This window comes from Pelodiscus sinensis, chromosome 1 (assembly GCF_052426305.1).
Source record: "Pelodiscus sinensis isolate ZL-2025 chromosome 1, ASM5242630v1, whole genome shotgun sequence".
Classification (NCBI taxonomy): domain Eukaryota; kingdom Metazoa; phylum Chordata; order Testudines; family Trionychidae; genus Pelodiscus; species Pelodiscus sinensis.
In genome coordinates, this window is record NC_143052.1 from 5,759,151 (window position 1) to 5,819,872 (window position 60,722).

Sequence of the window (60,722 nt, forward strand, 5' to 3'; positions counted from 1 at the left end):
CAGACGTTGGGGCATGCGAAACAGCTGTCAGAGCTGCCTTCGAACACCTACATTGCAACCAGCGCTGCCCCTACTCCTAAGAGTTTTGTGCTTAGATCCTTGGATTAAAAAAGTGCTTTTACGGTATCTTTGGAAGACATGGGTATAGAATCCACCCCTTCTCCCCACACACAGCCACGACGGGCCCCTTGCTGCGAAGTGAGCTGAACATGGCACGGGTAGACACAGAGCCAACAGAAATGGCAAACACCAGCAGCACAGGGGACGTTAAGGAACGAAGCATGTGATGGGGACAGGGGTGTTTTTATTGGATCTTAAAAAAGAAAACAAATAGCAAAACACTGACAAGGTCTATAAATACAGGCAAGTACATCTTTTGGTCACCCCTTCGCCCTCCCGCCGACCCAGCACGACTCCATACTGCAGCACGGAGGGAAGTAAGGAATGACCACCCATTAGCTGCATGCACAGCAGACTCCCACACTAAATAATACACGGACAGGGCTGGGATGCACTGACTTAATGCCAGGCTAACACAGGGGCTGGCCCCACGCTCCCCAGCTGGGAAGAGGGCACCAGTTCATTCCTCAGCACCAAATAAACTGCATGAACACAGCCCACTTCCACCCCCACCCCCCACATCCCTAGAGCGAGAATAACTTCACACTGGACTCTGCATCCATTCCAAACACCACGAGAACATGCCCCTTGGGTCTAGCAGCATCTAGCACTGGCTGCTGCTGCTGGCCTTCGATGACCAGGGTGGGGATGGAAAACAACAGTAGAGGGTTACAAAGCATAAGACTGGGTAAAAATCATGGCAACCGGATTAGCTGGTGGTTCCCCTTCAGCCACGAGAGTTAGTCACCATGTTAAAGGAGCAATAAACGAAGTGCCGCGGAGAGGCAGCTGGGCACTGAGGACTCAGGACATTCGATTGCAACAGATTTAGGGCCAGCACATTGTGGAAACATGGGGAGAGGAGCAGCGGGCGTGAGCCTCCAGCATCCTTGGTTGGCTGGCAGCGTGTGGTGCAGGGAAGAGCGTTTGGATTGTCATAGCCATCCCCTCCTAGCGGAATGTGTTTGCCCAACCCTCTTCAGGGCTGTCACCGGGCGGGTTTCTCTGGGCAGAAAGCTGAGGCACAGGCTGCCTACAGCAGGGCAGTACCGGCTAGTCAACCTGTAAACAACAGAGCCACTCTCCAGGTTTCAAACACCACTCCTGGAAGAGCCATCCACATGACAGCACCCCTCGGTATTTCCCTCCCGTCAGGGTCACAGCACAGCTATGAGAAAATCACCAGATGGTCACTCTACCGTCACCACTTGGGAGAGTTAGTTTAGTTACTCACAGGAGACCAAACCCTACAACCATTACTCATTCCTATTTGCTCAAGGAAAAGCCAAGAAGGGGCTTGCGTCCAGAGGTGCCGAGTGCTAACCGCCACTCATGCTGTTAGCTGGGGGAAGCTCTGCACCATTTGGGGTCAGGGGAGAAAGACTGCAACACTTACATTCCTGTTTCTTTAAGCAATGGCAGAGTCAAACAATTAAGTGGGTTATTGGCTCCTCTGACATGTAGAAAGAATATAACTGACTGACATCTACTTGAGATTGAATTAACCACTCTATACCCCACGAGCAGCAAACCGGAAAATTGGAAGCGGAAGCTGAGATCTCTTCTTTATTGAGATATGGAGAGTTTAGTGGCAGGAATTTCTCCACCCTCAGTACAAAGCCACTAACCCTTTTACAGGCTCTAGAGAACTCCCGTGCGTGGTCCAGACGTTCACAGGGTTGGTACCAAGAGGTTTGCTAGTGTTACAAAGTTCATACTGCAGAGAAAAATGACGGATTTTATTATGCATCTCTTCCAGCTGCACCAGAAAGCCCTGGTGCAAACAAGCATGGCCTCAGAAGCACAACAGAGAGCAAAACAGTCTTTGGGAAGGGGTGAGAGTTCTTGAACTCTCAGCTTGGCAGCTAAATAGAGAGTCTGTAATTGTCCCAGAATGGAGTCAGCTGTTTCAGGCAGCACTCTGAAGCACAGTGAGTGCAGGGGAACAGCACCCTGGAGAGGTAAGAACTATGGATCTGTGGTTACAAAGTACAAGACTTCCAAGACTGTGCAGGCAGGCAGGCAAACTTTACAGACTTAGTTTGCAGATGAGGCATGGAAGGTGGGAAGAGACCCTGTTCCGTTGAGTTACAGGCCCATGGAAAAGGAGGTTTTTTCTACTGACAAACACCAATAAGAGGAAAAAGAAAATGTAGCTGAAGCTGCTCGTTTTGAAATAGTAAAATAACTGTGGTTGGAACATTACGAGGAAACAAGGTTTCTCTGCAGACTGTAGCTAGTTTTGCCACACTTCAAATCTTCGATCCGGCAGATTAAGTAACTTGGCATAATCCTTTCCCTTCGGATCCAAAACCCCAGCAGCCATACAGAGTATTTCTATTTACAATCCCTTTCAAAGCCCACAGGAAAGGACAGTCCTACCACGGATCTCCAATTTCTGCAGCTCAGAGGAGACTCGTGTCCAAGTGGAGGATGGTTGTTGCCTCACTTCACTTCGAGGCATCAGGTGATGCGGAGAAACCATCAGTCTATGATGGACAGGCTGAAATGAGCTTGATTCTTGATGTTCATAGCAGGATCCAACTTCCCTGGAAGTCACTGGGAGGGGAGGATGCTTAGCTGTAGCTCTAGGTGCTAATGTAGAAGAGGTAAAGCAAACATGAGCCCAAGTTTCAAGGTGCACAGGGACCTAGCCTAGCCTCACCAAACAGCACGGAGGCCAGCCACCTTGACTGGCACTTAGAGACCGGCAATAGGACTCTGCAGGAGTGAAAGTCCATTACGAAGACTGCAAGAGGCAGGGATGAGCTTGTGTTGCCTCCCGAGCCGGGAACAGCATGAGCAAGGCAAGTCGCATCACGAGCATCCTTCAGAAGGCCAACGTAACGCAGAGCCCGTCAAGTGGACAAGAGACCTGCGTGTGTAGAGCAGGCGCGTGCGAGCACACAGGTCCCCTCCAGCCCTTTTACCGCTGCCTTCGGGATTGCTGGAAGAATGGGCGCACGCACCAGGCTAACGCACACTGGAGACACGGGAAGGAAGAGCCCGCGCTTGCTTGTGCTACACGATGTTCCTGGTCCAACGGGAGACCCTAAGGCTTGGTGCAGCTGTGGAATCTTTGCAAGGGCAGAGGGGAGCCACCAGAATAAGGCCAAAGGGACCAGCTCAGAGAGAGGGAAGCATCGAGTCAGTCCTCCGGAGTATTTTCTGGAAGTGGAGCTAGGAGAAGAGCTTCACACATCTGGGGGAGCTCTCCTGTACTGCAGCCTCAGTCTCTGAACAGGGCCTGCAAGCCCAGGAGCTGAGGGCTCACCAGCTAGACATCTTAAGAAGGAGGGCTACAAACAGCCACCTGTACGGCTAGATACTGATGGGATGGTCTGTCCACTGATCCCGGACATCCGGCTCCACCCGGTGCTCAGGTCAGACAGCGGCATGCAGCAATGCCAGCAGGTGGACGCTTCAGCCGCTGCCGCTCAGACTAGTACCAGAGAGAGGACAGAAAGTGAAGTGAAACATCCAGGCACAGAGACCTTCTGCCATAGGGTCCTCCTCTGAAGACGGATGAGACTAGAACAAACCTTGGAGACCGAGAGGCCAACACACTGGCCATCCCGTGATGCTAGGCTTCAGGAGAAACAATGCAGGAGGTCTTAAGCAGGTCTCTGTGTGGATATCGGCAGCCATCCTGCAGGCTCAGAAGACATCTAGTTTTTCCTTGCGGCTGATTGACTCCTGCTAAACAACACTTAAGGGGCCCAAGACGACACAATTAACAGCATTAAAAATCACACAACAAACAAGCAGGGTTTGAATTACAAGGCACTGAAAGATGTTTACATTTGACAAGCTCCCACATCCTTTATTCCACCGAATCCAGGAAAGAAAGCTAAATTATAGTGAAATACGGACCCAAATTGATGGGGTGGGGGAATCTGCAAAGGAAACTGTGGAAGTCCTCCAACACGAGCGCGATTGGGTAGACTGTGAGCAGCGGAGCTGGGAACAAAACAGTAGCTGTAGAGATTCATCAGCCTTCAGGTAAGTCTTGTGGGTTTTGCTGCTGGGATGTATTTAACGCTACTGCAACCTCTTAAAAGAAAAGCAGACTCTAATATTGGAGTTAAGATACTGGAGGGGGAAAGTTATTTGGGAAAGCTACTAAAAAAGGCACTTAACAAAAAATGGTCTGAGAAATCCAATTGTTTTGATCAAACCCAACGTCTTCGCAAAGTTGCTCCACATTTGATGGCCAGTTGTGTACATTCACTAGAGCTGGTTTCACAGTGACATGGAGCATGAAGAGAAAGAAGTCAACATTTCTCCCTTCCCGCTTCTGTAGAAAGGCAAACCGTGTTCACAGCAAATACGAGACAAACCATTCCTCTCCCCACCAAGGGTACATCTAGACCACATGCCTCTGTCGCCAGAGGCATGTAGATTAGGCTACCAGACATAGGTAAATGAAGCGGCGATTTAAATAATCGCTGCTTCATTTAAATTTAAATGGCTGCCGCGCTGTGCCGATCAGCTGTTTGTCGGCACACCGTGGTAGTCTGGATGCGCAGGGGTCGACATCAAAGGCATTTGTCGACCTCCCAGGTATGCCTCCTGGGATGAGGTTTACCTGGGAGGTCGACAAATGCCTTTGATGTCGACCCCCGCACGTCCAGACTACCACGCTGTGCCGACAAACAGCTGATCGGCACAGCGCGGCAGCCATTTAAATTTAAATGAAGCGGCAATTATTTAAATCGCCGCTTCATTTTCCTATGTCGGGTAGCCTAATCTACATGCCTCTGGCGACAGAGGCATGTAATCTAGACGTACCCCAAGAGACAAACCATTCCTCTCCCCCACGTTTTACAACACATGGTGTTTCCTGTGAAAAACAAGCCATTAATTTTGGGAGGAAGGATCGGTTCACAGAAGTTAAAAAAAGCCAGACAGAAAAGGAATAAAACAAAGCATTGGACAGGCAATCCAGAGAAAATTCCACTGGCTGAGGGGGGGGGGGGGGAACAGACTCATGGAACAAGCTAAAAAGTTATGCGTGGGTGGAGGGGACACAGGTGGGCAAGACCCTGAATTATGGAGGGCATGACATACGTAAGGTTACAGACAGCTTTAAAATCGATATAGTACGTTTCCTCTATCAGCTTTTTCAGAGTGCTACAAGGGCAGGAAGGAGAAGATTCCGAGTACCACACTGCTCCTTCCCACCACCTGTTCAGAGAAAACTACACAGTAGTCTGTATGCGGCCATTTTGTAACCACTCTTCCAGGCAGACATTTCAATATGAAAAGGGAAGGAACAGTGACACTGTCGCTTGAAACCACCGCGTGCTGCAGCAACGTTTCAGAAGGCCTGTGCCGTTTTCACCGGCTACTGCCACATCCCAGCCACCTCCCAGAACTCAAAGACAACGCTCGTATGCCCACCACACACACAAGTCGTCAGGCAGTGAAAGCTATACAGAGGCAGGGCCAACTGTGGCATTCAGAGCATGGATGCAGCTGGGCACCAAGGGGAACTTTCAGTCCAACAGGTGGCTGAATGGCTGCCGTGGGCATCTTCTAATGAGTTAAATGCACCTTTAGAAGCAATAAGTTAAACACCGTGTGTCAGCAGGAGCTGCCGCAATGTCTAAGCCCCTCCCTCAAATTTATTAGGCTACCGGCACGTGCAAACAAAGGCTGGTGGCTGTCCGTGATGAACAAGTTCTGAACAGCATCTTAGTTCCTGCCTAATGTATTTGTAGAGATCCATAAATAAAAATCTGATTTCCATAAACATTCACAGAAAGGCATGGGCTGTATCTGCTGAGTAAGGCGCTGCGCGCCGGGTTCTCCCCTCTCCTCCGCAGCGGCATCCGTAAGGGGCAGGGGGTCTTTTTAGTGCTTTTAGGACAGGGAGAGGACAGCAAGGAGCTCTCATTTCAATCGCTCAATGAGTCCCTGTGTGAGGCCCAGGCGCAAAAGCTGCGATCTGGAGAGAGTTGTTAGATGAGGGAAGAATCCCAGCAGCTTCTCCCAGGCCAGTTCCAGGAGGCTGGGGACTACCAGCCACATCTTAAATAAGGAGCCAGTCCGTTTGTTTTCGTGGATGTTGACCACCCCTCCGTGGACGTACATGCAGCCAGCCTGGGCGGAAACAGGACAAGAGGGAGCGTTACTCACGCTGGCGCACGGAACGCAGCGCGCCAGGCACTGGGTGCGGCGGGACACTTCGGACGCTCCGGCCCGTCGCAGACAAACCCCGCCCGCTCCGTGTGGAGAGAACCGAGCATCTGGACAGGCAGCAGTGGCCTCAGTGAAGCAAGGCAGCAATGGTCCCCCTCATTTCCCCAGGCGGGCGCAGAAAGAATGGTGTGTGCACCCATACAGAGATGGGGTGGGACTCAGGGGGTCGGAGTGTGGGAGGGGGCTCAGGCAGAGGACTGGGGTGCTGGGGGGCAGGCTCTCAGGGGGGGCTGTAGATGAGGGGTTTGAGGTGCTGGCTGTGGCAGGGAGAGAGGACTCCTCCCAACTCTCTTTCCCCACAGCAGCACCTGCGGGAGAGGCACCTCCCCAGGGCCGCAGCAGCTTGGGAGCCGGGGCTAGGGAAGAGGAGCTACTCCCACCGAGAGCACCTGCACAGCCCTTGCGAGGCTGCTGCGTAGCTTGGCGGGAACTTAGCAAGGATGAATGGGGAAAAACATGTCAACTATCTGACTAGGTAAGCACTAGAGGCTGTGGAATACCCACTGTTGGAGGTTTTCAAGAACAGGTTGAACACAGACCTTTCTGGGACGGTCTAGGTCGGGGTGGGCAATAATTTTTGCAGGAGGGGGCACTCCATCAATTTTAGGAAGTCACCAGGGGCTGGCTCTGGGCCCAGGTGGGAGGGACAGGACCCCACGCAGAAGGAGCTGGGCACCAGGGAGCTAGATAGAGTGTGTATGTGTGTGACAGAGGCTCTCATGCAAGTGAATGTCACACAGATTTACACAGATTGTGTGTGCGATTGTGCAGCACAGAGACTGGGAGTGTATGTGAGAGAGCCAGAGACACAGTGTGCGTCTGTACAGTGACTGTGTGCCGTGTGAGAGAGAGCCAGAGCCAGAGACACAGTGTGCGTCTGTACAGTGACTGTGTGCCGTGTGAGAGAGAGAGAGAGAGAGAGAGAGAGAGACACAGCGCCAGAGACACAGTGTGCATCTGTACAGTGACTGTGTGCCGTGTGAGAGACACACAGAGCCAGAGACACAGTGTGCATCTGTACAGTGACTGTGTGCCGTGTGAGAGAGACACAGAGCCAGAGACACAGTGTGCGTCTGTACAGTGACTGTGCCGTGTGAGAGAGAGAGAGAGAGAGAGAGAGAGAGAGAGAGCCAGAGACAGTGTGCATCTGTACAGTGACTGTGTGCCGTGTGAGAGAGAGAGACAGAGACAGAGACACAGTGTGCGTCTGTAGAGTGACTGTGTGCCGTGAGAGACAGAGCCAGAGACGCAGTGTGCATCTGTACAGTGACTGTGTGCCGTCAGAGAGAGAGCCAGAGACACAGTGTGCGTCTGTACAGTGACTGTGTGCCGTCAGAGAGAGAGCCAGAGACACAGTGTGCGTCTGTACAGTGACTGTGTGCCATGTGAGAGAGAGAGCCAGAGACACAGTGTGCATCTGTACAGTGACTGTGTGCCGTGCGAGAGAGAGAGCCAGAGACACAGTGTGCGTCTGTAGAGTGACTGTGTGCCGTCTGAGAGACAGAGCCAGAGACACAGTGTGCATCTGTACAGTGACTGTGTGCCGTCAGAGAGAGAGCCAGAGACACAGTGTGCGTCTGTAGAGTGACTGTGTGCCGTGTGAGAGAGAGAGACAGAGACACAGTGTGCATCTGTACAGTGACTGTGTGCCGTGTGAGAGAGAGAGAGAGCCAGAGACACAGTGTGCGTCTGTACAGTGACTGTGTGCCGTGAGAGACAGAGCGCCAGAGACACAGTGTGCGACTGTACAGTGACTGTGTGCCGTGAGAGAGAGAGAGAGCGCCAGAGACACAGTGTGCGTCTGTACAGTGACTGTGTGCCGTGTGAGAGAGAGAGAGCGCCAGAGACACAGTATGCGTCTGTACAGTGACTGTGTGCCGTGTGAGAGAGAGAGCGAGAGCCAGAGACACAGTGTGCGTCTGTACAGTGACTGTGTGCCGTGTGAGAGAGCGAGAGAGAGCCAGAGACACAGTGTGCGTCTGTACAGTGACTGTGTGCCGTGTGAGAGAGAGAGCGAGAGCCAGAGACACAGTGTGCGTCTGTACAGTGACTGTGTGCCGTGTGAGAGAGCGAGAGAGAGCCAGAGACACAGTGTGCGTCTGTACAGTGACTGTGTGCCGTGTGAGAGAGAGAGCGAGAGCCAGAGACACAGTGTGCGTCTGTACAGTGACTGTGTGCCGTGTGAGAGAGAGAGCGAGAGCCAGAGACACAGTGTGCGTCTGTACAGTGACTGTGTGCCGTGTGAGAGAGAGCGAACCAGAGACACAGTGTGCGTCTGTACAGTGACTGTGTGCCGTGTGCTGCCCCTTTAAGAAAACCCATTTAGAGGCTTTTTGGCCACATCAGGCTCCCGCCAGCCAACACCATCTTTAATGGCTGCGTCGGACGGCTCCCCTGCCCAGGTCAGCACAGAGAGCCAGGAGGAGGGGACCGTTTTTGGGGATGTGGGGGCAGCTTTATGAGCCACAGGTGAGGAGGGGGAGGGGAAGAGTTGCATGCGGCTCACGATCCAGGGGTTGGCCACGGCTGGAGTAGGTGACCTCCCGTGGGCCCTTCCAGCCCTATATTTCTGTTTGCTCTGTACAATTAAGGACACTTTTGGATGTAAAGTTCACATGTTCTGCTGCTGATCAGCCAGCAGAGGGAGCACAACCGACCCTGTGCCAGGCCAGGTCTGGACACCGCTGCTGCGGCCACAGAACAGCAACGCCATGAGAGAGCCATCAGAAAGCGCGGCTTGGCAGCTTACCTTAAGGGGAGCCTATTCCCGCAATCATTCCCAAATGTCCTACTAGAATGGGGCGGGTTAGCTTCGGGGCCTGAGGGCCACATCATAGAAACTGAACGTCGGGCCATGAATGCTAATGACATTGGGGCTGGCGTGCAGGAGGGGATGCTGGAGCAGGTGAGGGCTCTGGCTAGAGCTGGGCAGGAGGGGAACCAGAGCCAGGGCAAGGGATTGAGGCTCCCATTGGCTGGGGACCACGACCAATGGGAGCTGCAGGGGTGCGCAGGGGAGCTGCCTGGCTGCGCTTCTGGGTAGGAGCTCGACTGGGGGGAGCACATAGGGGCGGGTGGGGGGCCCTCAGGGGTGCAGCTCCCAGAAGCTACGGCATTCCCCTCCTCTCCCTCTGGTCGCGCTCCTACCCAGATGCGCAGCCAGGCCTCTGCGCACCACCCCATCCACAGGTGCTACCCCTGCAGCTCCCATTGGCCGTGGTCCCCAGCCAATGGGAGCCATAAAGCTGGCACTTGGAGTGGGACAATGTGCAGAGCCCCCAGGCTGCCTCAGGCATAGGAGCTGGAGGAGGGACATGTCACTGCTTCTGGGAGCCACAGAGCAGGGCAAGCTCCCAACCCAGCTCTCTGGCCCAAGCTCGAAGGCCAGATTTCAAGGTCTGACAGGCCGGACCTTTGCCCACCTCTGCACTCAAGCCACTTGGATTTATGGCTAAGACTCAGGACCAGGCCTACAACGGACAAGCCAAAGGCAAAGCTGAGGGGGTGGGGAGCCAATTATCTTTTACTGAACCAATGTCTGCTGGCGAGAGGGGCGAGCTAGAAGGGTCAGGCATGTAAGAGAACTGTACAAACACAGCGACGGGTTAGAAAAGCCAGAAGTCCAGAGAGCAGAGGGCCTGTTAACCTCAGCCGCCCTCCCCCCAGGAAGTCTAAGCCAGCCCCGTGAACCCATTAAAAACAGGCTGGCGACCCACTCTGAGGTCTGAACCCACAGTTTGAGAAGCTCCGATTTAAAAGGATGCCAAGTCCTCCTTATGCAGTAGCTAGTTGGGAACAGCTCCCATGACTGACCCACCAGGATTCCTACTCCTGCACTGCCCAGCAGGCTTGGAGATTGCTTTCTGATGCTTACCCAGGTGAGCATCCCCTCAAGACATCTGGGCACCCGGCTGACCATGGACTCCCTGCAATCCCTCAGAGGGGCAAATCCCTAGCAGTAGGCTGGTTTTTCCTTGAGCTAGGTGACAAGGGTTCCTGTAAGAACCATTCCTTTGGGCTAAAGCAGTCTGAAGACGAGGGCACAGCAGTGCTGCTTTCTGGAAGGACGGCATCCCAGATGCTGTGGCCACCAGAGACCACTGGACTCGGCAATTCCTGTTCCAGAGGCAGGAACTCAGCCCTTAGGCTCCCCGTCAGCTCCCAAAAGCAGTGGTATGTCCCCCATAGGCTGCTCCGAGCACTGCCCCATCTGCAGGGGCCGCCCCTGCAGCTCCCATTGGTTGTGGTGCCCAGCCAATGGGAGCTAAAGAGTCGGCACTGGGGGAGGGACAATGTGCAGAGCCCCCCTGGCTGCCCAACGAAAACGTTCTTTACTGACGCCGATGGCTACGTAAGCGAGAATCCTGCCAGGCTACAGTCTGACTTTGCCGCAGTCTGGAAATACCTACATGGGAAACACATTTGACAGTGGGCTCTTCCATCTAGTGGCAAAAGGCATAACATGCACCAATGTCTGGAAGAAGAGACTAGACACGGTGAGAGCGGAAATGAGGGTGCGTCTACACAGCACCCTAAACTCAAAATCAGAGACGCAATTTGCCCCCCGCAAATTATCTCTTATTTTGAATCTATTTTGAAATAGCTTATTTTGAAATTTGGCGTGGCTACACAGCACCAAATTTCAAAACAATGCGCTATTTCGAGCCATCCCTTATCCTGCATGGAACGAGGTTTATGATGGTGAAATAGCACACCCGTTATTTAAAAAAATATTTCAAAGTAACGGGTGGCTTGTGTAGATGTGGGGGAGCTATTTTGGGATACCTTCAGTATCCTAAAATCGTGGTGATGTGTAGACGTACCCTAAAGGTGTCCATTTTTAACTGGAAGAGGAACTAACCACAGCAGCAAGGACTGCGGGGGATTCGCCATCACTAGCTCTTTTTCAATCAAGATAGGCTTTTTTCTAAGGGCTCTGCTCTAGGAATTACGCTGGGAAAGTGCTCTGGCCTGTGTTTTATACAAGAAATCAGACTAGATGCTTGCAACAGTCACCTCTGGTCTGGGAATGTACATTTCAGAGCCACGTACCAGTCAGAATGAGCGAGTGAGTGAATGAATGAAGCTGTGCCTAGCAAGGCACATAGGGAAGAGACAGACAACAGCCACTTACTGGTGTGACAGCAGCACAGTGAAAATAAACCGGCTCCGGCATGACCGCTGGTAGCTTCGCCCACTGGAAAGTTTGAAGATTTAGCTTCCAGAGGTCTCCCAAGATCACTTCTCCGTCGTATCCGCCACAGACAAACACATCTAGGGAAAGGGGAAAACCAGCGCCCGGTGCTTAGAAGCCAATCGAGCAGGATGATGGGCCCCGGCCAGTCCGCTTTGCAGTCCAAGTGAGATCTAGAGAAGCGCTTCTCAGAACAACCACGGCAGGGAGCAGAGCCTCAGATAATGTGAACACCCCCCTCCCATTCACTCATGCACAGATCACCTCCCTGCCCACAACACCCAGATGGCAATTTTCATGTAAGTAACTGCTGCGAGATGCAGACAGAATCGGCCCTGCTGGAGAAATCCGTGTATTGCCCGTGCTCAAGGGCTGCTGCTTTAAAAACAAAACAAAAAAGTCTTAAGATCAAGCTGAGACCAGATTACTCGTGGTTTGGTCTGATGAGGCTGCCATCTCCTTTAGCATGGAAGCCTCAGCTGAAAGAGCTGGAAGTTGAGAGTCACCGTTTAGTGTCTTCAGGAGCTGCATGCGAGTTAGGTCTTAACCAGCTTGTGTGGCTGCTAGGGGTGGGAGAGTAGCCGATTAGTTGACTATTTGCATTCCTCCTGCCTCCCCCTTCCCTCCCCCTCCACTGCCTCTGTATCAGAGGCAGCAAAGGCGGCGGGGGGGGGGGGGGGGAGCAGGAGTTATTGCTGGGGGGAGCTGGCTTAAAAGCCGGTTCTGCTCACCACTGTCTCTGTCCCCACTGCTTCCAATAGAAGGGAGTAATGGAGGCTGCTCCAGCAGCAGCCCCTGGCCATGGGGGGGTCCCAACTTCCTGCTGAGACCCAACTTTAGGGGAGTCCTGAATGTAGTGGGAGCCAGGTAGGCAGGCAACCCAACTCAATCCCTTAAGCCACAAGGTCTTACTACATGTAAAAGGCAGAGGCGCAGTAGGGACAGCGAGCCCTTCCCCGACTACTCAATTAGCTGATTAATCGAAATTTAACATCCCTAGTAGCAAGAGACACTTCTTAAGCTCCATCCAACTGGCTCCACTGAGCACAAGAAGAGGTACTCAAGACACATTAGTTACCATGTGTATCATCGCCTTCTGCTGGTGACACTTCACAGATACCGAAACTTAAGGTTTCTGATATACTGTGGAGTCAGACATTCCCATGAAGTGCCGTGTCCTCAAACCCATAGAGGATGGCAAGCATCATGCTGGCTTGGGCCTTCTGTTTCTCTCACACACACACACACATCCCTGCTTTTCTTTGAGGGTCTGCTGTAGGATCAGAGACAGCATTCACCACATTACAGGGACCAGACCATCCCATTTCTTACCCTGCTGGGGCAAGCTCGCTAAGTGTACTTGACGCATCAGCGCAGATCAATTGCTATTCTTACCATTTTTTATTTGTACACAACTGTGGCATCTTCTGGCTGCTGGGAAACCTGCAAAAAGATCTGGGTCATGAACATCAAACTGAGAAACCTACGTGCCACTTAACAGCTTGGCCACGTGTCACACAGATATAAGCCAGTTCATTATTGGTACAGAAATGACACCCCCCCCCCTTCTTTTAAGATCCCCACCACATTGCTGCCAAATTGCTAATTTAACAGTTCTATTTAATAGTTTCCATATTCTCTACTTCTCAGGTTTCAGCAATAGTGACACCCCCCGCCCTCCCAAGGGCCAATATGGTTAATGCGAGTCTAATCCACTTTGCAGGGACGGGGAGAAGATCTCACAGCCCCCCACCTGCCACTCCGAACTCTGGGTTACAGATGACAGGTGTCAGGGCTCTGTAAGCTTAAGGGGCCTGGGTGACTCAGGAAGTGGTGGAATGACTTTTCCCGGAAATGACAAGCCAGACTGACTGTCTCAACCCTACCAGTTAGTAAACTAACAGGGTTCCAGACAGATTTATTCCAGCTGCTGGTGTAAAGAAGGGTGTATCTACACTGCACCCTTCCCTCGAAATAAGCTATGCAATTTGTGCTACACAGATTGCCAGTGGCGGCCTGTCCATAGGCGTGAACAAGGTGGTCACTTAGGGCACCAAATTAAACAGCCATTGAGGGGTTTGGAGGCGGGGGCGCTGATAGCGCATTTCGCCTACAGCGCCAGTTGCCGGCAGCTCATCTAGGGCCGCTCCTGCAGATTGCAAAGCTTATTACAAAATAACTGTCTACACAGCACCAAATTTCGAAATAACTCGCTATTCCAAAATGCCCCTTAACCCTCATGGAACGAGGGTTACTAGGACATTGGAATAAGCCGAAATCTATTTTGAAATAACGGGCTGCTCCAATAGACACGGAATAGCTATTTCAGGATACTTCCGGTATCCCAAAATAGCTCCGCAGGGTAGACATAGCTGAAGTGAGCAGGGCTAGGAACAGCAGACATGTTCAGACACAGCAGCATTACAAAAGCCCTTGAAAATTCAATGCCATCTGCTATTTGAAGGCAATCTTCCCTATCTCCCAAGCTACATAAAAGAGTCAGAGATCTGCAATTCCAAACTTACCTATTTTCTTATGGGGTCTCGTTGCAATTTCCTCCCAGGTGTTTGTTTCAAGGTTATATGCATGGATCTTAAGAAGGACAAAGATGACACATTAGCCATAATTTATAGGGAGAGGCAGCTACTGGTACAAGACTCAATACTGCTCTGGTGCTTAACACCCAATCAGCTCCACGGCTGTGAGAAAGAACTGAGGGCACACAACATATTGGAGCATCAGGAAAAGATCTTCACTGTCAAGAATGAAGCCACTATAAATAACTTTTCACCCTGGTTTTGACACAAAGAGATCACAAAATGTTGCCCACAGAAAATCCAGGCAGAAAAGCACGGTCACAACACAGAAGCATGACAGTATTTTCAGACTGGATTGAACTATTATGGAGTCCCGCAATGGAAGGAAGAAATACATGGAGCACAAAATCATTTCAACTGTGACAAATATGAAGTTTTGGAAAATGCAGCTTCGTTTAGAGTCCTCTTCCTGTCTATGAAATGGCATCGAAAACCTATTTCCTCCACACAAAAAAGCAGACAAGACAAAGCATTTACCATTAGAAACAGAGTATAAATTGGGGAGCGGGGGGTGTTAAGAGACACATCTGAATTCCAATATTTTAATTCCTTTTAATGATTCCAGTCAATGCCTTCTGATTTTGGCACGCTTGGTACCTCTGGAATGATGTTCTAGCAGAACATCATTTTCACACCTGAGGGAATTCGGCACCAAACATAAGAGGAATTCTGCAAATGTTGTAGATAAATGAATGTGGCAATTCCAGTACGGCAGCGGGGAGCACAGGCCGCTGGCAGCACAGGTAGGTGATCAGCCTGCAGTCCCTCTGCCCCCCAGCACGTGGACTTGGCAGTGAGGCTGCACCCAATTCCTACAGGGCCAGTGCCAGGCCTGCCCCATAGTTCATGTCCAGCACCAGTGTCTCCCCCACAGTGATTTACCCTCCTGCTGCCTGCTCCGAGGGCCCGAAACGACACACTTGTGCTGCCAGGACAGGGAGCATGACCACTTGTGGCTTCCCTTTGCTTCCCCCTCAAGAAAGCTGTTTTTCCGCAGGGAAGCAAAGAAATCTGCACGTGACATGAATTGTGCCAATTCCCCAGGAGTACACTTACAATGGGCTCCTCTCCTTTCTTCTGCTTATCCCAATTCTTATCACTTTGTGTCAAGATAGGATGGCATGCGAGCGACGAAGAGCACGTGTCAATTGTGCCCTGCTGTGTCTCAACCCGTACATTGCCAGATGCACAGACTTATTTATTTCCATCTCTTTACCTTATCCAAGGAATAAGCTGTCCAGGAAGTTCCACCTCCCAAGATATAAATCCTCTGCCCATCATGTGCGATTTCGTGTCTGTACCTGAGGGCGCAAAGCCAGGTACATTTAGCATCACAAGCAGCTAATCACTCCTCCGTGCGCCAGCACAAAGCTACTCTCAACATGACTAGATTGAGCGGTTCAAGGGTTCAGGCAGACACGGCCTCAGTCACTTGTTCTGAAGCAGTCGCCAGCAGTGGGAGTGTTACTAGAGTGCTCTGGGATCTTTCACTAGCAACCCAGACAGCAAACCCAAACCCAGAGAGAAATAAATAAGGCATCGTTACCACTGCACTGCACAAAACCAGCTTGACTTTCTTCTGATCTCCCACACCACAGTACAGGATCAGATGAGCGATGGAAGTGTTGGATCACATGCAGATGACGGCCCTCCCCCACACTTCACCAGCTGCATCTGTTTTAGTATTCTCAGTCTAGTTCGGGTGTCAAGACTTAGGCTTTTGCTACCGCTCTCATGGGATCCATACATGTGGCTACAGGTTGAACCTCTCTAGTTCAGATCTCTGATCCGGAAACATCTGTGGTTTGGCATGATTTGAGTTAGCCAGATGTCTGCTTTCCATGGGCGTGGCCAAGTGTCCCAAGGTCCCATACAGTTGTCCACAACTGCCAGTCCTGGCTCGCAGTGTTCTGTGTTATTTAGCTCTAATTTACCCCTAAATGTTTTTTTGACGGCCCAGTAAGCAGCAGGAGTGTTGGTAAAGCTGCTAGACTATATTGACCTTCCATGGTCTAGAAAATTCTCTGGTTTGGAACCGGTCAGGTCCCGAGGGTGCCGGACTAGAGAGATTCAACCTGTAGTACAATTAAACATGTCCATTAGCTCTTTCACCTTCTCCCACTTTCAAGTGCAGCACGTTCGATACTCACAAGGCTCTCGAGAAAACCTGTTTGCCATGAGAGCAGAGAGCCTGTTCAGGTTTCCACATCGCGTCTCTCCTAAGATTGCTTTCACAATATGCTTCTTAGGATAAACTAAAGCTCGCAGGAAACATAAAAACGTCTGTCTCTCACCTCTCCTCTGGCATATCACAGTGCATGTTGTTGGGTTTCAGTTGTATCCATTCCCTTGTGTTAAGGTCTAATTTATGTAGATCTGTGCTATAAATGTAACCAGTTGTTCCTCCAAAAACATATAAGGAGCCATTAATGATAGCCATCGCCTGGAAGAGAAGGAAAGCAAGCAAGCAGGCTTATTAGAAGGGATGTGTTAGCACAGTGCGTGAAGAAAGGTGAGATTTCTCTCTGTTGACCTTTCACTCTCTCCTCCTGGGGAGGTGGGTGACCTAAGGCAACGGGAGACCCCTCCCATCCCCACAGCAAGCGAATTAAATGCTGCAGTTATGCGGCTGTAGCATTTTAAGTGTAGACACCACCTTCAAATGACAGCCAAAAGCAGAAGGAAGGAACAAAAGAACGGCCACACTGGGTCAGACCAACCGTTCATCTAACCCAGTGTCCTGTCTGCCGACAGTGGCCAATATCAGATGCCCCAGAGGGAGGGAACATCAGGTAATCCTCATGTGATCCCTCTCCTGTCACCCATTTCCAGACAGAGGCTAGGGACGCCATTCCTACCCATCCTGGCTAATAGTCATTGATGGACCTAACCTCCATGAATCTATCTAGCTCTCATTTGAACCCTGTTAAAGTCCTAGTCTTCACCACATCCTCTAGCAAGGAGTTCCACTGGTTGACTGTGCACTGAGTGAAGAAAAACTTCCTTTTCTTTGTTTTAAACCTGTTGCCTATTCATTTCATTTGGTGACCCCTCATTCTTATATTGTGGGAATAAGTAACTAACTTTTCCTTATTCACTTTCTCCACACCCGTCGTGATTTTATAGACCTCTATATAAGGGGAGGGGGAAGACACTAAATAAAACAATAAGCAGGTAGCTTAGTGCTGGCATTCCCTGCAAGCTGTGCGCTTGTGCGACCACTCAGGAGAGATTCCAATGTCACCCAGCTGATTAGCAGAGCGCCCGCAGCTAGGTTTTGTGTTTCTACAGGTGGTGCACATAAGTTTATTCTTCACATGGATGGAAAAGATTAGAGGGAACATTGCTTAGCACATGCATAGCTTCTAACTCAACTGGGGCAGAGTTGCACCCCACCCATTTGGGCCAAGAGAAAACTACTCAGTAAGGGTTGTCTTTTGCCCCCCCTTCTCCGCGGTTACACTTGGTACCTGTCCATATATTCGATTTGGTTTCTTCCCTCGGCAGCTGAGCAGGGCCCATCGCTTGTACTTCACATTGCAGACATGGACGTCATTGCCGTTGCTCTCCCCAAACGGGATCCCGGTGCCCCCAAATACCAAGAGGTTGTTCCCATGCAAGACAACTAGGGGAAAGCAGCAGAGAGTTGGGTTACGTTCGGCTCCGGAAGAATGGAAAGGGACTGCGCAGTTGCGTCTCTGCCGAGAGGACAAAGAACCAACAGTTCACGGCGGCTTTTAGGGAAGTCGGAACACTCTGCGGTTAGTGCTGGTCACCTGCAGATCTTGGAGAGCTGCGCAGGAGACAGGTGTGCATGCACAGGGTAAGTGTCTGCATGCCAGGGGGATGTGGGCCTAAACTGTCAAGGACATCTAGGGATTTGGGATGCTTATGAATAGGGATGTGAAGGACTAGTCGGCTAGTGCTTCCTCCCCCTTGCTGCCTCTATCTAATAGAGGCAGCAGGGGGAGAGGAGAAGAAGGGGTACTTCAAAGCAGCAGCGCCACTTGAAGACTGGAGCCAGACCTTGGGCTCCACGAGGTGCTGACACTTAGAAAAGCCAAGTGCAACTCAGGGCCAGCTGGGGTGTCCCCAGGCTGCACGTGGCATTTCAAAGTGGCAGTGTCGTGTGGAGCCCAGGATCAGCTGGGAACTTCCCAGCTGACCCCAGGCTCTGTGCAGCACTGTTGCTTTGAAACGCCGCGGGGAGCCTGGTGTCAGGCTCCTCATGGCATTTCAAAGCAGCAGCGCTGCATGGAGCTCGGGATCAGCTCGGGACCCCAGGCTCCACGTGGTGCTTTCGCCTTTGTAGGGCTGTTGCTACACTTCAAAGGCAGAGCCGCCCTGTCGACTAATCAAATAGTGGATGCAAAATGCATCCACTATTTGATTAGTCAATTATCTGACACTGAACATCCTTACTTAAGAAAGGGCTGATTTCCAGCAAGCACTATACACCCGTTCTCTAAAAGTCAGGCCCCTTCAAGTCGTCCACGCTGAATCTCTACTGTGGCTTTAGACTGACAGCCGGCACTTTCACCTCATCCGCCAACTTCCTAATCAGCATTCTGAAAGAGGACGACTGACCAAAGACACAGCAAGGCTGTGGGAGAGCGCACACACAGCACAGCTCTCTCACTGCTCTGGTTACACACGCTGTCTTTCCACAGATGGACCCGCCCAGCAATAGGGCGTTCTGCTAGAACCGACTTCACAGACAGTACTCACGTGACATGGATGCTAGCTCTCTGGGCATGTAACCCTCGGTGCCCATTTGATGCCATGTGCCTGTAGCAAAGTTATATCGCCAAAGCTCCCTGAAGAGAGGGTAGTCTTCATTCTCTGGCCCTCCAGACTCATCGTAATCCGGGTTATACCCTCCAAACACGTACAGGTTGGCGTTATCGGCTACACACCGATGGCCGCTCCTTGCTGGTGGGGCTCGGTGACCTACAGGAGGAAGTTATTTTTACTAAATATATACAGAAGGTTTGGGTAACCAAAGAAGGAAGGAACAAGGTTTGTGGGGAATCACAGGAGGATGCTGCAGTGGATGAAATTTCAGCTTCCAAACAAAACAGATGGCATTAGACTGCAATGCTTATTGTTGGGGTGTGCGCGTCATGCTAAGAAGTTGGTATGTCCATCTCTCTGCGAAGGTCTTCTCTCAACAACTTGCCTTCAAGGACCTGCATATCCAACATCTCATCCTACACTACTCTAGTCGTCCTGGCCTTGCCTATTCAGATGCTCTCTTATGCACAGGACAGCCCTTACAACCTTTCAAATCCTCCTGCCAAGCTCCTGGTTTCAGACTTCATTCCAGACACGTCACGTTGAGAGGGAAGAGCGAACACGTCATGATTTAGCCGCACTCACTCATTAGCTCCTCCACCCCACCCCCTTTATCATTCGTTCCTCTGGGGCTTGGTCTAGATTGCAAGATTGCAGGCAGGGAGTTGTTGCTCGTGCGTGTCTGTGAAGCACCTCGCACATCTATGAGGTTGATCCAAACAAAGTCATTAAGCTTCAGAACAGCACAGTAAGAACATCCTGAAAGACCAACACAAAGGCCTTAAGAATACTGTCTGGAGCACAGCAGGGAGCCCAAACGAGAACACGGGCTATGTGAAATGGTAGGCACCTGGCACATAGCGCTCCAAATGTAAGTCCTTTGCATGCCCGCTCCTCCCCCAGAGCATTAGTTTTAAAAGGCCGGGTTTGGGCAGCTCCAAGGCGACACTGAAAATGAGGCTGGTGCCAAATACAATGTGGATGTACCTGCTCTGCCCAGGCCTCTTTCCTACTACGAAGCAGCAACAACTCTGCCACCACGCAGCAGATACATTCTCCTTGATCCTGTGTGCGCGCGCATGCACGCACACACATGCACACCAGCACTGGACAGCACGCTAATCCCTCTAGGAGTAGGGGCTAAAATGCGGGGGTGAGGAGGGACAGAGTACCAGTAAGTCCCGCAGCAGAGTCACCATCAGCTGTCATTTTAAGTCCTCCTGGTAGACTAACGCCAAGAGGCTAAGACTTGGACAGCCACAATCTTGCTAGAGGGTGACACGAAGTCTTCACTGCCCCGGACAAGCAAACAGAAAATAATTCCCTGATTGCTTTAGTTCAATACGCACTCAGAACCAGACCCAGGCTGCTTCTTCAGGACCTGGAGCCACAGAGGTGGTGGCCTAAATACTGAGCTGGGTATCTCTGATGCCACCATTCTGCTGAGATGCCCACTTGCAGGCATCACTGTGTGCTACCTGAAAACATCCCCAGAGCCATCTGTCTAGAAAAGCTAACAGCAGAAAGATTCTCTCCCAACATCATTCTGGATAAGCAAGGGTAGAAAGAGTTCAGTATGAAGCATTGTTACCCAGGGAAAGGGCTTTTAACTGTAGGGCTAACTCAGTGGATCTGTTTATTGCAGCAGTCAGACAGACCGGCGTTGAACGTATAAAAACTACACCCCACGCTCAAGAATTCAGCTACACTCACTGAACTTAGTACAGGTAGTGCAGACAGTACCACTGATATTTCAGACTGCCCAACACTTTCCTTTATAAATAACCAAACTGGGGTCCGATAACTGTACTTCTATTTTAGCCCTTTGGGTTGAAATTCCCCGTGTCATGTTTTTGGCTCTGGCTTTTAGTTAGAGCAGCTCCTCTTTTTCCAAGGAAGAGTAGGGGGGAAAACAGTGTTTGTTCCTTAAAAAAAAAAAAAAAAAAAACCATTCTTCTAGCCATTGCCGAGAACTGCTTTTGGCTCAGGGAGGTGATATCTGGCAGGAGGGTCAAGACGGTGTCTTTTTCCAGGCCGGAGAGAATTTGCTTAAATTTGACCAAGTTAAACTGAAAAAAGACAATTCACATGTGCTCAGAGATTCAGAGTTTAGCAGCTAAATTTGCCAAACATTCTCTACTGAAGATGCTCCATCTCTGAGCTGAGCTTCTTGGAAGTTTTGCAAGATTGGCCTTAATCTCTCAGCTTCCCACATGCCAACTGGGAATGTCGCCATGTAATCTCACAAGAGTGTCATGAAGACAGCTTTATTAGTGTTTATGAAACACTCAAATACTTTGGGGAGACTGCCAAAGAAATGCTAAGAGGAAATACACCATCCAAAACCTACACTGAATACAAAAGTAGGTAAGGTAAAGGAGACCAGGGGCTTTATACTGAACGTGGAGAGTTATTTGGGAGGACCCTCCCCACCCGCAAGGGCTGCTCCAGCCCCACAAGAGCTGGGAGCCGGCAGCCCAGCGCAGGGCCAGAAGCAGCCCCTCCCCTAGTCCTAAACCATGTAAAAATGGCCAGACTGGGTCAGACCAACGGTCCATCTAGCCTAGTATCCTGTCTGCAAACAGTGGCCAATGCCAGGTGCCCCAGAGGGAATAAACAGAACAGGGAATCATCAGGTGATCTACTTCCTGTTGATCAGACAGGGGCTATGGACACCATCCCTGCCCATCCTGGCTAACAGGCATTGATGCACCTACCCTCCATGATTTTACATGTAGCATCTCACAATGCCCGGACCTAGTGTGTTTCAATTATCAGTTTCCCATACAGGACAGATGTGTCACACACAACACGATTTGCTGAGAGTACAACAGTGGTCTTGTTTCAAAGATGCAATTCTCAAAATTCCATTTAGAAAGTTAGATCAGAAAGCGACATAACAGGATGGGCCAAGCACACTTTTAAACACCTGTGTTTATACACAGCCAAACCACAGTCACTCCTTATTAATCAGTATGTGGAACGCGCAGAATTTAGAAGAGGTTCCCATCACCCACACACAGTGATCAGCGCCACCCACCTGCTCTGAAAGACCTCTTACGGACCTTTAGGATGGGACGAGACCGAGGGAAGCGTCTAATTAGCACCAATCGTATTTTCTTCTTAGAGCCTGTTACCACAATTACCAGCAATGAGTCAGATACATACACAGGACATCAGTAGCAGCAGCAAGGTAAGCATCAAGAAAAATACAAAGCATCATCACTAAAGGTGGTGTAAACTATGAGTACAGTAGAAGCAGATGTGCTTAAACTGGTTCCGTGTCTGCTAGGGATGTTAGCTACTGGGTAATAAAACAGTCGTGTAACCTCATGAATTCTTGTCAGTTAGTCGACTATTTATAGTCCCTGTGGGCAGAGCCAGTAGCTTGAGCTATGTGCTACACCAGAGGCAGCAGCACTGGGTGACAGCAGCCCCTGTCCTCTGGGATCCAAGCTCCCCATGGACAGAGGCTGTTATCGGGTCCATCCTATGTTCATGGTAGCCTGGGCTAGCCCACAGACAGAGGCTGCTTTTAAGCCAGCTTCCCCCAGCACTGGCTCCTGCTTCCCTCCTCCCCAGCAAGGAGTGTGTGCGTGCAAGTAGTCAACTAGATTAACTGATAAACCTAGACTTACTGGTTAATCAACTAGTCAGATACTCGTTCACGTCCCTATCATCTGCCAGATTAAGGGACAACCATTGTGTACATTTGTTCTGATCAAATTCAGTAGCAGTGTGCTGCCACCTCGTGGCTAAGACTCTATTTTATGCTGTGTCTAGGAATCAAATGCTTTTCATAGCTGTCATCACTCAAAGACAATGAGTAGGAAGGGGGGGGGGAATAAAACCCAATCAATTTCATCCTAGCTCCTTTCCTGCTTTCATCACTAGCTCCATCTCTGCTGTGTGGATTTTAAAATCTCACCAGAGAAAAATAACCAGAAATGGACTACAGCCGGTCCCCGACTTACGAACGGGTTACGTTCCGAATAGCTGGTCATAACTCGATTTGTTCGTAGCTGGAAATACACTTTGAGTGCTTCGTATGGGGTAACCAACCACCAACACAGCAGCAATCAACAACGAAAAATAGAAACACACGAAAAAAACACCACTGCAGCAACAGCAAACTGTATTTAACAAACATGAACATGAAATACAAAACACAATGCAGTAATTTAAATACAGTAATGTGAACTGAATTATTTGGATGAGGAATTGGAGGAGTAAAAAACTACAGTAACAATCATCAACAGATTCATCTTCTACTTCAGCAGTTCCTTTGCTTGTAGAAGGCATTGTTTCAGTGTGGGAGGCAGCACTGCTGGGGGCTTTCTTTAAAAAAAATATCCATTTTGGACTGGACAATTTGTTTTTTCTTCTCGTTATATATTTCCTTATAGCAAGCCAGGGCATCCTGAATTAAACGATTCACCTTTGAGAATCTCGCAATATTAGGGTCCATTTTTTATTTTGCTGAAAGCTGCAGCCATTTCTTTCATCACAAAGTTTTTGGGGGCTGCTGCTTCTTCTTGGGCTCTTTGTCTCTCTTCCTCTGCTACCCTCTCCACCTCGAGCTGCATTAAATCTTCATTCCTCAGTGCCTCCCCAACACCCTCAACCAGTTGGTGTATGTCTTCATTATCCATTTCCAGATCCACTTCTTTCGCTAGCTGTACAATGTTATTAGAAATGTCTTCCAGTGCCTTTTCTTTTTCAAAGCCTTTGAAACAGTTTTTCCTTCCATGCGCTATTCGTACATTGTGGAGTGACTTCTTCCCACCCTGCAGCAATGTTCCTTATGCAATGCAGAATGTTGTAGTCCTTCCAAAATTCATGTGTTTTGCCGTTTTGGCATTCTGTGGCAGCTACTGCCTTTGCAAATGTGTTGCGAAGATAATATGCTTTGAAAGCAGCTATGACCCCCTGGTCCATGAGTTGGAGAATAGATGTGTTGTTGGGAGGCAGAAACACCACTTTCACGTCGGAATGGAAGTCATTTAGGTATTGAGGGTGACCTGGAGCATTATCCAAAATAAGAAAAATTTGGAAAGGAATTCCTTTCTCCAGAAAATATGACTTGACTTCAGGGATGAAGCAGTTCATGAACCAATCTTCAAAAAGTGTAAGCGTCATCCAGGCTCTCTTATTAGCACATTAATGGACTGGTAAAGTAGCCTTGCTGATATTCTTGAAGGCTCTAGGGTTTTCAGAGCGATAAATCAAGACTGGTTTCAATGTATACCCAGAAACATTGCCTCCTAACAAGACTGTTAGACGATATTTGAAAGCCTTATAACCAAGCATAGTTTTTGCTTCCCTATGTATGTAGGTATGTTCGGGCATTTTCTTCCAAAAGAGACCTGTCTCATCAACATTAAAGATCTGTTCTGGAAAATTATTTCCCTCTTATCAGCTTATCCAATTCTTCTATGAAAGTTTCTGCTGCTTTCGAATCAGCACTGGCTGCCTCCCCACTTAATTTCACATTATGAAGGTTTGGACGCATCTTGAAACGGTTAAACCAACTGTGACTGGCAGTGAAAGTTTGGTCATAGTCATACCCCTCCTTTTTATTTAAGTCTTCAAAAAGACTATGAGCCTTTGCTTGTATCGTCATGAGACTTAATGGCGTGCGTTTTTCAATTTGGTCTTCCATCCAAAGCACTAAGAGTTTTTCCATTTCCAGGATGGGACCTGCTCTTTGCTTTGTTAGAATTTTTGATTTCATAAGAGCAGACCTTTTCACTGCTTCACGAATGCGATCGCTATCCTTTATAATGGTGCTGACAGTGGATTTCGATAGCCCTAACTTACGCGACATGAAGGACACTGTTTGACCCCCTTCGTATTGTCTCGCTATCGCTATTTTCTGTTCTAAATCAATAGTTTTTCTCTTTCTTTTCTCACCCCCCTTATCACTAGCCCTTTTTCTTTTACTTGACATGATGGCCACAAGCAAACACCGAAAACACTGAGCGAATGAAATGTAAACACGCTGCCCGACCGCAGACTGGCAAACACAGCATGCTGCTCCTAAGTCGAGGTGGTCGTAAGTCAGGGAACAGCTGTAGATGATTAGTGGAAAATAGCATAATCCCTCCCGACACCTTCAATATTTACAAATATTGGCACACATCTCAGATTCACCAGCCTCAGTTGTCTTTCCAATGTGTTCATGAATTTTGCAGCGTTATGGAAATTAACACAAGATGTGAGTTTGTTAACGAGGCCATTTGTATCCTTACTGCAAATCACTGCAATGGTTTGATGCAGTTATCTATTTTTAAACGCACCCTGTGTTACAATGCCAACATATTAATGTGTGGTGGTCATTAAGGCCAACAGGTTAAGTTTGGCTTGCCAACATATAGGTTTACTGACATGATCTCATCACTAGGGTGATGGCCCCCGAAAAGTGGGTTTGATCCAAGCTTATTTTAACAAGATACCATTCAAGCCAAATAAACAAGCAGCCAAATTCATTCAAACTCAGTTAGCAAGAAACGTAATCAACTTCCTTTTTTCAATCCCCACACCCCACTACATTTCACACTGCACTGCAGAGAAGGTTTCATGCTTCTGGAGCTGCAAGGGAAGCATTCACAGTAACTGAAATGTGTTGCAGCGGTGAGTAACTTACACCAAGATGTGTGCCGAAGTAGGAGGTTTGCTTAAGATGGTGGTAATTTGTAAATTGCATACAAGATGTATTTTGGCCATCACTACGATGAAAGGCAACTGCCTAAAAGGACTCGCCTCTTATGCAACATTGCTGTCCTTGTTCAGCATAAATGACATTAGCCAGGGAAGAAACTATACGAAATGTTTTGTGACAACAGAGTCACTTGTTACATGTGCCAAATCAGTAACCAAAAGGTTATTGCCCTCAAGTCTACATTACCTTATTAAAGATTATCTGATGCTTTAAAAGGTGACCTGCAAAGGAAAAATATGAAACATCCATCCTTTTTGGTTTGCTTATAATGAACACAATCTAACAGGAGGGGTTTTTTATTCATTTGTTTGACATCAGAAGTACCTGGAAGGTCAAGTCTTGTCTTGTTTATTTTTTTGCTGGCGGTTTCCTTGGAGGACAAAGAGCTCAGCTCAGCCTTCAACTGGAAAGTCCAGGGCATGGAATCTTTTCAGCAACAACAACAAAAAACCCTCTTGCAGCTGCTTGTCAGGCACGGATTTAAATTAGTGTGAGAGCCTAAATAAATCTCTCTTCCCTTTTATTTCCTGGGTATTTGATATAATCCCACCAGCTCTCCATTTGTCCATAAAGTATTCCAGGGGAAATAAGAAGATAAGCCACCTGTATTTGTATTTAAAAGACAAGCAGAAAAGAGATTTTAGAAAAAAAAAAATCTCAAACTTTTATACAGCATAAATGTGTCACCAAAAAAGCAAACCTCCTTTGCAGGTCACCTTTCAATAAAATTAACCAACCCCCAATAAACCTTCGGATTAACTACAGATCAAGCAGGAAGTTGTCAAGAGAGTGCTTAGATACAAACAGATTGGAGTCCAAATTCCATTCTTGGTTACACATACGCAGAACCCAATGGAGTTAATGAAAATTCTGCATAAGTAAGGGTTTTGCCCATGAAAGCTCATGATACTATGTTTATTTTTGTTAGTCTCCAAGGTGCCACAGGACTAGCTGTTTTTAAATTTACAGACTGACACAGCTATCTCTCTGAGATTGCACAAATAAGCAACAGCCTTGGTTCCACATATCTGTATGAGTCATTCCAAGATCTCACTCTCATAAAGAGATTCAAAACAGAGAGAGTTTACTTGCCAAGATAGACACCAGAAGCCAACATTACCATCCAAATAGGCTCTTGCTAGTTCAGAAGTGACAGTTTAATTTCAGACTATACAAGTACTATTAAAACTCTTCATTTGCATCTTTAGAACACCCTGACACCTGTACATCATGCACATTGCTAATCTAATGCATCCCCGTTACCCTCACCCACGCCTTCTCCATTGTGGACAGCAGCTACCTGTTTCTTTGCCTTTTGAAGGAGTCAGAAAGCTCTTTACGGCAGAGCGCTGACATGTTCGTGGAGGCCACTGCCTCAATTCAGTAATGAACACCCCTAATAACTTGAATAATTCAATAACTTGAATCTCGGATTAGGGCCACTTCACTCTTCTATCTTGCTCCTTTTAGCAAGCACTTTTCAAAAAGTACTCCGGAAGCTAAAGTACAGGATTTCCACTCTATGCAAACAGGGAAAGCTTGGGGAACCCAGAGCCTCTTTTACTTTGTTTAGAAGTGTGCTTCAAATATATGTGAGAGAAGATATTTCCCACCCTGGCTCCTTAGGCAACCAATCCTTCATACTGTACTAGACCTTTCTACTTTCAGATGTCTGGGAAAATATGGTCTGATATTACAACACACTAAATTATAAGACAAGGCAAAGCCATGGTACGCTGGAAAAAACCTCTGGCTCATGCCCTTCTGATAAACACCAATTCTGCTTAGATCAATTTGCACCCGAGTATGAGAGAGAGGAAACTCCAGTCCGAGACATCGGCTATAAAGATCTCAAATTTTAACCTGTCAACTGGCATCATACAAGGAGGATATTAAGCAGACTGCTAATTTCAATGCAATGGATATAAGAGAAATGATGATTTAGACAAAATGCCTTCAAAGTTCTGAACAGATTTTCATTTTTGCTTTCTTAGTTTTAAGACTGCAATGCAAATTTGGTTTCCATAAAACCAAACAAGGCACTATGAACTTTCAAAGGATGAGAAGAATCCAGACCAGCAGCATGACATTGAAAAACTGCCACATGGACGTACCTCAAAAAGGTTCTAAGTTAGGACTCATCAAGTCACTTTTCCATGACGTGGCTGCAATCTAAAGTCAACTGTATTTTTTCCCAGCCAACCACTCTATAATCTCTCCCATATATAATTGACTTCAAGGCACAAAGAAAGCAACTCATCCACTGAACACAAGCAGCAAAAATGTACAGTAAGAGGGACTTTCAGTAGAGTAGCAAAAAGACAAGTTTAGTGGACAAAGAAATTTGTCTTCAATTGTATCGTTTTTTTAATCTCAGGAAAGAAACCTTAGTATCCTGCTACTTGCCAGATTTGTACAATAGCTTATGTAGCAGTCACTACTCTAATAATCTCTTTCCTACTTTGGATTTTGGAAGAGGTACTACATATGGTGTTTGCTCAGTATCCCCTGATTTTCATTTTCAAATGAGAGGCCACTTTCAACTTGTTTTTGAGACCACCTGCCTGAAATCTAGCCAGTGTCCCTATAAAAGGACTAAGTTTTTAAAGCAGAGCTTAATTAAAAACCACAATTATTCAACTCGGATGAGTTGATTACACTTTTCCTGGGGAAAGCTACTTAGCCTGCCAATTTCTGCAGCATTTCAGTTTTGTTGTTAGTGAAACTGACAGGAATCACTTCCATTTCACCCCCTTGCTCGGAAGAGCTCAGGTGCAAGCGTCTGGAGCTATTTGTGGAGGAAGAGGACACTCTTGCTTCCCTCCAAAAAGATGTGATGCTGCCAAACCCCCCAATCTAGGATTTGAGGTCTGTGATGTGAGAAAGGAATAAAGCTTTTACCAGCACAGCTCTGTCCAAGCCAGAAATGTGACTTCTCCATCACTAGATTGTATGGCTGCAGCGGCCCTAAGCAAGGACCAGCACCTTGAGAGAAGTCTCAACAAATGCTGTCTTCCCAACAGCCAGAGGGATGGGCTTTACAGCATGATATTGCCAAAACTTCACAGATGGATGGACACTCTCCTTACGCCTTACAGCTCTCTAGCTATCAGGGGTCTGGCCAATTTACCTGCCTTGTAAACAGAGTGAAAAATACTCCTGAAATAGTCCCGTGGGTTGGAAATTAAACAAGCAAATGCGAATGCAGTGTGGTATAATTTAATCCCAAAATAGGAATACAATATAGGCCTAAAAGTCAAAGGCAGCCGTATCATTGCTCTAAATCAGTGGTCACCACCACCCAGTAGCCACCAGAGGTATGCAGTGCCCAGCTGAACTCCTACCCCAGTCATGAACATCCTGCTGTACCCCAAGCCCCGAGCACCCCTGCATCCAAAAACTATCCCAGGGCCTGCACCTAGAACCTCTCCTACATCCCAACTGCCTGCCCCAAGAGCAGCTGAGAGCCCCTCTCACACTCCAGATCCCTTAATCCAAGAGCAGAGCCTGCTGCACTCCAACCCTTTGCCCCTGTCTGATGAAAGTGAGTGAGGATGGGCAAGGAGAGAGGATAGAGTGAGCAGGGGCAGGGCCTCGGAGAAGGGGCTGGAGGGAGGTGAAGCAAGGGTATTTATATTTGAGATAGATCTTGGATTGCACTCAAATTCAAAAAGTGATCTTGTGCTTAAAAAGGCAGGAGACCCCTGCTCTAAATTATCAGCTTTTTATTGGAATCTGAGTAGAGCCGACATGCAAATGGAGCTTGAGTCCAGTTTTAAAGGAAAGCTGCACTCATTCTGCTCAGCCAAGCGGGAGAGGTGTTCCCATGGTAAGAACGTGTCACAACAAATAAAACACACTTCAAGGCTTCTCCAGAGTTAGCTCTGAGCACAGAGCTGCAGGCAGGTTCAGGTGACACTGGTAACATGAGATGTAGAAGCGAGGCTCCATCAGTTTTTTAACTTACTTTAGCAATGGTTTAGACAGTCAGAATGGAGACTGGTTCCGCATCTCTTTCACAGGGCCCTCAGAATGTCAGTCACAAGTGATCTTTTTCAGCAAGATGGCTGCCTACAGCACTGGGCTCAGAAATGCAACATGTATTCAGAACACACCTTGTTTAAAAAAATGCCACACCATGGTAAAAAGCGCTTCTTGTGTGATCCCTCTGACCGGAGGGGTGATCAAAGTGGGGGCAATTTTCCTCTGAATATGGAAGGAAAAATGGAGGGTTTAGATGATTTTTGTTCTGTTTCCACTTTCACAGGCTTAAGCAAAGATGTTCCCCCCCCACACACACACACACACAAATCGCATCAGTTTAGTTTCCAATCCCTCCCATGTGCATTTTAAAAATGTACTCACTCATCTTCTCTTAGTGTGATACTCAGTTACCGGCCTAAAGGGTTTTGTTACAGAAGCAATTCCTGAAATTGTAATTCTAATTCTCAAATTCTGACATCCCCTCCCCACCATCCGCCAAGCTTATCCAGATTTGTGTGCACGTGACACAAAACACTCGTGGTTTGCTTTGATCTATTGCATACACCGTAGGCTTCAGACAATCCATTTGACAGTTCGTTCACTTAGCCTTTGAAAGAAGTTATAATATAGAAAAAGAGTAGTGAGAAGAGTCAGTAGCAGGCAGTAAGATCTACCTATTCCAATTGGGGTGACCAGACATCCTGACATTAGGGGCCTTTTTTGAGCACATGGGGAGAAGTGGGGGAAGGTACCGGAGGAAAGGCAGCACTAGCCTGTGTGGTGGCGCGTCAGGGTTCCCCTGCCTCTTGCACCCCCGTAGTGGCACGAACAGACTCCACCAGCCAGTAGAATAGAGGGAGTTTATTGCTTCTCCAGGATACAGCACAGCATAGATGTAATCCGGTTACAGGGCAGCCTTGGATGCCTCAGCCCCCCTTGAGATGGGGGAGACAGGGCCGCTAAATCCTAGGCTGCTTCCTCCATGATACCAGACAGAAACTAAAACTCTCTTCCAGCCCTGCCCCCCAGCCAGGTGCTGGTCTCCACCTCCCTTCCTTTGTCTCTCCCGGGGAGACTGAGCCTGGGTGTCTGGGTTAATACACATTTGGAAGAGTCAGTGAGAATCTCCCATCACAACGCAGAGGGACCCTCTGGGTCACAGAGCAGACAGCCCCCCCCCCCCCCCCCCCACTTCGCCACAGCCTGCATCTACAGTACAGAGCGATCCTGTAACCAGCCAATAAATTGTGCTCACAAATGTTTTAGCCTATCTTCTCTCTAGGCTAGTCAAATCAAGTTAAAAGCACCACTAGGCTTGAGTTAAGGGCTTGTGTGTGTAGACTGGACTCAGTTGGGGCAACACTAACACTCAAGTTAACTTTGCAGTGAAGACAAGCCCTACGAGTGCATCCAACACAAGCTGTCATGCCTTGAATTCTCAAAGAGAAGCTCTGACCTCATTACAGCTGAACAAGGTAAGCATTTGAAAGGCATGTTGTACACATGCACCGTGCTTATTTTTCAATTAACTTTTTGAGGCTTGAGCAGGCAGAAATGGGTGCTCTAAATATCACAACTATTCAAAAGTTAGCAGAAAACACTGCATAGATGCAGTCCATACTGGCAAATGCTTATGGATTCATTATAGGTAGATCATAAAACCTCTTCAGACACATAAGGCAATCAAGGATTATGACCATGGCAGCTTGACTAAGTTCACAAAAGGCATCTGAACCAATTATTACTGGTGAAATACACTATTTTCTGCATGAGCTGTTTAAATAGCTATAATCTGTCCCACTGGGTGCTATAAATGGCTGTTGAAACTGAGCAACACTTAAGCAAGGAAAACAATACTCCACCACATTATGCAGTCTTATCCCAGTAACTGCTATCTGCAGCCACAACAAAAAGAAAGCTGTAGGTCTGTTTCTACCATAACAGTACCATACAAAGTGTAACACCTTACTTGTTCCAACTAACAAAATCAGAATGCTGCACTATGATGTTCAGTTAAACCAGATCTAGCTGACTCCTCCACTATTAGAAGATGGACAGTTTGATAACTTGTCCCAAAAGTGAAAGTGTAACATATCCAGAGAGAATAGTGATAGAAATGTAGCCGTGTTAGTCTGGTGTAGCTGAAATAAAATACAGGACTATGCAGCACTTTAAAGACTAACAAGATGGTTTATTAGATGATGAGCTTTCGTGGGCCAGACCCACTTCCTCAGATCAAATAGTGGAAGAAAATAGTCACAACCATATATACCAAAGGATACAATTTAAAAAAATTAACACATATGAAAAGGACAAATCACGTTTCAGAACAGAAGGGGGATGGGGGGGAGGGGGAGGAAGGTAAATGTCTGAGAGTTAATGATATTAGAGGTGGGGAAAGGTAGATGTCTGTGAGCTAATGGTATTAGAGATGATAATTGGGGACGTTATCTTTGTAATGGGTAAGGTAGTTGGGGTCTTTGTTCAGCCCCCCGCAGAGAGTGTCGAATTTTAGCATGAATGCCAGTTCAGAGGATTCCCTTTCAAGTGCAGATTTGAAAAGTCTTCTGGAGTAGGATGCATGTGATTAGGTCATTGAGACAGTGTCCTTTCTGGTTGAAATGGCAAGAAACGGTTTTTTCTTTGTGATCCTGTCTAATGTCTGTTTTGTGGGCATTGATTCTTTGGCGAAGTGTCTGAGACGTTTGTCCAATGTACAAAGCAGATATCCAGAGACTGAATTATCGGGAAATGGAGAGTTTCTTAGAGCAACTCCATGACGAAATAGCAGCATGACAGGGCAGACACCCAAAAGCTGCAAAAGAAGCAACCCAGATTCAGGCTCATAGTATTATATAAGCTAGTGAAATTTAATCATTTGTAGCTTTAAGTAAAGCAACTAAAATGTTTCCTTGCTTTGATGGACTCCAACAGTCTCCTGCATTTGCACCGAAAAAGATCAAACATCTAGGATTTATTCCAATTGAAGCATTCAGAGCGATCAGTAAAATAAAAAGTAAGTTTCACACTTTGCCAGCCTAGAATAGGAAGAATGCCAAAACTGAGATCACAAGAATTCAAAAACAGGCTGCTAGACTCCAACTAAAGATGACATGCATGGATAAAGAGCTTTAAACCCTGACTTTCAGTGTCAGTAAGTGTCTCATGATGCAAATATTTTCAATATCCACATTCCACTTGATTTCCAGTTGCTCAAAGTTGTATCCAATAGACAACTGGACACTGATGAGAAATAAGGGCATTTAAATGGAGAACTAAGCTGTATCTGAAAGCTTTCTTGTGAGGGACCAACATCCAAATGTATTTTAAGACAATCTGAATACAGATCCCCAACTCTTATGCCCATAGATAGTTTTCAATATAACTATGAATTGAAAAGAGAAGGTTGAGGGGGGACATGATAACAGTTTTCAGGTATCTAAAAGGGTGTCATAAGGAGGAGGGAGAAAACTTGTTCATCTTGGCTTCTGAGGATAGAACAAGAAGCAATGGGCTTAAACCGCAGCAAGGGAGGTTCAGGATGGACATTAGGAAAAAGTTCCTAACTGTCAGGGTAGTCAAACGCTGGAATAAATTGCCCAGGGAGGTTGTGGAATCTCCATCTCTGGAGATATTTAAGAGTAGGTTAGATAAATATCTATCAGGGATGGTCTAGACTGTATTTGGTCCTGCCATGAGGGCAGGGGACTGGACTCGATGACCTCTCGAGGTCCCTTTCAGTCTTCGTATTCTATGATAAATCTTTTTTACTTTACAAGCAAGTCTCAGATTCATTTGGGTTAGAATAAGCTTCTAGAGATCATTCCTAGGGCATGACAGACAATTGTTTGGGTTTTGCCTCAGATAGTGCCAAGATGGCAATTCCACATCCCCCTTCACAACTTGTATCACTGTGCAATCTAGTCTTCCAGCTGTAGTATCCTCTTGAAGATGAACTGTAAAGCAAACATTATTTATGGTCTTTACTGTTTCTGTATTTTGCATTAGAAGAGGGTGTTGAGAAAACCAGTGCATAACAGAAGAAAACTTGTCACCTGAAAGCTTGTGTTGCTTAAAAAAAAAATGCAAGATTGCCTAGAATATTCTAAGTTGCTTTCCACAAATATTATATGTTCCCATTGCATTTGCACAAACCTAAACATGGGACACAAAAAGAACAAAAAAAAAACACTTTAGATCAAGGTTGGGGACCTTTTTGGGTCAGGGGCCACTGACCCACAGAAAAATCAGTCAGGGGTTGCACACAAGAGAGGAACAACAACAAAAAACCCCAAACCCTCACAGACATGGCCTCTAACTGAGAAGACACTCCCCACATTACCCTCACATACCAGAGTCTAGAGTGTCCCAGGCTAGCAGACTGCTGCATGGGGAGACTGCAGAGGGGAGGGGACTGCAGAGCCAGCTCAGGCTCCCCAATGTGAGGGGTGGAAGTGGAGGGGGGGGGAAGGGAGTCCTGAGCCTTGGGGGCTGGATGCATGCAAGCTGGGGGCTGTATCTGGCCCCCCGGCCTTAGGTCCCCCAGCCTTGCTTTAGAATCATAGAATACTAGAACTGGAAGGGACCTCAAGAGATCTTCAAGTCCAGTCCCCTGCCCTCATGGCAGGACCAATGATGTACGATGTTTAGATCATATAGATGCCACTATCATCTTGTCATGAAACAGGTCTGGCAACATACATAATGCTTAGTTACAAAAAGAATGAACAAGATGCGGCTAAGATAGTGGAAGTCTAACAGAAGAAGAAATGTACAAGTAAATACAGTAATGAGCAGGAAAAAAGTTAGGATCTCAAGAGAGAGAAGTGGACGAATTTGCATAGTGAATGTTAAGCCTGATCTGCAAACAAGTATGTCTGTATTTTTCCTTTTCCTTTTCCTCTGTCATATACAGAGAGTCTGAAACGCTTGTCATTTTTAAGATACATTAGAGATTCAGATCATGTCTGCCATAGAAGACTATGTTGACTACTCAGCTAGCGAAGTGTCCTCACAAGAACGTGAAGTTTGGGTGAAGGGAGAGGCACATTTTCCTCAGACCCTTTAAAACTCTGTTAGTATCTCAGTCTCCCATGTCTAATGAAAACACGAATCTTTCACACACAATTTTTCTCAACATCCCAAACATTCAATTAAGATGCAAGGACTCATCCTCCCCACCCACAGTCAACAAATCCTCCAAGAGAAAAAACAAAAACACACACACACAAACTCTCAGGCCCACCTTTAAGACCTCAGGTCTTTTCATAGTTTAGAACAGCAAAAAGGAGAAAACCAACTTTAAGATGACTTTTCAAGTCATCTTTAACTGTTGAGCTTTGAGCACAGCTTTTTGTGGTTGCTGTAGTGACTGAAATATGTGATTTCTTAATCAGGGTTTATCTGCATCAGATTACTCTGGCATCGGATTCGGAAGACAGTACTGACTTTTTATAATCCTTTTATAATATATTTTAAAGAGTTTTTACTTTATTACTTCAAAAGAACCTTCTCTCCTTGATGAACAAATTACTTTTATAAATACAAGTTGTATGGGACCACAGGAAACTTGGCCACACCATGATAAGTGGACACCTGGCTAACTAAAATCATGTTGGACCACGGATGTTGCCGAACCAGAGTGTACTGGACTAGAGAGGTTCAACCTGTACAATTTTATTCTTCCTCCAAGTCTTTTTCTGAAAGAACATGAGAAGAAATTACCACCATTTTATAGATAATACTGGTATAAAGGTTACGACTTTCCATAGGTCACCGTGAGTCAGCAGCAGAGCCCGGAACAGAAAATATGAGAGTACTTTCACCTTTGTGATGTTAGTTTGACTTTCTGCAATTAAACTTCCTCCCTCAGGAAGAAGAAATCTAAACTGTATGAAATAATATGGAATACAGGGCTCAGTGAAAAATGATTCTCAAAGCCTTAGCAAATGTATCACCTTTCACAGCGTGCTCAAAGTCCATTAGCATAAATTCACATGACAATGATCTCTGCACAATGAGGATCACACATCATACTTCATGGAAATCTGAGGCAGTTAAATCAGGTGGAAAACATGCAAGTTGGGTGGATGGACAGATACCTCAAACAATTAGATACATACCATTCAACATTTGAGACCTGTGAAACATTTTTGGTAGGTTTCAGACTGAGAAGTTATCACAACTTTTGTCCAAACTAGGTGCACAATCACTAGATGTTTCTGCAAGAGTGACCAGTCAAGACATTTGTTAACCCTCTTCACAGCAAATAATGCAGTGAGAGAGATAACGTTGAATCATACTTCTCCATGATGTTACCTGCCTTTCTACAAATTCAGGAAGACAGCTCCAACAGTTCAATTACATTGTATGTGTTTTAGTCCAAAATAGTAAAAGCTTAAATTTAGCCAAAATCAACAAGACCCCAAAAGTGTAGGTAGAGTGTATTGCTAAATCCACTCAACCTGATGTCTCCTAACCCTCTTTTTTCTTAAAAAAAAAAAAAAAAAAAAAAAAAAAAAAGATAGTAAGTCTTGTTTTTAAAAGACTTTAAAAACAGAGCAAGTTCTTTGAAGCCACCAATACCAAGATCTGCAAAGGTATTTAGGCTTCTAACTTCCATGGACTTCAGTGGCTGTTAATGGCTTCATATTATTAGACAGAATCAGTTTCAACTGAAAGACAAACACATATATTATCTTTTCCTTTCCTAAAGGGAACCAATGTTATGTGATTGTCTTGTAAAATGAAACTGATTTTGAAGTTTAATAAAATATTTACAAAAAACAAGAGCTAGCCTTTTGGATGGCATTATGTGTGGCGGGATAAGAAATAGCTTTATTTATTTTTTGGTAGATGCAACATACTGTGGCTTTAGACACAAATTTGTCTGCAGCCTGCACAACCCTGTCTCTGTCACACTGTTACATGTTGCTAGCATCAGGGCAGCAGCATCAAAACCAGGGGCAGTTATATTCACAAATAGAACCGAAAAATCTTGCAGCCAAAGGCAGAGCAGATTGAAAGTCTTGGCTTACAGAATCTACTTGCAGCTGTGCGGATTCAGTGTTGGGCTTTCTAATCAGGTACTTCCCTTTGGTCCATCGCTGCGGCAGGGAAGCACCAAGCAGGTCACATGTGCTCTGGTCACAGCTTGTGCAAATTAAAGGGCTTGGCTCGATTTTTTATGACTCAGAGGCCCTCGCCAAACGACTGCACCTCTCGGTATCGCCCTGGGCCCGTCTGTGAGACCGCGACCGCGACAGCACCCCCGCCCCGGCCTACAGATGGGAAGCCTGTGTCTGATGAAGGATTTGGGGGGGAAAGGGGGGGAAGAGGGCACCGCCCCACCCCATCCCGAGCGCCCCAGCGTGACCCCGCCGTTGGAGCAGCAGAGCCACGTTCCCCGGGCAGAGGCGGTTCTAGGGCGAGGGCGGGACCCCCTCCCCCAGCTGCGGCTGCTCGGGGGTTGAAAGAGCCTCCCCCCCCCCCACGGGCGCGAGGAAGGGGGCTGGAGCCGCTCGCTTCCCCCCCCCCCACGGGCGCGAGGAAGGGGGCTGGAGCCGCTCGCTCCCCCCCCCCACGGGCGCGAGGAAGGGGGCTGGAGCCGCTCGCTCCCCCCCCCCCCCACGGGCGCGAGGAAGGGGGCTGGAGCCGCTCGCTCCCCCCCCCCCCACGGGCGCGAGGAAGGGGGCTGGAGCCGCTCGCTCCCCCCCCCCCCCCACGGGCGCGAGGAAGGGGGCTGGAGCCGCTCGCTCCCCCCCCCCCCCACGGGCGCGAGGAAGGGGGCTGGAGCCGCTCGCTCCCCCCCCCCCCCCACGGGCGCGAGGAAGGGGGCTGGAGCCGCTCGCTCCCCCCCCCCCCCACGGGCGCGAGGAAGGGGGCTGGAGCCGCTCGCTTCCCCCCCCCCCCACGGGCGCGAGGAAGGGGGCTGGAGCCGCTCGCTCCCCCCCCCCCCACGGGCGCGAGGAAGGGGGCTGGAGCCGCTCGCTTCCCCCCCCCCCCACGGGCGCGAGGAAGGGGGCTGGAGCCGCTCGCTCCCTCCCCCCCCCCACGGGCGCGAGGAAGGGGGCTGGAGCCGCTCGCTCCCTCCCCCCCCCCACGGGCGCGAGGAAGGGGGCTGGAGCCGCTCGCTCTCCCCCCCCCCCCACGGGCGCGAGGAAGGGGGCTGGAGCCGCTCGCTCCCTCCCCCCCCCCACGGGCGCGAGGAAGGGGGCTGGAGCCGCTCGCTCTCCCCCCCCCCCCACGGGCGCGAGGAAGGGGGCTGGAGCCGCTCGCTCTCCCCCCCCCCCACGGGCGCGAGGAAGGGGGCTGGAGCCGCTCGCTCTCCCCCCCCCCCACGGGCGCGAGGAAGGGGGCTGGAGCCGCTCGCTCCCCCCCCCCACGGGCGCGAGGAAGGGGGCTGGAGCCGCTCGCTCTCCCCCCCCCCACGGGCGCGAGGAAGGGGGCTGGAGCCGCTCGCTCCCCCCCCCCACGGGCGCGAGGAAGGGGGCTGGAGCCGCTCGCTCCCCCCCCCCACGGGCGCGAGGAAGGGGGCTGGAGCCGCTCGCTCCCTCCCCCCCCCCACGGGCGCGAGGAAGGGGGCTGGAGCCGCTCGCTCCCCCCCCCCACGGGCGCGAGGAAGGGGGGAGGAGGGGCGATGTGCCCCCCCCCGAGGGGCGCTGCGGACTCACCTGCCAGGGGGGGCCTGCCCGGCAGCTGGACGAAGCGGTTGAGGAGCCCCCCGGCCGGCGCCGGCCCGGGCCCGTCCCCGCTGCACCCTCCGCCCGAGCCGCTGCCTCCGGCGCCCCCCCGCCGCCGATTCCCCTCCCAGCCACCCTCCGCCGCCGACATGGCCCGGCCGCCTCCGCTCCCCTCACAGCTCGGACTCCGCCCCCGGGAGAGTCTGGAAAGGCTCCACTGGCGGCCGCTCCCGGACCGGCCAATCAGCAGCGGCCTTCAATAGCCAGAGCCAATAGGGAACCAGCTTTTTGGCAGGTGGACGAGAAAGGGGAGAACGTCGCCCAAAGAAAGGGGGAGAGACAGTCGTGAGCAATTGATGCTAGAGAGCCTCGCACCGCTCGCGTCTTTCTGGTCCCTCGGGCGCCACTGCGGAGTCAGGCAGGAGTAATCGAGAGCCGACTCCTGACCTATCACCATAGATAGACCCTTCTGCTTAGCTGGAGGACTGGTTTCTAGGGTAATTAGTGGCATAAGGCATGTGTCTGCGTGTCCCACACCTGCCTCTGCTAGAACAGCATTCATGGGGTTCCCCTCCTGCCTTGTGCCACTTGTGGACCACAGTCATTCATCTGGCAAAGTGGGTTTTCCCCACAAAAGCTTATGCCCCAATAAATCTCTAAGGCGCCACATTGTTTTTGCAGTTTCAGACAAATATCACTGGAGATATTTAAGAGTAGGTTAGCTAAATGTCTATCAGGGATGGCCTAGACAGTATTTGGTCCTGCCATGAGGGCAGGGGACTGGAGTCGATGACCTCTCGAGGTCCCTTCCAGTCCTGTAGTCTATGATTCTATGATAACACGGCTACCCCTCCGCAACTTTATAACACTGGTGGTTATTATTTATATACAAAAATGTCACGTACTGTGCAGGCCATAGCATAGTTCTGATCACAGCAGCAGCCTTAACAATATTCTTGGCCTGAATCTGTACAGCACCTAGGACAATGGGGCCATCATCCATGACTGCTTCTCCTAGGGTATGTCTACACTACCACGCTAGTTCGAACTAGGGTGGTAATGTAGGCAACCAGAGTTGCAAATGAAGCCCAGGATTTGAATTTCCTGGGCTTCATTTGCATGTTGCCAGGCGCCGCCATTTTTAAATGTCCGCTAGTTCGGACTCTGTGCCCGCGGCTACATGCGGCACGAACTAGGTAGTTCGGAATAGGAAGCCTAGTCTGGCCCATGAAAGCTCATCATCTAATAAACCATCTTGTTAGTCTTTAAAGTGCTACATTGTCCTGCATTTTGCTTCAGCTACCCCAGACTAACACGGCTACATTTCTATCACTATTTGATTTTATTGTGATTCTCATAATATTTGCTGTTTGTCTTAAACACCTAGCTATAGGAGTCAGGTAACTAAATGAAACTGTTAGCTCTCCCTTTTTTAAAGTAAGTTTTTAACATTATGTTAACAGAGGAAAGCTACCTAAAAGATCAGAAGCCAGAAGTCAAATAAAAAGAATCACAGAAGTAGTATCATTTTTAAAACTCATATGATTTTTTTGGTGCCTGAATCATGACTTTTGAACACCTGGACTCAACAATACTTTGGTCAATGGGATCTGAGGATTTCTCCATTAAACATAAGTAAGAGGATTGATTTTCCCACAAAAAAAGAGGGCCAGGAAGCTGGAGCAGATTTTAGTGGGGTAGTCTCAGCTCCACAAAGGTATTTAGGATCCTACCATTGATATCAATAAGTGAGATAAGGTAGGTGAAATGATATATTTTATTGGACCAAACGAGACCTGAAGAAGAGCTCTGTGTGGCTTGAAAACTTGTACCTTGAAAACCACTGACAAGATGGTCCAATAAAAGACTTACCTCACCTACCTTGTCTCTCTCATGCCCAGGACTAACACAGCTACAACATGGAAAACAACTATGGATTGATTTCAGTGCAGCTAAGGAACCTAAATACTTTTGTGGATCTAGACTCTTAGGAATTCATTAGAGAGATTGTGTAACTAACGTGGAAGTGTTGTGCAAAATGGGTCAGCAGACTGTGGAATCACTAGTTAGAGGTGCTTACAGTGATATATTTGGGCCTGTCATTAGGTTACCCTATAACAAAAACACAGGTACATCTTAAATTTATTTGGATTTCACCTGGAAGGAAGATAAGAAATGGGGAATACAGCAGGATGATTTATCAAACAGGATGCTGCTGTTGTGGAGACAATTTATGATACAGTCAGACATCTTGCTCTGGACAGACAGCAGTGGCAGAAATAGGCTGCCTACTGTACTATTAAACACAGGGGGCTATGTCTAGACTGGCATGATTTTGCGGAAATACTTTTAACGGAAAAGTTTTTCCATTAAAAGTATTTCCGCAAAAGAGAATCTAGATTGGCAAGGATGCTTTTGCGCAAAAAGTGGTTTTGCGCAAAAGCATCCATGGCCAGTCTAGATGCGATTTGGTGCACAAAAGCCCCGGTTGCCATTTTAGTCATCGGGGCTTTTTTGCGCAAAACAATTCTTCCCTGACTACACTGGCCCTCTTGAGCAAGTATTCTTGCGCAAGAGGGCTTTTTCCCGAGCGGGAGCGTGAAAGTATTTGCGCAAGAAGCACTGATTCTGTACATTACAAAATCAGTGCTCTTGCGCAAATTCAAGCGGCCAGGGTAGACCGCTGGCAAGTTAAATCTTGCCAGTCTAGACGGACCCAAGAGACTCTAAGGCCTGGTCTTACTTGAAACTTACACCCACCTAGCATCATTGCTCTGGGTTATGAAACATCTGATGCTCTGTGCTGCATAAATAAATTAATACAACCATAACACAACTAGATTAATGGCAGAATTCTCCCTCTGTTCTAACTACCACCTCTCGGGGTGGAAGTTAGGGTTACCATATTTGATGTTTCGAAAAAGAGGACACACACTGGCCAGCAACACCCCACTCTTGCAGCCAGTTGCCTGGGCATGCTGAAAGCCCGAGTGTTAGCATAGGAACCAGATGTTGGCAGCGAACCCAGCTCATGGGCCTGTGAGTCAGGTGTCCACGCGCAGTGCATCATGGGTATGCAAATGAGTACCCCTGGATATGCCTGAGTGCATGGAGGAGCCGGGATCTCCCAGCTGCAGCTGCAGCCCCTAGAACGTGGCTCGGGGCCGGGCTCCGCACTTCCCTTGGGCAGGGCAGGCGGGCTGCTCCAACTATATAAACATATCTAAATTTGTTTGAAAAAGAATGAAAAGGACAAAATCCCGGACATTTTTAGTTATTTAAAAAACCCGGCCAGGCAGAGATTTAAGGACAAAAAGGAGGACATGTGCGGGAAAAACTGGATGTATGGTAATCCTAATGGAAGTACTACAGCAATAGAAAAACTCCTTTATAGTGTCTACACTACAGTGCTATGGCAGGGCAGCTGCTGCTGTGCCATTGTAGCTCCAGCAGGGAGGAACCTCACTACCTCACTTCCTACTACAGCACCTGAAGTGTAGACGCACCCTTAGTACACCCATTCCTCCCTGCAGCGCCTGCAGCGTAGACGCAACCTTAGTACACCCATTCCTCCCTGCAGCGCCTGCAGTGTAGACGCACCATTAGTACCCCCATTCCTCCCTGCAGCGTAGACGCACCCTTAGTACCCCCATTCCTCCCTGCAGTGTAGACGCACCCTTAGTACCCCCATTCCTCCCTGCAGTGTAGACGCACCCTTAGTACCCCCATTCCTCCCTGCAGTGCCTGCAGTGTAGATGCACCCTTAGTACCCCCATTCCTCCCTGCAGTGCCTGCAGTGTAGATGCACCCTTAATACTCCCATTCCTCCCTGCAGTGCCTGCAGTGTAGACGCACCCTTAGTACCCCCATTCCTCCCTGCAGCGTAGACGCACCCTTAGTACCCCCATTCCTCCCTGCAGCACCTGCAGTGTAGATGCACCCTTAGTACCCCCATTGCTCCCTGCAGCGTAGACGCACCCTTAGTACCCCCATTCCTCCCTGCAGCACCTGCAGTGTAGACGCACCCTTAGTACCCCCATTCCTCCCTGCAGCACCTGCAGTGTAGATGCACCCTTAATACTCCCATTCCTCCCTGCAGTGCCTGCAGTGTAGACGCACCCTTAGTACCCCCATTCCTCCCTGCAGCACCTGCAGTGTAGATGCACCCTTAATACTCCCATTCCTCCCTGCAGTGCCTGCAGTGTAGACGCACCCTTAGCACCCCCATTCCTCCCTGCAGTGTAGACGCACCCTCATGAATCCTTATTCCCCTTCTGCTCCTCCTAAGCCCTGTCCCCTCATCAGGGAGGTGTCCTTATCAGCTCCCTGTCCTGGGGATGGATTTGGCAATGGGGGGGGGTTTTAGCTCAGGGCCCCCCCGCCAGGCCATTCCCCCTAACCCGGGGGGTGGAGAGAGGCGCCCTCGCTGCGGGGGCGGAACGCGAGTTCCGCGGCTCCTTGTTTCCCGCCCCGGAGGGGGCGGGGGAACATTCCACGGGCGGGACCAAGATGGCGGCGCCCAGCGCCGCGGCCCCCACGGGCGAGGAGGGGGCGGGGGGCAAGCCGAAGTCCCCCGCCGGGACCCCGCAGAAGATCCGGGAGCTGATCGACGGGGGGATCGCCCCGGAGGAGGCCAGCCCGGAGGGGTGAGCGGGGAGGGGCGGAGCCGCCGCGCCCGGTTGCCGCCCCGGTCTCCATGGTTACATGGTTGCCAGGGTGCCCCCCCCTCCCACGCGGGCCCGCCAGGCCGGGCGCCCCTGAAACCAGGCTGGGGGAGGGGCCCCGGGCGGGGACGCTGGCACAGCCGGTTGGGAGGCCTCCCCCTTCAGCCCCCCTCTTGCCGGCTGGGTCCCGTGCGCAGGAGCCGCCGACTCTCGAGGCGGGTTTTCTTTCCCCGCCCGGTGCGGCCGGATTTAAACGCTCCCTTGGTTAGCAGCGGTAGCAGGGCAGGCGCAGAAGGCAGCCCCCCCCCCTCTAATCTTTGGCTGGAGAGGTGGAGGGCTTGTGGTGGCTTTTTTTTTGAAGGGGACCAAGAATAGGTGGAGTGGGGAAGGTTTTAGAGAGGACGTTTCTGCGCTCAGGTTTGGCCAAAAGTGAACGTTACGAGGCCAGCCGGGCATCAAGGAGGTGAAGGCAATGCATCGTTCTCTAGTGGAGAATGGCTTGGAGGCTCATAGATGAAGGAGAAACGGCCGTCATTCATCAGCGAAAAGATGGTGGTTGAAATAGCAAAAAGATCTAAAGTAGGGGCGGGGAGAACCTTTTTGGGGTCAGGGGCCGTTGACCCACAGAAAAATAAGTCAGGGGCCATACACAAGTGGGCGGGGGGCGGGGAGAAAGAAAGAAAACTGTCACTGACATGGACCTTGTCCGAGAAGCAGAAAAACACTCCCCACATTCCACTTGCACACCAGAGCCTGGGGGGGCAGGGTAGTAGTTTTTGTGTGCTCCAGCTTGTGATGGGGTAGTGGGGGGGGGGGCTGGAGTGCCAATGTGAGCTTCCCATTGGTGGGGTGGGAGCATCCATCTCATCGCATCTATCCCCCAGGCCTTAGGTTCCGTGCTTCTTATCTAAAGACAAGGGCATGACTTGGGGGACTCTCAAATGGAAAGGAGAGGAAAAGAGGAAGACTTATCAAAGGAGATGTTGGAAGAAAAAATTAGAGAAATAGGAGAACGTGGAGAGGACAGAATTACAGAAGCCAAAGGAGCACAAGTTTTTAAGAAGGAGGGCGTAATTGGTGGTGTCAGGAGCATCACAGGCTCAACCAAGGCCTCTGGATACTATCATAAGGAAATATTAAATGAGAAATTCACATTTATTCTGTAACAGTGCCTCCTGGCCTCCTTTTTTCCCCCTCTATCCCAGGAGCTAATGTAGCCTTGAGCTGGGAACCAAACCAAAGTTGTCTTTGTGTCTGTACAGTCTTGCGTCCTATCACAGAAATGTAAAACTACGAGGGACCTTAGGAGGTCATCTAGTCCAGTCCCCTGCTCTCAGAGCAGGACCATGTAGTAGCTGTCCCATCCCTGACAGGTGTTTGTCTAACCTGTTCTTAAAAACGTCCAATGATGAAGATTCTCTGATCTCCCTATGCATTTTGTGCCGGTTCTTAACTATATTGATGGAAAGTTAACATTCCTTAGAATCAGGTTTGTAGGCCTTTTGAAATTTGTTTTGAGGTTAAGTTTGAAGGATGAGATTGATAGAGGTGTTGTGAGCTCAGTGTTGCATATGCATTTTTCTGATACATTAATGAAATCTTTATGCACAGAGCGAAGGTACTTCCCTTGCTGACCTGTTGTTTTATTTTAGAAAGGACACATCTGCCTGTTCAGAATCAACTAATGGATCTTCACAAACAGATGTTCTTCCTTTTGAGACAACTAGTAAAGAAGCCTTCTTCAGCCGAGTAGAAACATTTACTATATCCTTTGTGGTGTTGAGCTTTCTGTATCAAAAGCTGCCAGGGCCACGTGGGGGAGGACCCTTCCATGCTCTGTCCCCCAAAACCAACTCCGAATCTCTCCTGGCTGTCAGCCCACAAGTGTGTCTCTTCACCCCGCCACTTCATTTCTTATGAGGTGGAGAAATAATTAAGCCCCAAGTGGATTGTGTGATTGTCCCAGATATTTAGCTAAATATAATTGTAATGTCTCTGTATTGTCCTTATCACAAGCACTCTTTGAAGTGGGCAGGCAAACCTCATGAGCTGTCCCCCTTGATATGTGCCAAGTATGGATGGACCATCGTAGAAAGCGACATGCTGAAGTGTTCCAGCTGTCAGGCCTTCCTCTGTGCAAGTTTGCAGCTGGCATTTGACTTCAACAAATGTATGTAGAACTGTCTCTTCGTACGGGTGATTGCTTTGTCTGTCCATCTGTCCGTGAGTCTGTTTGTTCAAGAACTTCTCCTACACAGTAAGAGCTAGGACTGCCACATTCGGTAGGCAGCTTCCTCTGATCGTAGCTTAAAGCAAGGTCAGGGTTTGGTTGTGCCAGGAAAATGGGATATGCCTGGAATGGGATTGCTTAGCATAAAACCATACAGAAAAGAGACAGAATCACTAGGTCCCAGTTCCAAGCCTCCCAATCCCACAGGTGCCCTTTAGAGAGGGCAGGCTGGGGAGCGGGGGGAGCAGAAGCCCCCCATAGATTTGTATGGGGACATTGCTGGCTATTCCTGCTCATCGGGGCGTAAGGGGAATGTTCATTCCTCATTCTGGCTGGGGAGCGCAGGGGTCAGATAAATTACACATTTTGCTCTCATGCCCTGACAGGGACCGGAAGGATAAGACCAAGCAATCCTGGTACAAATCTTGGGGGTTGGGAAAGCTTTGGTCCCCCGTTCCTGACCACTCCCCTATGCACACATAGTCCCCTGGCCAGAGTTCCTCCTCACCCCACAATCCTGACTCCTGCATCCCCCACGCCTCCTGCCCTAAGCCCTTCTTTAATGACCCAAGCAATGCCGGGTAAGAACATAAGAACGGCCCTACTGGGTCAGACCAAAGATCCATCCAGCCCAGTATCCTGTCTGCCGACAGTGGCCAATACTTGATGCCCCAGAGGGAGGGAACACAACAGGTAATCCTCATGTGATCCCTCCCCTGTCACCCCTTTCCAGACAAACAGGCTAGGGACACCATTCGGGGGGCGGGGAAGGATGGATAGCTCAGTGGTTTGAGCTTTTTGCTTGCTAAACCCAGGGTTGTGAGTTCAATCCTTGAGGGGGCCATTTAGGGATCTGGGGCAGATCTTTCAGGGATGGTACTTAGTCCTGCTGTGAGGGCAGGGGACTGACTGGACTTGATGACCTCTCAAGGTCCCTTCCAGTTCTATGAGAGCGGTATATTTCCATATATTCTTATCCATCTTGGCTAACAAATTCATGGAGGTTAGGTCCATCAATGGCTATCTAGCTCTTTTTTGAACCCTGTTTAAGTCCTAGCCTTTACCACATTCTCTGGCAAGGAGTTCGAAAAGCTGACTATGTGCTGCGTGACAAAAAACTTCCTTTTGTTTATTTTAAACCTGCTGCCCATTCATTTCTTTTGATGACCCCTAGTTTTTATATTGTGGGAATAAAAAATAACTTTTCCTTACTCACTTTTTCTACACCAGTCATGATTGTATAGACCTCTATCATATCACTCCTTAGTCTCCTCTTTTCTGCTACTTCATGGCTGCTCCTTCTGAGCATGAGCCAATGTGGGGAGGAAGAGTATGACAAAGCATGCCAGGGCAGGGAGGAATTAGAGTTAGCGGCAGGGAAGAAGAGCTGGTGGGGCAGAGGGTATGACGCAGTCTGCCCCCAATGGGAGGGGGTTCTGCTCTAGGATGCAGGGAAAGGAAGGTGGTTTAAGATCCTGCAGTAAGTGCCTTTGCCGGGGGTCTGCAGGCCAGATTTGTATGTAGCCCTCCATGCAAATATCCATCAAAATGACACCACATGGACACTGGAGCTACAGAAGGCCTGTTCGCTCTCTCCCGCCACCCCTCTGCCGCTGCCGTGTCTTCTGCGGCGCTTTGTCCAACTACACGGACCTGTCCCCCCCTGCTTCCTGCAGTAGATTGTTCCGCAGCTTCCGAGGTCCCAGTCCTGTTTGCCTTTCAGACAAGGAGCGGTGTGTGGAGTTGAAGAAAGCTTTGTGCACGGCCCACGAGAAGTTCTGCTTCTGGCCCGACAACCCCTGCCCAGGTAAGTATCACTAAGGTCGATCTGGGCAACAGTTCAAGAATATGCTCTCTGCCTTCCCTGTTAGTCTTGCTCCTCTATCCTTCTGTATCGGACAGCATTGCCTTCAGTGGTACCTACCTCCAGGTAGGGATGTAACCTATTGTTTAACCAGGTAATTGATTAAACGGGGGGGGAGGGAGGGCTCCAGCCCCGTCAGAGCAACCCCTGCCTGTGCCCCCCTGTCTCCCCCAATGCCTGGGCTGTTCTAGTGTCTCGGTCGGAGCAGCTCCTGGGCCTGCACTCCCCTTCCCCTGGTACCGCACTCCTACCTTCCTACCTTCAGCTGATGCCAGCTCCAGCCCTAGGGAAGCTGGTTAACTAGTTAACCTTAACCATTAAGGGTGAAGCTTACCGGTTAAACCTTGATATCCCTACTTTCAGGGTTGCTACAGTCCCTTTTTCCAGAGAGGGAGGACTGTTAAAACTCTAATTGGGATGTGGAGGGAGCTGAATGACTCAGGGCATTTGTAAAGGGGTTGGAGAATGTATCCTATTTAAAGCCCTCGCTTCCCAAGGAAACGGACCCACTTTTCAGTGACGGATCAGGCACAAAGGTGACCCGGAAAGGAACAAAATAGTCGGTCTGTTGTCCTTTTTGTGCTTGGCCTTTTAATGGGAGGAGGACCCTTGTTTTTAATTTGGCATCACTGGCCTGCTCTATGAAATGAGGCGAGGGCAGGGACCTGCAAGAAAACTGAAGCCTCTTGCGCTTTGCTTCACACTAGATCGTTTTGCTGTTCTACTGGTGGATGAGCCCCTAGCCCTTGTCAGTGACTTCCTGGACCGCTTTCACAGCCTGTGTCAGCTAGAACTTCAGCTGCCCTCTCTGAAACCAGAGGATCTGAAAAATATGGTGAGTTCGCACAAGCCTGAATTCACCATTGGGGGGGAGCGATGGGTCGGATGAAAAGGCCTGGCCTCCTGGCACACTATGAATTCATACAAAAATGACATGGAGGTTGAGAACTCAGAAGCCAGGAAAGGTAAAATGAGAGTTGCTCGGATACCCTTAGCTCTGCCCCTTGCTCACGCATCATCACACCGTGGTACTAGTCCGTACGTGTGACCCGAGGTGTTGCCTGATGTGTGAGTGCTTCATTTTGCAAGCGCAACCTTCTCTTAACAAAGGTCTTGGGTGTGGAATTTCCTGAGAGTTTTTTTTTTTAAGACGGTTTTAAAAATTGCATCCTCTAATTGCACAGTTTGGGGAGGAAGCCCCCGAAAGCAAGTAGTTCACAGTGTTGCGAATGTGCATGAAGCTGTCGGCAGCCTCAGGTGCCCGCTGCTTCATGTGGAAATGTTTCACGGGAAGGAGGCTGTAGCCCGTCTTTGTGCTCTGTGCCCTTCATAGCAGAGGGAAGGAGGCCAGGCCTACCCGCAGCCCCCTCACCCGCTGTAAGTTACACACATTAATCAGCAAGGTGTCATGAGCAGAAAGTAGCATCCAGCCTCGTCTCGTTAGCGGCGTGGTGATCGTAAGACAGAGTAACCAGAAAGCTGCAGCCTATAGGCCCTGGGCCCTTTAAATTGCTGTTGGAGCAACTTGCAGCGTGCTCTGGGTGGCTCTAAGGGCTGGGGGGCGGGCACACTCTGGGCAGGGTTGATGCTTGGCTGTCCTGGCCCCACCCCTTCCATGCGAGGCCCTGCTTCTCCTGGGAGCGTGGAGTCAGCTCTGCCCCATCTTACCCAGGCGCTGGACATCACTGTCGGCTCCCCTGGTAGCCTATCCTATCTTCTAGCAGTCGCCCAGGGCTCTGGGTCTACTTCCCATCAGCCATGTACAAAGGCCCATTGTTGTAGTCGGGTGTTTGGTTGCCTTTTGGAAGGACACCGGGGTGGATATATTTACTGGAACCAAGACTTCATCAGGTCAGGGCAATAACAGTGGGGGCGGTTGACTTAGCTATTTCGATCCCATTGGTGTCCTTTCTACTATTAGCAGGGCTCGACAAACCGCGGCGAAATCCACTCGCCAGCCCCGCACCGCGCATGCGCACACCACCAGTGAACGGGGCAACCGGCTGAAATCTACTCGCCACAGGCGAGAAGATAGGCGGATTTGGGTTGTTAAGTTGCGGTTAATTAGCTAATCGAGTAGTCGATGGAATTTCCATCGAGTACTCGATTAGTCAATAAGGGAAGCGGCTCTCGCTACCCCGCTGCGGCTCTGCAGTTTAAATGTAGTAGGAGCCAGGTGCTCAGGCAGCCCGGCTCCTACTATATTAAAATGCAAAGCTGCAGCAGTCCAAGCACCTGCCAGACTCTTGCTACATTTAAAATTTGGAGCCGCAGCTCCCAGGGGCAGCGTAAGCTGGGACTGAACCTCCCCGGCTCGTGCCGGCTCTGGAACCACTGCGGTCTGCCTCCTCTGCTGCCCAGAGGCAGCGGTAAGGGGGAGCACAGAGACAGGAAGAGGCAGGAGAGCATGTCGGCAACTCAACTACCCAATAAGCACAGGCTTATCCGGTTGTTAACAATTCAACTACTCCCTTACATCCCTTATCTGATATTCTGTCTCCCTCCCCATGGGACCACGCGCCTCTTTCCTCCGTGTGTTTTAGTGATTTCCCATCCATGTACTCAGTTTACACACACACTACCACCGCCCATACGTCTACGCTATGAGTTTTCTCGGCAAAAAATGTGTTAGAGGGACTCGTTTGCATGAGTCGCGATCTCATTTGCATATTTTCTGCTGATCCATTGTTTGCGCTATGGGTTTTTGCGCAAAAACAAGCAGTGTGGACGTTTTCTTTTTGCACAAAAACCCCTTTTTCCACAAGATCGGTATACTTCCTTTTTGGGGTCATAAGGATCTTGTGCAAAAAAATATTTTTCCACTAAAAGGAAACGTCCACACTGCTTGTTTTTGCGCAAAAACGGATCGACAGAAAATATACAAATGAGATCGTGACTCATGCAAATGAGTCCCTCATTAGCATATTTTTTGCCAAGAAAACTCGAAGTGTAGACATAGCCTGAGAGTCAATCTGGGTTCTTTCTGGTTCCCCCTTCATCACCAGTAACCAAGATTCTGCCGACAACATTCTACTCTCTGTCAACTGTGTGGCCTTGTGGGCAGTGGAGGCTAGTTTGGCGTTCAGAATTGAGTTGATCATGCCCAAGGCAGAAGAGAATCCATCCTGCCCCCCTCCATGTTAGCACAAAAGAGCTAACCGGAATAGACACTTCACATTGGTCTTGAAACTCAGCAGCTCTGATTCTGAAAACACCCGGGGAACCCATCTGAGGAGTCCACAGTCACTTTCCTGAGTCCACTTTCCTGTCGCCAGAGGCATGTAGATTAGGCTACCAGACATAGTAAAATGAAGCAGCGATTTAAATAATCGCCGCTTCATTTAAATTTACATGGCTGCCGCGCTGAGCCGACAAACAGCTGATCAGCTGTTTGTTGGCTTAGCGTGATAGTCTGGATACGCGGGTGTCCACATCAAAGGTATTTGTCGACCACCCAGGTATGCCTCCTGGAATGAGGTTTACCTGGGTGGTCGACAAATACCTATGCTGTCAACACCCGCGCGTCCAGACTATCGCGCTGAGCCGACAAACAGCTGATCAGCTGTTTGTCGGCTCAGCACGGCAGCCATGTAAATTTAAATGAAGCGGCGATTATTTAAATCGCCGCTTCATTTTCCTATGTCTGGTAGCCTAATCTACATGCCTCTGGCGACAGAGGCACGTAGTCTAGACGTACCCCACGTTACGATGATTTGTTTGTAGCACAGTGGTGCTGAGCTGAGTGCCCCACTGTGCTAAGTGCTTTACACATAGTCAGAGACGGTCTTCGCTCCAAACATGCCTCTCCTACGGAGGAAACACAAGCCTGGCTCATACCCCTCCCCAACCGTGACTGAGTCGTGTGTCCTTTGCAGTCATTGACGGAAGATAAAATCAGCCGTCTCCTGCATCTGATCGAGGAGGAGCTCGAATGCAAAACCGAAGGGGGGAAAACGCCGACGAAGACGGGCTCTGACATTTTTCAAATCCACGTTCCTGCCTGCATTCTGGCCCTCTGTGGCTGGGCTTACAGGTTAGTAGGTGATTAGTATCTGACAGCGAGAGCTAAAATGCTGTTTGTAAATATCACACGCCCTTTTCAAAACATAGATCGCACCTTGCTGTCATTTGCCGCGAAACGTCTCCGAGACAGGACGCTGGAGCACAAGAGATTGCACTCCCCAATATTCTCTCTTCAGGGCCTATGCGTCTAATATTTTAAAACCGTCCGTCTCTAGCAGCTATGGTTGCAAAAGCGGCGAGGAGTCCTGTGGCACCTTATAGACTAACTGAAGTGTAGGAGCGTCAGCTTTCGTGGGCAAAGACCCACTTCGTCAGATGCAAGTCAAACCTGTTGCAGATGCAAGGCTATGGTTGCAAAGAAAACCTGCAAAACAATGTGATGAGGTAACTGACGCAGAAACTGGCATCTGCCTGAGTTTTCAGCAAGCCTGAAATCTTCACTCGGGGCTGTCATTTGCCCCGTTTCTTTTGGTGGGTGCTGATGGGGAGATTGCAGATAAACATCCGCCTTTTCTTAGTCCACTGCTCATCAAGGCTGGAGCATGCAGAGAGCTGACTGAGGTGTGTGTGCAGGTTGGTGTATAGATTAGAACGTGTAGGCTCTAAACAGGGCGTGGCAGGGTGAAATCATTGATTTCACTTCCCAGAGGTGGGGGCTCAGCTTTCAGAAGATTGGGGAACACTGAACTAAATGCTTAATCTTTCAAATACGTGTGCGTACTGAAAACCAGTATCCGTTTTGAGGAAGTTCCTGGATTTCGTCCTGACTTTATCCCCTCTTCTCGCACAACACACAGCCCTCCGTCAAGATCCATGCACCTCCCGATCATCACGTGCTCCCGCTGCATGAGGAAGGTAGGGCTATGGGGCTTCCATCAGATTGAATCTTCCATGCTCGAGCTGGACTCTTGCTTCGGACTCGGCAGCACTCCCACCACGCCCACAGAGGCGCGCTCCGAGCGAGCCCCACTGGTGCCCACCTCTCCTCGCAGGATGATCACACGGAGCCAGGACACGACGCTTCCTCCAGGCTCGGAGCAGGTATGGTTCGCCTCTCTCTGCTGGGACGGGTCCCTCCAGGCGTCTCGGGGAAGGAGCCTTGGAGAGAGATGGGGGGCCCCCCAGAAATGCTATGGCCTTGTGAAGTCCTCTCAGTGCTATGTGGACAGAAGACCTTCACGGCGGCGTATTTACTAGCCCTGCTTAAGATGTGCTGTTTGAGAGAGCTATACGTACATCCTAGGGAGGGAGAAATATCTAGGGCCAGCACGATGGTCTAGGGACAGCGCCAGGTGTTACCACCCATGGGGGTCTTGGTTTGGGTTCTGCATGTGGCCGCTGGGCCAGGAGTACTGCAGCAGGAAAGATAAGGGAGCTTCTGGTCTAGTGGCGCATACCCCATGCCCTTTCCCGTGGCCAGCTGATGCCTGCACAGAGCTCTGCGCCAGCGAGTGGGTTTGCTGTGGGGGGGCTCCCTGCGGAGATCCGAAATGAGGACACCCCTCTTGGAAACGCCTCGCGACGTTCTCGGGTAGTTCAAGGCCAGGCAGGGACTTACCTTAGCCATGTTGTAGTTCTGTGGGAAGCAGCCTCCGCGGGCCACGTGGTCAGGGTGGCTGACTGTGTTCCTCAGAAGCTGAGCGCTTGGGCAGCCGCCCAAGAACAATTCACTGCTGGCCACATGTGTTTCCACTGGCAGTGCACATCCACATGTGCCACACGACAATTAATTTATTCCGCACTTGGGTGGGAAAAATTATAGAGAACATTGATGGCTGATGGGAGCGAAGGGGGGGTGCTGAGAGGTTAAACTCCCCCTCCCCCTACCGGATGACCACTGTCCTGGCCCATGGGCTGGGGAAGAGGCTGGGCTCGGCTGTATTGAGGCCACTGACCATGGACAAAACCCAGCGGTTTTCTCTGGCGCCCAGCACCAGAAACTAAACCCAGCCTGTGCTCGCTAATCACATGGGGTCTCCCTAAATTCTGGCCTGGACTCTGCAGTCAGGGAAGGGGCTGCTGACTGTCTTACAACCCTGCGCTCTCCAGCTACTCCAGATTGGCACCTGTGGAGCTGGGCTGCCGTGGATTTCTGATTTAGCACCGGTAGCGGGCAGCATCCTTTGATCACTAGCGCCAGGGAAGTTGGCTCCTTGTTGAGCCATGGCTAGAGGAGCCTTCTTTCCAGGAACCTGGTTCCAGTTCCCACACCCCACCCATCTCGGCAAGCTGCTTATTGGTCGCTTTCCACTGGTGCTGGGTCGGATTAGGCGCGCCATGGCTCTGAGGCAGCTCTCCTCCAGCCGGGCGCTATCATCCCACGGCGTTTCCATGCCCTTGGAGAAAAGCCGCAGGGATGACGTTCTTGCTGGTTTTATGGGGCGATTCCTCCCCCCCGCCTCGCAGGCCCTCCTGTCCCGCCTCTTGTGGGATGGCACAGACGGGGGCGGTGCCGTTCTCAAGCACAGCGCAGCTCTGTGGCTGCAGGGTGTCGGGGGGTGGAGCGGCAGGACTGACGGATTTCACTTTAAATCCGGGGGCTGGATATATTGTGAGCGCCGACCCCTCTGGCTCAGGCAGATGGCTGAAGCCGGCTTCGTGGGAGAGACCATTGCGGAAGAGAGGAAGGGGTGACTTCAGTCTGGCTTTTAAAGTGGGAGGTGCCTGACAGTGGGTCCCACAGGCTGGGGTTTTCTCTACGGCCCAGACTTTCAAAAGTGGCCATCGGTTGCCTGTATTTTGCATCACTACAGACCGGGCTTCCCCCAAGTGCTGAGTGCCTGGAGCTCTCTGTGACTTACTTGGAGCCGTAGACACTCTGCACTGATGAGACTCCATCTCCATGGGTCCCAGAAATCCAGGCACGTCCCTCGATGCTGCTTTTGAAAATGTCAGCCCCCGGCTATTTTTTATCTCTAGACACCTCTGGGGCGTTCAGGGTCCTGCAGGGAGTTGGAGGAGAGCTCCCCTACACCCCACTCCCCCAGGTGCGCTCAGTCCATCACCCCAGAGCTGCCCCTAAACATTGGGCCAGTGTCGGGAGCTGGCTAGTCCTAGGCACGTCTAGTTGGCTGCGGTGGAGGGAAGATCAGAGCTTGAAAACTAAATCTCACTCTTCCAGTGAGTCGGGGGCCAAAAGGGCCCTTGTGATCCTCTGACCTCCTGTGTCACAGAGGCCAAAGATTGTCCCTAAAATAATCCCTCGAGCAGGTCTCTTAGAAAACCATCCCGTTTTGACTGTCCGGTTGTCCGTGATGGAGAGTCCCCCAGGACAAGTTGTTCCAATGGATGATAACGCTGTCAAAAATGTCCATCGTCTTTCCGGTCTGGCTCCGTTAGGCTTCTGGTTCCAGCATTTAATCGCAGCGCTGGAGGGATATCTCGCGCTGCACTTCACTGGCACGACCCCTCAGTGCACTTTGGGAATAACACAGACGTGTGCCCTCCCCCTCCCCTCCCGATTTGTATCTGGCCCTCCCGGGTTGGGGAGGGAGCTGTTGCAACGCCGAGACGGTGGGGAGAATCCCCTTTGTTCGAGGGCCCCAGTGGGTTTTTTGAGGCGTGGGGATGGGGAAAACAGTGGTTGTCTCAGGGCGTCTGAAGGCGAGAGGCATTCGGATTCCTGGGGAGGAGTGTGGAATCCATCCCCGGGGGTTCTGTCGCACCCATGTAAACGCTCACTTCCCGGCTGCGTGGGGGTTGGGTTTTACGCTGGGTTGACAATTGCACGCCCTAGGATCAGTCATTCGCATCCCTGGGTGGCGAGTAACGTAGGCAAGGGAAGGCATTACCTTCCCAAAATTGCCTACATGGCTCAGGCACCCGGGAGGGGTTGGGGCCGTACCGTGTGGCTCCCCAGCAGCTGGGTTTGAGTGGGGCTTGGCCGGGGTAGAGGATGGTTCTGAAGGGGCAAGGTCTGGGGAAGGGGCGTGGCTTTGGTTAGAAGGGGTGGGGCTTTGATTGCCTTCCCCAGCTGGGTCTGGACCCCCCTGCACATGCTCATATGGCTGCAGCCGGATTGGGCATCGACTCTGCATAAAGAGCTCAACGGGCACAGCGCCCCCTGCTGTGGAGGAGGAAGCACAACTCCGGCTCGGCCACTCTTCCACCTCTTGTGCGGTGGGGCTGGCAGCAGAGGAGGAAGCCTGAGAGAGGCCCTGTGGGTGGCAGCTAGTGGCAGCAAGGGGTGTTTGATGGGCGGTGGCCTGTCCCCACGTGGGTGTTTTCAGGCCGGTGCTCTGGGCCCCGCCTTGGGAGCACGCTCTCCCCACAAAGGTCCCCCAAAGGGGAAGTCTCGTGGGGCTGTGCGGGGGTAGAGTTCGCTGTGCCCGGGAGGAGCAATAGGCAGGACTCCCTGTGCGTCGCGTGCAAGCCCCTTCCTCCAGCCTCTGCGGAGGAACTCTGCTGGAGCGAGCGTGCCCTTCCCTCTCCTTCCCAGTGGCAGCCCGAGAAGAGCCCGTCCCCCGTGACGGCCCGCGTGCGGAGCTGGGATTCCGCCAGCCCCGGGGACCGGGCCGAGCCGGAGGCAGCGAGCCCGTCACCGAGGAGCCGCCCGGTAACCCGCAGCATGGGGCAGGGGGACAGCATGGAGGTGCCGTCCAGCCCGCACCGGAGAGCCAAGCGGGCGCGCCTCTGCTCTTCCAGCAGCTCGGTGAGTGCCCGGCCACGTGCCCTGGGGGCTGAATGAATGGGAGGACTCGCCGCTCGCGCTGCAGCTGACGCCTGGTGGGGGCCCTGGCAGTGGCCCTTGTGGAGGAGACCACCTGGAGAGCCTCCAGGGTAGCTTGGCATGGGCCAGTGGCATCTCTGCTTCCTCTGCCCTCCCTCCCCCCAGCCACGTGGGTCCGTGGCGGTGCCATTCCACCAGAAGGGGCTGCCCGGCCGCCACCTGGCCCTTTCTGCCACTGTTGCCTTGACTCTTTCACTCCATGCACATGCAAGAGGCTCTTCGCTCAGGAACCCAGCTCAGGTTTCCCCTGCCTCTGGCCAAGTCTTTGCCACTGGCTCCCTCTTCCTTGTGTTGCTCTGTGCTGGCTGCATCCACGGAAGAGGGGAGAAAAAAACAAACACGCTCACACACACACACACACGCACACGCACACTCACTCAGCTGCGTTCCCTCTGTGCCGAACGCCCATGGGTGAGTCAGGTGCCAGGCACTCGATGAGCAGAGCCATGCCCCTGCGGCAGTGTATGCCCCGGTGCCCTTCCCCTGCTGCTCCGCAGCCACGTGGCTCCTGCAGCTGCTCCCAGGACCGTCTTCCGGGCTCTGCAGAGTGGGAGGAGAAAGGGGGTGCTGATGTGAGGGTGTCCCACTCCCCTCACTTCTGTACCCCATCTCTGCAGGGCACTGGGAGCCGGACAGAGCAGCCAAGGTCTGAGCAAGCCTTCTGGGCAGTGAGTCAGTGCACCGTGTCTCAGACTTCCCCAGCGTCCAGCTGTCAGTCTGTCACACACGCTGTCTCTCTCCCCTGCCCATGTTCCCCATCGCTGCACAGCTGTGGGTTTGAATCCAGAGGGCTCTGGGTGTGATGGAAGTCCGTCCCATCTGGTGGCCTTTGTGTAAGGGATCAGGGTCATCGGTAATGGGACAGGATCGCCGTATCAAAGCACCACTCTGGCCCTCACCATTTGGTCTCTTTAGAGCCGTGGTGTCCAACACGCTAGCCACGTATGGCTCTTTGGCCGGCTGAGTGCGGCTAGTTGGCTTGAACTAGGGATGTTACATTTAGATTAATTGGCTGATCAAGATGCAATTTGCATTGACTGTTTCATTAGTCAATAAGGGCGCTTCCACCTTTGAAGTGTAGCAACAACCCCAAGGCTCTTGCTACACTTCAAAGGCAAAAGCTCTACGGGGAGCACGGGGCCAGAGGGGGACTCAAGCAGACCCCTGCTGGCCCCTGCTCCCTGCAGCGTTTCAAAGAGGCAGTGCCAAATGGAGTCCGGGGTCATCAGGGAAGTCCCCAGCTGACCCTGAAGCTCCATGCAGCACTGCTACTTCGAAATACCGCAAGGAGCCTGGGCTGTATGTGGTGTTTCAAGGCGGCAGTGCAGCATGGAGCCAAGGGTCAGCGGGAGAGTCCACAGCTGACCCCGGCTCCACACAGCACAGCTGCTTTGAAACGCCGCATGCAGCCCAGACTCCCAGCAGGCCCTGAGCTGCATGCGGCGTTTCAAAGCGGAAGCCCCCGAGCTCCATGCGGTGCTGCCGCTTTGAAGCACCCCCTCCTCTCTTTTTCTGAGCGGGGGGTGGAAAGCGACGAGTCGTTCACATCCCTAGCTTGATCAATGTGGCTATTTGGCTGGTTGAGTGTGGCTAGTCCACTGCAGCATTAGCCACTTTACTGACAACTGCTTCACAACTGGTTGGACCCCATGGCTGTAGAGTGTCTCCACGCCCCGTCTGCGGAGGCCGAAGATGGCCCCTCCAGTTCGGGGCTGAGGTGAGAGGGGTGCTACAGGGCCCACTGCCTTGGCTTCTTTCACTGGCAGTTGTTAGAGACTTTCCCTGGGCAGTGCCAGGCTGGGGGCGGGGGTGTCTGTTTGTGTAACTACCCTACCCCAGACAACCCAGGAGCTGAACAACCCCCGTGTCCTAGGTGTCCTCTGCTGCCCTGGAGAGGGGCCTCCGCATGGCTTTGGAGGCTGGCGTTGGGGCTGATTTAAAATCCGGGTCGGGTTGTTGTACGTGGCCTGGCTAAGACAAGTCCTTCCCCTCCCTGTGTCCGACCCACACCCTTCTCCAGGATGCCTCCGCCAGAAGCTTCTTCGATCCCAGTGCCCAGCACCGCGACTGGTGCCCTTGGGTCAACGGCGTGCAGGAGAAGGCCGCCTCGGAGGACACCGGCAAGCAATCGGAGCTGACGTCCGGGAAGGCGGAGCCCGGGTGGCGGGCGGTGCTGAACGTTCTCCTGGCCGCCAGGAAATCCAACAGAGCAGCTGAGGCAGAGCTGGTGGTGAGAGCTCGAGCTGTCGCAATCCCAAAACCAACCCCCCCTCTTCCCCGGTCTCCAGTTTGCTAGAAACTTGGGCTGAGACGCTACGTACAAAACTTGGGACCGCTTGGTGGCAACCCGCCAGGAAGGGGGTTGATTGCTGGTAGCCCTGACGGACGCCCGCTGGCTGGCGTCTAAATGGCAGAAGCAACTGGAGCGGCATCCGCTTCCTAGCTCCGCAAACCCACTGACTCTCCCCCAGTCCCCCCAGCTCTGTAAGTGGGAAAATTAGCTGGAGGCTGAAGCTGTCAGTAACGTGCACAGGTGGGATCAGGTGAGTCTGACTGTCCATGGGGAAAGTGAAGAGGAAACCAGAGCTGGGTCATGTAGAAGGTGCAGAAGATCTGGATCGCGATCCCAGAAGCAGCACACACACGTATATAAATCCACCCTGTCCGGGAGGGACTGGGCATGACTAGGGAGGGGTGCCAGTCTCTGCATAGGGAGAAGGTTGAATCTAGGTTCCCATTATAAGCCTGATTTTTGACATTGCCAAACCTAAACAGGTTTTAACCCAAACCGGCCTGTGCTGCCCCGAGTGAGGCGTTGTCTGTTTTACTCCCCCACCCCTCGTGTTGGAGAACGAACCTTGTAACATGGAAGGGCCGGGGGCTTTCAGCATTTCTCTGGAAGATTTAGCGGTCTGTATCCCGGACAAGGCAACTGGGTGTCTGTTCCAGGCACACCACGTACAGCTCTGGTCGGAGCAAGCCTCTGACAGCTGGTACAGTTTGACAGATACTCAGAATCACAGAACACTAGAATTGGAAGGGACCTCGAGAGGTCATCGAGTGCAGTCCCCTGCCCTCACGGCAGGACCAAGTGTTGTCTAGATCATCCCTGATAGATGTCTGTCTAACCTGCTCTTAAATATCTCCAGTGATGGAGATTCCACAACCTCCTTAGGCAATGTATTCCAGTGTTTCACCACCCTGATGGAAATTTTTCCTAATGTCCAACCTAAACCTTCCTTGCCCAATTTAAGCCCATTGCTTCTTGTCCCATCCTCACAGGCCAAGGAGAATAATTTTTCTCCCTCCTCCCAGTAACACCCTTTTAGATACTTAAAAACTGCTAACATGTCCCCTCTCAGTCTTCTCTTTTCTAAATAAACAAGCCCAATTCTTTCAGCCTTCCCTCATAGCTCATGTTCTCTAGACCTTTCATCATTTTTGTTGCTCTTCTCTGGACCTTCACCAATTTCTCCACATCTTCCTTGAAATGGGGTGCCCAGAACTGGACGCAAGACTCCGGTTGAGGCCTAATCGGCGCAGAGTAGAGTAGAAGAATGATTTCTCGTGCCTTGCTCGCAACGCTCCTGATAATGCCTCCCAGAATCATATTTGCTTTTTTTGCAACAGCGTCACACTGTTGACTCATGTTCAACTTGTGGTTCACTATAACCCCTAGATCCCTTTCTACAGTATCCTTCCTAGACAGTCTATTCTGTATATGTGACACGGATTGTTCCTTCCTAAGTGGAGACTAGTCCAACTCTGTTGTACTTGATCGAGATGAAGGGCTTGTGTCAGAACAAGCGTATGCTGGTGCGTAGAGCTCAGGTCTGGGGATCTCAGTTTTGCTCCTCGCTCGGACTGTGTCACTGCCCCATTCAGTGCCTCAGTTTCCCCTTCAATAAAACAGGGTTATCCAATGGTTAGTGCCTGCACCGCAGGAGTGAGCTTTGGAGGAACGCCCCAGTGGTTCTGTCCTCTAGCACTTTCTCTGCCTGTTCTCTCTCTCCCTCTCCTCACATGGCTGTAGGAGTCCTCTTTGAGTCACTCGACCTCTGATTGTCCCCTTGTTTCCTTCTTGTTGCAGAGCCTCTCGGTAAAATCCTGCAAGGTGTTCCGGATATTCCGGCAGTGGGAAGCCGCATGCTCCTCCTGAAGCCGCTTGGCCCCGCCAGGCGGGCTGCGTGGGATGGTTGTTTGCCCTGCCGCCCCGGAGATGCTCCCCCAGGCCCGGCAGGGAGCAGGCGCCCTTTCCTGGGAGAAGCAGGCAGTCTGGAGGTGCCCACACCACAGCATGAAGGCCGCACTCTGCCCTGGCTGCAAGCTGCAGACCACAACAGTTTGATTTGAAACCCCAGCTGAGCCTACGGGCACATCTCGAAACCTGCACCCTCCTCCCGAGTTGCCCCTGCAGCCCTCGGAGCTGCCAGCTGTGGACAGCCCTGCACCGAGTTCTCACCTCCAACCAGAGCAGGATCCGGGCGGGGAAGAGCTCTCCTGCCAAGGAACAGCGTCCATGTCATTGGTTAGTGCAGCAGATGGCCCGAGGCCTGTCCTCCCTGCACTCCCTCCGTGGGCCTGTGAGCCAGGGCCCCGCTGGCATGGGGGTGGTGCCAGGGGGTAATAAAAGCTTTCACTGTGCTTGGGGTTTTTCTTTGCTGGCTGGGGTGCCTTTCTTCGAGGGTGGGGCCAATTGGTGACGTAATTGCGGCTTGCAGGGTCATGCCCACAGCTCTGGCACCGTACAAAGAGCCAGGCTGGCTTTGCCTGCAAGCCAGGGAGGCCCAGGCCGTGCTAGCGGTCTCTGGCACATAGCAGGGTGGGAACTGCCAACCCAGGAAGTTGAAGAAGCATCTGCCTTGCCAAGCCCTGTAGAATTTACCCCCTCCAGTAGGGCACTGCAGAGGAAGGAAG

At 50.5% G+C, this 60,722-nt stretch overlaps 2 protein-coding genes and 1 long non-coding RNA gene across 5 annotated transcripts; 1 reads left to right on the top strand and 2 right to left on the bottom strand.

The window, feature by feature from the left end:
- Positions 1-286: 286 nt before the first annotated feature.
- Positions 287-4,560, bottom strand: LOC142828035 (uncharacterized). The gene is made up of 2 exons (XR_012902953.2): positions 3,663-4,560; positions 287-3,562 (listed from the first exon to the last, which is right to left on the bottom strand). It is a non-coding gene; the product is annotated as an uncharacterized LOC142828035 (long non-coding RNA).
- Positions 4,561-5,092: 532 nt separating this feature from the next.
- KLHDC10 (kelch domain containing 10) lies at positions 5,093-38,509 on the bottom strand. 3 transcript variants are annotated; one of them, XM_075925337.2, is made up of 10 exons: positions 38,287-38,509; positions 21,950-22,039; positions 18,844-19,065; positions 17,586-17,740; positions 16,410-16,558; positions 15,332-15,416; positions 14,044-14,110; positions 12,914-12,961; positions 11,459-11,598; positions 5,093-6,225 (listed from the first exon to the last, which is right to left on the bottom strand). In XM_075925337.2, exons 1-10 carry the CDS (start codon positions 38,444-38,446, stop codon positions 6,016-6,018), a joined length of 1,326 nt encoding a protein of 441 aa, XP_075781452.2. In that variant the 5' UTR covers positions 38,447-38,509; the 3' UTR covers positions 5,093-6,015. The 3 variants fall into 3 exon arrangements, with proteins under 3 accessions (XP_075781452.2, XP_075781467.1, XP_075781461.2); XM_075925352.2 differs by lacking the exon at positions 21,950-22,039 and adding an exon at positions 25,955-26,233 and having other exon boundaries at positions 38,287-38,420; XM_075925346.2 differs by lacking the exon at positions 21,950-22,039 and having other exon boundaries at positions 38,287-38,504.
- Positions 38,510-42,774: 4,265 nt separating this feature from the next.
- Positions 42,775-60,449, top strand: ZC3HC1 (zinc finger C3HC-type containing 1). Its single transcript, XM_075925356.2, has 10 exons — positions 42,775-42,941; positions 44,612-44,723; positions 44,979-45,129; positions 46,913-46,996; positions 47,761-47,888; positions 50,929-51,086; positions 51,874-52,117; positions 55,515-55,727; positions 57,826-58,035; positions 59,896-60,449. The coding sequence occupies exons 1-10, from the start codon at positions 42,805-42,807 to the stop codon at positions 59,962-59,964; spliced, it is 1,506 nt and encodes a 501-aa protein (XP_075781471.2). The 5' UTR covers positions 42,775-42,804; the 3' UTR covers positions 59,965-60,449.
- The last annotated feature ends 273 nt before the right edge of the window (positions 60,450-60,722 follow it).

Excerpts from the sequence above, each read along its gene's own strand:
- KLHDC10 (XM_075925337.2), bottom strand. The coding sequence starts at position 38,446 with ATGTCGGCGGCGGAGGGTGGCTGGGAGGGGAATCGGCGGCGGGGGGGC. Across the intron at positions 19,066-21,949 it reads TAAGAGGTCTTTCAGAGCAG|GTCACCGAGCCCCACCAGCA; the intron begins GTGGGTGGCGCT and ends TTCCTCCTGTAG. Across the intron at positions 15,417-16,409 it reads TGTGATATGCCAGAGGAGAG|GTACAGACACGAAATCGCAC; the intron begins GTGAGAGACAGA and ends TTGCGCCCTCAG.
- ZC3HC1 (XM_075925356.2), top strand. The coding sequence starts at position 42,805 with ATGGCGGCGCCCAGCGCCGCGGCCCCCACGGGCGAGGAGGGGGCGGGG. Across the intron at positions 42,942-44,611 it reads GAGGAGGCCAGCCCGGAGGG|AAAGGACACATCTGCCTGTT; the intron begins GTGAGCGGGGAG and ends GTTTTATTTTAG. Across the intron at positions 47,889-50,928 it reads CAGAGGATCTGAAAAATATG|TCATTGACGGAAGATAAAAT; the intron begins GTGAGTTCGCAC and ends TGTCCTTTGCAG.